This window comes from Juglans regia, chromosome 6 (assembly GCF_001411555.2).
Source record: "Juglans regia cultivar Chandler chromosome 6, Walnut 2.0, whole genome shotgun sequence".
NCBI classification, from domain to species: domain Eukaryota; kingdom Viridiplantae; phylum Streptophyta; class Magnoliopsida; order Fagales; family Juglandaceae; genus Juglans; species Juglans regia.
Genome location: NC_049906.1, coordinates 23830809 through 23898687, shown reverse-complemented (window position 1 = coordinate 23898687; position 67879 = coordinate 23830809). Strand labels below are relative to the sequence as shown.

At 39.0% G+C, this 67879-nt stretch overlaps 2 protein-coding genes and 1 non-coding gene across 3 annotated transcripts; 1 reads left to right on the top strand and 2 right to left on the bottom strand.

Annotated features, from left to right (window-relative positions):
• Positions 1–15828: 15828 nt before the first annotated feature.
• On the top strand, positions 15829–15968 carry LOC118348850. Its single transcript, XR_004801857.1, has one exon. It is a non-coding gene; the product is annotated as a small nucleolar RNA Z247 (small nucleolar RNA).
• Positions 15969–24243: 8275 nt separating this feature from the next.
• Positions 24244–35374, bottom strand: LOC108993896. The gene is made up of 3 exons (XM_035690707.1): positions 34786–35374; positions 34329–34565; positions 24244–24620 (listed from the first exon to the last, which is right to left on the bottom strand). The coding sequence occupies exons 1-3, from the start codon at positions 35372–35374 to the stop codon at positions 24244–24246; spliced, it is 1203 nt and encodes a 400-aa protein (XP_035546600.1).
• Positions 35375–42744: 7370 nt separating this feature from the next.
• LOC108993890 (TMV resistance protein N-like) lies at positions 42745–47443 on the bottom strand. The gene is made up of 6 exons (XM_018968944.2): positions 46939–47443; positions 45542–46646; positions 44937–45218; positions 43843–44844; positions 43164–43755; positions 42745–42991 (listed from the first exon to the last, which is right to left on the bottom strand). The coding sequence occupies exons 1-4, from the start codon at positions 47439–47441 to the stop codon at positions 43963–43965; spliced, it is 2772 nt and encodes a 923-aa protein (XP_018824489.2). The 5' UTR covers positions 47442–47443; the 3' UTR covers positions 42745–42991; positions 43164–43755; positions 43843–43962.
• Positions 47444–67879: the final 20436 nt, after the last annotated feature.

The following is a 67879-nucleotide window of genomic DNA, read 5'->3' as shown; positions in this document are numbered from 1 at the left end:
TTCACACGATCTTTGACAAATGGGACAAAGTGAATTTGCAGTGACCCTCCTCTTGAACAGATTATGTTTTGTAGGTAATGCATCATTACAAGCTCTCCACATAAACACTTTAACAGAATTCTTTGTTTGCAAATTCCATACCAATTTCCACAGTTTGCCTTGATCCTCTATTGATGAGCACTCCCCCATACTACTTCTTTGCTGTTGATTATGCAGATGATATGTACTTCTAACTGAAAATTCTCCATTTTATGTGTCTTTCCACACTATCTTATCCTCAGTAGAACACTGTGAGACAGGTATATTCAAAATTTGTTTAACATCTTCCTGACAAAAGGTATTTCTGAGCAATTGTGTGTTCCACCATCCACTGGACTGATCTATCAGATCTGCCACCTTTGCATTTTCTGTTAAAACTTGTATTGGTGATTGAATATTACTCAGTCCAGATCTTGGGATCCACTTATCTTTCCACGCATTAATATGCTCCTTCAAGCAAAAGAGGGTCTTGAACCTATCTTGGCCTGTAAAATTGAAGAATTGGAGAAATAAATGGTTTTCAAAATCCTAGTTGCCAGAGATGATGGAGACTTAAGAATTCTCCAAACTTGTTTTGCTAGAAGAGCTAAGTTGAAACTAACCAAATTTCTGAACCCCATTCCCCCATCTGTTTTGCTCAGGCTCAAACTACTCCAATTTTTCCAATGAATCTTCGGCTGGTTCTCTTAAGGCTCCCTACCAGAAATTTACCATTAAAGCATTGAGCTTGTTACACAAAGTTTTTGGTAAAGAGAACACACTCATACTATAGGTTGGGATAGATTGAACAACTGTCTTGATCAAAATCTCTTTGCCAGCCTGTGAAAGAAACTTATTTTTCCAGTTTTCTAATCTTCTGCTGACCCTTTCCACTGTACCATGAAATTCCCTTATTTTTTATCTTCCATTTAGGGATAGCAAACCCAAGTATTTTTCCAGACTAGAAGAACCTCTTAAACTTGCTATTGTCATGATATAGTCTCTAGTAATTTGCTTGGTGTTTTTTCTGAAGAACAGTGAGGTTTTCTCTCTATTTAATAGCTGTCCTGATGCCTGCTCATAACCATGGAGAATTTGATTTATTATAGTCCATTCTTGCATAGAAGCCTTGCAAAACAGTAGACTATCATCAGCAAAGAATACATGGTTCATTTTAATTTTTCCTCTAGCTATTGGAACTCTTGAAATAAACCCCATCTGTTCTGCCTGGTATAACCTAGCTGTCAAAGCCTCAGCACAGATAATAAAAAGAAAGGGGGATAAAGGATAGCCTTGTCTCAACCCTCTAGAGGGTTTAAACACTTCTTGAGCCACTCCACTGATTAGAACTGAGAAAGTAGAAGAAGAAATACATCTTTGAATCAAATCAGTTCATTTTGTATTAAACCCCATCTTGAGCATTGCCTCCTTAAGAAAACACCACCCAACTCTATCATAGGCCTTGCTCATATCTAGTTTCAATGCCATATAACCAGTTTGTCCATACAATTTTGTTTTCATTGTGTGAAGAGTCTCATATGCTACCAATATGTTATCTGTAATTAATCTTCTAGGGACAAAAGCACACTGATTTTGAGAAATAATAGCTGGCAAAATATCCTTAATACGATTGGCCAACATCTTTGTAATTATCTTGTAAAGCACATTACAAAGGCTTATGGGTCTGTATTTTGTGATACGTTTTGGACTGTTATGCTTAGGAATAATCACAAAGTAAGTACGGTTTATGCTAGACATAGCTTGCTCAGAATTCAAACAAGCTAAGATTGCCTCACATACCTCATCCCCCAACACTGGCCAAAATCTTTGATAAAAACAAGCACCATAGCCATCTGGACCAAGAGCCTTATAGGGACCTATTTGAAAAACAGCCTTTTGTATTTCCTCTTTGCTGAAAGGTAATAGCAACCTTTCATTCATTTGTTGGGTGACACTATTTTCTGTTGCACTAAGAAAGTTGTCAATGTTGGTAGGCATTGAGGATGAGAACAATTTTTTATAAAACTGAGTAAATGCCTTCCCAATTTGGTCAGATTCTGTTATACAAACACCATTGTCATCCATAACTTGCTCAATTGTATTTCTCTTTTCTTTTGACTTGCACACAGATGGTAATATCTTGTATTTCGATCCCCATGTTGAAGCCATGTCACCTTGGCTCTTTGTTTCCATTTCAGGTGGTCTCTCTTCAGCATCTCATTTCTTTCTTGTTGAAGTTGTTTAGTATGTTGAATTGTATCTGCAGTAATAGATTGTTGCATTTGTTGCAGCCTATGGGTCTTCTGCACTAAACTTTCATTTGCTTCATAGTCTTTTTTACAGCTCCACCACCTTAACTCTCTCATACACGTTTCTAACTTATCTTTTATTTTCTGCAGGTCACAAGAATTGCCTCTTCCATTCTACCATGCCCTTTTAATCACATTTTCACATTCAGGAAACGTGGACCAACTGTCTTCATATCTTCCCACTTGTGAGATTTTGTTGATCTTGTTATTTTTCTAACCAATTGTCATAATGATAGGACTATGGTTTGAGGTGGAATTAGCTAACACTTGCACTTCTCCACCCCCAAATGTTGCACACCATCCAACAGTTGTAGTTGCTCTATCCAGCCTTTCTTTAGTAAAGGTATGATCTGATCTATTATTATTCCATGTATACTTACCTTTTGTTGAGCCTAGATCAGTAAGCATACAATCTTCCAGCATTGTTCAAAAAGCCTCCATCTGTTTTTCATCTCTTCTTGCCCCTCCAAACTTTTCACCTTAGAAGAGGATTTCTTCATTAAAATCTCCTATGCAAAGCCACCTTATGGGATTCTACCTTTTAAGATGTCTCAAAATACTCCATCCCATATGCCTGGTTTCTGTTTTAGGATGGCCATAAAAGCATGTTAGCGTCTAAGAGAATTCATTTTCATCAACCCAGGAATTGATATGTCTTTGGGTGTAATTTTGAATCATGAGTTTTATATCCTCCTCCCAAAACAAAGCCAAACCACCACTTTTGCCTATCCCCTCAACAAAGAAAACATTCTTAAAACCCAACTTGATTCTGATAGCCTCTATCTTATTTTTATGCATCTTAGTTTCCATGAGAAACAAGATGCTAGGCTTATGAGCCTTAACCATAAGGCTAAGGTCCCAAACTGTCTGAGGGTTGCTAAGCCCTCAGCAGTTCCAACTAAGTAGCCTCATTACTCCTGGCGGGGCTGATTAACAGCCTCCGCCAATTCATTAACAACAACTATCAAAGCTGATTTTTTACCCCTAGCCTCTTGATTAGATTCCAATGCAAAAAGAGTGTTCTCACTGTCTATTTTTCTTTTCCTTGTAGCATAATGAGTCATAGTCCCCATTTCACTATTAATCTATCCCCTAGCCCTCCTTTTCCACTTATTTTCAATTACCTCAGCGAACTGACATGAATCACTAGGATTACTAAGAGTCATTTCTAAAGTAGACGTGGTCTCCAACTGGCTAGATGTCAAGTTTGGTGTGAATTCCATAACAGATTTGTTCATCAGATTATTTTCCATCTCCAGAGCCAGCTTAGAAGCATCATATAGTGGTTGAGATTCTGATCTGCTTTCTTGTTTATCTTCATTTGCTGTTATTTGCATCTCAAACTTCTCACCATCCTTATCAATATTGGCCATAGACATAGTCAACGTCTGTTCCCCTTTTATCCCGCTCTTCAGACCTGGATTGATTAACACTGATAAGTTGTTTGCCTGAGCTGCTACCATAACTTGAACTGGTTCCAAAATTAGTTAGGCTTGTTCCAGAATTAGCAGCTCTGAGCCGAACACCATATTGATTAGTACCAAACATCTTGGATGTATCTCTTTGAATATTTTGACATACACAGCCACTCAAGTCATGCTTAATAACACCACAAGTGAAACAGAACTTAGGAAGTTTTTCATATTTAAAATGCACAAAACCCTTATGACCAAGCAAGTACATCAGTTTCCCTCTTGCCAAAGGCCTCATTAGGTCCACTTCAACTAAAACCCTTAACCATCTTCCCTAACAATTCTCATTTAAATCAGAATCCACCTTTAAAACAGTACCAATCGAAGATCCAATTCTGCTTCCAACTTCTTTGTTCATGCATCCCAAAGGTAAATTGTGTAATTGAACCCATAGATTAGTATGAGTGAAGGATAGTTCAGTAGGTGGTGTGTAGCCATCAAATTTTCTCAAACAGAGTAGGTTCATATCAAACATCCATGGCTGACCATCCTATATTCTATTTAAGTCAGTTTCAGATTGGAATTCAAAAATATACAAATTCTCGCCCACTTCTATGATCTTAATATCAGTATAGAATTTCCACATCTTACTCATAGTATTCTTGAAGGCCTCTCGATTAATTTTCTTATCAGCTATGAGTTTCTCCACTAAACACAGCTTACCTTTTTCCATGGTATCCTTGATATCATTTCCAGTTATAACTATATCATTCTTTTCTTCCTTTGTCAATGAAAGTTTATTCCATAACTCAGCTAATTCCTCAGTCATCTTGAAAACTATCTATGTTGGTCAGTTCGAGTATGTAACTTAAGACTCATACACTGCACCTCTGATCTCAAAGCTTGCCCTAGGCAAAAAAAACCTTCCACCAGAGTGACGGATTTTCTTCCTCCTCGCTAGAAAGTACTAGAGTCGAGAGGAAACTTGATCCAGATATAGATACATTTTCCCTATCACCCCTTAGTTAGATTTACTTGCTCAATAAACTATATTTGAGAGACAACCTCTTGGATCGTCCAATCAATATCCAATCGTAGGAAATTAGCCTCTAAGGTTAGATTGCCTAGTGTACATCCATTTGATATGCTATACACACACACACACACACACACACACACACACACACACACACTATTGAATACTTCATGTTATATCTTATTGAACACATTAATAAATTTTGCGTATATGAATATCTATCAAGTAATGTTAGATATAGTTATAGGATGTGCAAACCACATGTACTCCATTTGAAAAAAGGAGAGGTCTACCATAAAACAATGTCGGTTTGTTCTTCATTTAGGTTCCAGATTTGTCAGTTTTTTCCAAATTAAGTGTGCGGAGCTTTTGATTACACCCAAAGAACAAAGTGGTAGTTGTAGCACATCTTTGGGGTGTCAATTCCACAGAGAGACAAATTAAAAGAATAATAAAAGGAACAAAGAAACTAAAAACAAATATTAAATGATTAATGGAGGACAAAGATTAATTTTAAATGCAAATTAAAGTGAAGCAAAGTGGCTAACGGAAAAAGTACTCAAATTTGACAAACAGTAAAGCGTCGGGAATCTCTTGCAAAAATTTGGTATTTTAATTATTTTTAATTCATTGAATAACTCAATTGGAAACTCAATTCTCAAAATTCTTAATCGGAAGGTATAGATTTATAAACCAAAAGTAAACCAAATGTAACCCTTTGAAAATCATTCACCACTTTTAAAATACGTAAATTATTATCACTATTGAGAAAATCCAACAACGACAATATGCTCAGGAAGCAATATTGCAGTAAAAAATTAAATCAATATAGATAAATAATTGATTCAAACATAATCAAAGAGCTAATCCATTCAATAGAAAATGCATGACTGAATCCATAAACAGAATAAATTCTATGATTATTTCGAGAAGAAAATATCAACAATGATTTGAGAATGATAAAACAAAAGAGTTTTAGTAATTGAAAATCAAATACATAAATAAAAAATAAATTAAAAATACCATCTAATGTTCAAGTTTATCCCTAGCCTTACTTGAGAATTTAGTTACCCATAAATGTAGCAGACAACAAAAATCTCCAAAGAAAAATAGAGCAAACGGCGACCATCCAATTTTTTTTCTAGATTTCTCTCTGAGCATCCAAGCCAAGCCAAGCTGAAAAAAAAAAAACCTTTTTCTTACGTCTCCCCCGAAAACAAAACTTACTAATTTTCTGACTAGACACAAGTTCATGTTTCTCTAAAACAGCCTACACTATTTTGTTCTCCTCTACCTCGGCTTTGCAAAAAATTACGATGTCATCTGCAAATAGCAGATGATTTATAATTTGAGCACCCCTAAAAATCTTCAATCCCAAGATCCCCCCTCTCATCCCAGCTTCTTTTAAAAGAGTAGTCAAGCCTCCAGTACAAATAAGAAAGAGATAAGGGGACAAAGGGTCCCCTTGTCTCAATCCTGTACTGGAACAATTGGCCCTTTTGGGTCACCATTTATCAACACAGAGAAAGATACTGAGCTGATGCAGTACATGTTCATATGAATAACATTTTGATTAAACCCCATTACCTCCATGACTGATCTTATAAAAATTCATTCCACTCTATCATATGCCTTGTTCATATCTTTTTTTTTTTATAAAACAATGCATACTATTTTATTCATCAACCAAAAGAGATTACATCAAGGCATCATGCCATATGATTTGTGAGACATCTTCAGGAAAAGAGTCCCACCAAACCACTAGCTCATCAATACACCATGACTGTCTTGCCAAACAATGGGCAACTGCATTGGCCATACGGCCTTTATGTTGAACTATTACTTTAGGAAATCTTTGTAACATCCGCTTGATCTCAGAAACCAAGTTTCCCCAAATAGACATAGACTCTTGTACTTTGTTAAGTTCTTGGACCACCAGCAATGAATCACTCTCCACTTCTAACTCACTGATTCCCAAAGGAAAACAAATTTGGAGGCCTCTCAGAACAGCCAAGAACTCTATCTCGATTGGATCACTTACATCATGTTCTGGTTTGCTTGCTGTTAAGAGCACCTTCCCCCTCTCATCTCGAAGGACCATGCCTACTCCCAATCTGCATTGCTCATGGAATGTAGCACCATCGATGTTAAGCTTCAAAACTCCTGCAGGTGGAGGCTGCCAGCGGCATTGAGGTATCAATCCTCTCTTTTGCTCATTAGTTGCAGATAAGTTCTCTTGGTACAATGAAAGGGCATGGTCTATGGCCTGTTCTGGGGATAATTTCTTATTCTCGAACATGAGTTTATTTCTTCTGTTCCATAAACCCCAAGCACAAAGGACCAAAGACTCCATTTCTCCAGACTTATTTCTTCTTACCAATTCTTCCATAACTTGAACAAAATCTCGTGGAAAGCTACTGCCCTGCAGGAAGTTGAGCTGAAGCTGCAAAGGCTCTTTGAAGCTTGAACAATTGAGAATGGCGTGATTTGTGTCCTCAATCTCCACTTGACACCACTTGCACTTAGCATCTGTCACAACCTTCTTAACTTGGAGATTTTTCAATGATGGTAACCCATTTTTGCACACCCTCCAAACAAAAATTTTTACTCTATTAGGAACCTGCAGCTTCCAAATTCTTTTCCACATTCTGCATTGCCCCACTCTAACTGACCCTTCACCCGATTGCCTCTCCTCATCAAAAGATGCAAACAATCTGTATGCACTCTTGACACTAAACAGTCCATTTTGCTCATGTTCCCAAACAATACAATCGGCTCTTTGATCAAGAGTAAGCATCATATTCAGCACTTCATAGGCTTCCCTTGGTGGTAAGAATCTCCTCACCTTCTCTACATCCCACATGTTGGTATTATCATCTATCAATTCAGACACCTTCCAATTCAGCTGAGTCTGAGTAATTGAGTCAAGTGCAGGTACCAGTTTATGATTAGGCAGCCAATAGTCAGTCCAAATGTTAATAGCCTTCCCATCTCCTACTCTCCATCTGCACCCTTTTAATAAAAAAGACTTTGCTTCCCAAATACCCCTCCACACATAAGAAGGTTCATAACCTAACTCAGCCTCCATGAAGCTAGAAGAAGAAAAATACCTGGCCTTATAGATCTTATGAAGCAGTGAGTCTTCCTCTTTAAGGATTCGCCAACCCTGCTTAGCTAATAGTGCCATATTAAAGCACCTCAAGTCCTTGAACCCCATCCCCCCATGTGCTTTTGATTCACACAACTTTCTCCAACTGATCCACCTTATTCTGTTCTCATCCTTCTTTTGTCCCCACCAAAACTTTGCAATTAGACTCTCCAGCTCAGAGCACAAAGAGGCAGGCAATTTAAAACAACTCACGATATAAGTAGGGATAGAGAGAGCCACGGCTTTGATAAGCACCTCTCTGCCCCCTTGAGATAAAAGCTTCTCCTTCCACCCTTGTAATTTTTGCCACACCTTGCTCTTCAACACTGAAAAAGCTTGATATTTTCCTCTTCCCACCATGGGAGGAAGTCCCAAATATTTATCATAAGATTGGTGCTGCTGAACTCCCCAGAACCTCATGATTTCTTCTTGTTGTCTAGAGGTAACATTTTTGCTAAATAACATTGAAGTCTTTTCTCTATTCACCATTTGGCCCGAGGCTTTTTCATAAACTTCCAGCAGATGAAGTATGTTTCTATTTGTCTGTAGTGTAGCCCTGCAAAATAAAACACTGTCATCTGCAAACATAAGGTGGTTTACTTTTGGTGCACTCTGCACACTCTAATCCCCTCCACTGCATCTTTTCTATCAGCTTCTTTGAGTAGAGAGATGAGCCCCTCTGTACAGAGAAGGAAAAGATAGGGGGAAAGGGGATCCCCTTGTCTTAAACCTCTCGTTGGAAAGATAGGACCCTTTGGCTCACCATTCACCAGAATAGAAAAAGAGACAGATTTCACACATAGCATTAACAACTCAATCCACTTGTTCCCAAACCCCATCTTCCTCATGACAGTTTCAAGATAGTCCCACTCAATGCGATCATAAGCCTTGCTCATGTCGAGCTTAAGGGACATAAATCCCTTCTTTCCTTGCCTCTTCCTTCGAAGGAAATGCACTAATTCATAGGCAATGAGCACATTATCCGTTATTAACCTTCCAGGTACAAAAGCACTTTGAGAAGAGGAAATTAATTCGGGTAACACAACCTTAAGCCTGTTTGCTAGCACCTTTGACACCAATTTATATAAGACATTGCATAGACTGATTGGCCTCAAATCAGACACCACCTCAACCTTTCTCTTCTTAGGAATCAAAGTAACAAAAGTGTGATTTAACTGAGAGGGGAAACTACCCGTATTCAGAGCAGTTAAAACAGCTTGGGTAACATCCCTTCCCACAACAGACCAGTATTTTTGAAAAAACAAAGGAGCCATACCATCTGGTCCAGGGGATTTTGTAGGCTTCATCTCCTTTAAAGGTGCTTCCACTTCTGCTTCCACAAATGCCTCCTCTAGTCTTTGCTTCATCTCATTATTCACCCTACCAGCAAGGTTATCTAAAAACTGCATATTGCCTCTGTCAGCAGAAGCTGTGAAGAGAGTATCAAAATAGTTGAGGATCACCTCATCTCTTGCATCTTCCACTAGCCAATTACCAGTAGCATCCCTAATGCCACTTAACTTATTCTTATTCTTTCTCTGTGTAGCCTTATGATGGAAAAAACTGGTATTTCTATCACCCTCAGCCAACCAAAGAGCTCGTGACCTTTGCCTCCACATAATCTCATTTCTCTCCAGCCATTTATGAACCTCAATTCTAGCTTTTTTTTAGTTCTTCTTGCATAAGGCCCCTGGGATCAGAATCTTCTATCATCTTTAGGTGTAATTTTGCTTTTCTTAGATTTTTTTGAACATGGCCAAAGCTGTTTTTATTCCAGCCTTCTAATTGTTCTCCACACCTTTTTATCTATCTCATCACCCCCTGCATTGATCTTTCCCCAGATCCATCCCCCCAAGCTTTTTCAATAATAGTTTTACAACTCTTATCCTCCACCCACATTGCCTCAAAACGAAAGAGCCTCTTCCCTTTTCTTTGCATTCTGTTTGCCTGTAGCTGCAACTTAATTGGCACATGATCAGAATATGCCACACTACCATGGCTTACACAAGCCATAGTATATAAAGCCTTCCACTTTAGGTTTGCCAAGCATCTATCCAACCTTTCACTAATGCAGTGAGCAGGTTCCCTTTTATTACACCAAGTAAATGGATTGCCCTAAAAACCCAAGTCTAACAGTTCACAGTCATCAATAACTTCACAAAAATCCTGCATCTGTTTATCAGTTCTAAATCTCCCACCACATTTCTCATTAGGACTTAACACCTCATTGAAATCACCCATCAATAACCATCCTTTATCACTTGGTACCTTTAATGATCTTAAAAGGCTCCAAGTTTCATGACGCCTACTAGAGTCAGGTTGACCATACACCCCAGTAAAAAACCAAGAATCATCATCAGTGGTAGAGTCCTGAATAGATGCATGAATATGACTTCGAGAGTAATTCTTAATGACTATATTAACATCATTCTTCCACAGGAGAGCAATCCCTCCACTCCTCCCCTCACTACTTACTGCCAAACAGTTCTCGTACCCCATCCTATACTTGAGATTTTCCATACCCTTCTCACTTAATTTGGTCTCTTGTAGGAACAAGACCTTGGGACCTTCTTCCCTGACTAAATCAGAGAGAGCTCGAACACCCCATGGGTTCCCAAGCCCACGGGTGTTCCAACTAAGAAAAATCATTGGGTTCGGCAGGGCTGTTCAACAGCCTCTGCCGATAACACATTATCTTGATCAATCTCAGTCACCCTTGTCGTCTTAGCTTTCTTACTTCCACCAATTAGTGCATTGTCACAACTACCACCTTCTATGGGACGTTTATTACCTGAACTCTCAGCATAAATGTATGATTTCATACATGGATTACGAGCACATTTTTTCCAAGTATTCCGAGTAGACCTTCTAATTGGTTGCACTAAAAGTTGATGGGCCTCATTTGATCCTTTAGTTGGAGAAAAACTATCATCTACAAGGCCCACCGTGGTATTGTTTGCATGGCCATCTTTTACAATTCCGTGAAATCTGCTTCCCTCCGAATTTTGTGAAACGGATAGATCTTCATCCAATCTTGTCGATGATAACGGAGACTTTTCATGACAACTGTTCTCTTCCATCGTTCCCTCCTTTTCCTTATTTGTATTTTGAGAACAATCCCCATGATCTACTCCTTCAACATTGCCTACAAACCCGCTATCCATAACACCCTGCTCCGAAAAATTAGCACCATTCCAATTTGAATTACAAGCGTCCGTCTTCCCTGTTGGAACTGTACCTCCACCATTTTCGCCACCCTCCCCCTCCGTATGCTTCCCCATCTCCGCTGGCGTGCTCTTTACTGTCGAGTCATACTCCTGCTGAGAATAAAACTGAAGACGACAACCTCCGACGTCTGCTCGAAGCCAGCTACCAAACTGTTTTGGCACTCCCTTGACAGTTTTGACTTGACAGTCGACGCCATCATGTATAATTCTTCCGCACTGCAAACAGAAACACGGCAACTTCTCATATTTGATTGGAACCCAAATTTTTGCCCCTTGCAATGTAATAGTACGTCCCCTGGCTAGAGGCTTCTTCAAATCCATCAGAATTTTTACTCTAAGGAATTTACCCCACCCCACGTTGTCTTCATCCGCCTCCACTTCCTTCACCTCCCTAAAGAATTTCCCAGCTTCATCCCGCACTCCCTGGACATCCCTACCAATGGCAAGTTATGGAACTGGACCCACAAAACTGCTTTATCGAAGGATATCTTATTCAATGGGGTAAACCCATCAAATGCATTCATCACAAACATATTCCCATCAAAATGCCATGGCCTACCACTCTCTACCCGACTCTTATCTGCATGGGTAGCAAACGTGATAATGAAGATATTCCTCCCCATCTCTGTAAACACCGCAGGTTTACTCAATCTCCAAACCTTAGCCATTGTATTTTCTACTATATTCTTCCCGAGCTGTCTCTCGGACCATATTTTGCTAATCAAACTGCGATCACCTTTACGTAGAATCTCTGGTGTCCCCTCCCCCTCAATATCAATTGCCGCACCTTCTTCCTCATTCAACTGAAAATTCTCCAACATCTCCTGGAGATCCTCCATAGCTACACCTCACTCCTTCTCGTTTCCGAACTCACAACACCACCTCTATTTTCCAGAGAGAAAATTAGAGAGGTGACTCATTTTGCTTTATTTTTATCAAATTTATACTTGAGAAAACAAAACCTATACAAATAAAAAGTCAAACACCAAAACCCCAAGACACCAACCTTGCGAGCAGCAACACTAACCGAGAAGGAGTTAGTAACCGAGAAGGAGTTAGTAACCGAGAGGAAATTCTATGATTATTTCGAGAAGAAAACATCAACACTAACCGAAAAATGTTGCTCGCAAGGTTGGTGCCTTGTTCATATCTAGTTTCAAAGACATAATCCATTTTTCCTCCTTTTTTTTTGTTTTTTTTTTGTTTTTTTTTGTTTTGTTTTGTTTTGTTTTGTTTTAGATAATGAACTAACTCATAGGCAATTAGAACATTATTCGTAATTAAAAGGCCAAGCACAAATGCACTTTGACTCTCCCCAATAATACAGGACAAAACAGATTTTAATCTATTGGATATCACCTTTGCAATCAGTTTATTAGTCACATTACAAAGACTAATGGGCCTATAGTCACAAACTTTTAAAGGAGACTTTTTTTTTTGGGACAAGAATAATGTGTGTATGATTTAATGAGGCGGGAAAAGAACCTATATTTAATGCATCCAAGACAATTGAAGTCACTAACCACCCACCACATTCCAGTATTTTTGGAAAAAAACCAGCGACATGCCATCTGGGCCAGGGGCTTTTGTGGGATTCATTTGCCGCAGAGCTGCTTTTACCTCTTCAGCAGAATATTCCTTACATAGCTCCTCATTCATACTGTTGCTCACCCTACCAGCAAGAGGCTCCAAAAAGTTCCATGAACCATTTGGACTAGAAGTTTTGAATAAATTTATGAAATAATCCATGATGAGCCTATTCCTGCCTTCCAGTTCCGACCACACCCCATTAGCATCTTGAAGCTTTTCTATCTTGTTCTTTCTTCTCCTCTGAGAAGCTTTCATGTGAAAATACTTTGAGTTTTGGTCACCTTCTTTGAGCCACAAGGCCTTTGATCTTTGTCTCCACATAACCTCATCCCTTTCAAGCCATTTCTACACCTTGTCCCTTGCCAAATCAACTTCCTCTTTATTAGCCCTCAAATGAACCTTTTCATGAAGCATTGACATGTGCTATTTTGCTTGAAGAAACTTTTTTTGCACATGACCTAAAGAATATCTATTCCATACAACCAGCTGATTACCACAAGATTATATTAGCACCATCACATCAATCATATTCTTCTGAGAATCACATCTACCGCATGTATTTTTTATAATATCCTCACATGCTGGCTCACCCACCCACATAGCTTCAAACTTAAACATTCTCCTTTTTTTCTGAAATCTGCATTACCCCCTCCAAGTCCAACCATATAAGGGCATGATCTGAATGTGCCACCAATCCATGAGTAACACTAGCATTAGGAAACATGTGCCACCATTCAAAGTTGGCCAGACCCCTATCTAGTCTCTCGCTGATACACTGAGCCCCTTCTCTATGGTTACACCATGTAAAAGGTACCCTTTAAAACCCAAATCTCTCAAACCACACTCCTCCACCAACTCCCTAAAAGATGCAATTTGCCACTCAGGTCTTGGCCTCCCACCCTTATTCTCATGATGACATAATATCTCATTAAAATCTCCAAGAATCAGCCAAGGCTCCCCATTGTTTCTGCATAATGACCTAATCAAATCCCACGATCTGTCTAAGGTTTGAGTTTGGATTTCCATATATGCTAGTTAAAAACCAGAACCCATTTCTTACAGTATCACATTTTAGCACATCATCAATATGCGAATTAGAAAACTTAATAATAGATAAATCTATTTCCCTTCCCCATAGCATTGCAAGACCCCCTTTCCTTCCACAAGAGTCAATCGATAAACAATTTAGAAATCCTAATTTGTACTTACAGTTCTCAAACTCATGGACTGTGAGTCTAGTTTCCTGCAAGAACAACTCGTCGAGACCTTCCATTTTGATCAAATCACAGGGGGTCCGAATGCCCCGTGGGTTCCCGAGCCCATGTGCATTCCATCTCATAATCTTCATTACACCCAGCGGTGTTGGACCCCAGCTGCCACCGATCTATCTACTATAGAGACCTCTTCCTTGTCCGCAGCAGACAAGGTGATGATGTGCCGCTTGGCCAAACCGACTTTGAGCTCCTCTGTCTCTTCTTCTTTGCTAGCACCCCCTTTCTTTTTTCTCGAACTAGAAACCAACCTTTTTGACACTTTCCATTGGTCTACCGTTTCATGAAGAAATGACACCCATTTCCACTTCCTACTACTAAGCCCTTCTAGTTTCTCCTTCACACCAAAGCCCTTCATCGTGGGCCTTTGAGCCACCAGGGGCCCATCACTCGATTGCGTAGTCTCAGAAACACCCTTGGAGAGATCCATAATCGTCGGTCCATCTAAGTCTAGCCCACCCTTACTGATTAATTGTTCTTCTCTTCCATTCCCATAACTATTTATCTCATCGTTCAATTCAGAGGACCATTCTTTACTCACATAGTCAATCTACTCAGAGTGCTAAATTCGCCAACTGATTATCTTTTTTCGCGGAGACCATTATCTCATTTTCCCTTGTAGTTTGAAACCCTTCATAATTATCCCTACCGTTATTCATGCCATATTCCCCTCCTGTCATAGCCACTCCATCTGTAACGCCCACACCTTCTCCACTATCCCTTTCCGACATAGAGAACCCCGCTAGAGGAACTTTTGGTTTGTCTTGGGTAGCCTCCCTCTTCTTTAAGCCATTTCTACTATCACCAAATCTTGAAGCTCTTAGCCATGCACCACATGGAAACATTGCACCTTCAGCTTGCATGGATTTTTGTTTCCATTCACTACACTCTTTGTTTGCATAGCCTAGACGACCACACCCATAACAAAAATTAGGAAGTTTTTCATAAGAAAATCTAGCCCAACAAGACTTGCCTACACCAATGGAGATTTCATCTTCGGCAAATGAAAATACTGGAAGTTGCCTACTAGTGTTAATACACCATCTGTCAACACCATAACTCAGACAATATTTCTTTTGCGGAAGATGATGTCACACATGCAAGGCAACAAGCAATTTCCTCAAATTATACATAACAACTAGCTCTCTTTATTGTATTATATGTTAGACATATTTGAGTAATCATGTGACTCATTTATTGTTTTATATTGTATATGTTGTACTTTGAGTAGAGACTTTTGCAGGCATGGGATAATAATATTATTTAAGCCATATTTTGTTTTATGCTATCCAAGTCTCACTGACACACGTCTTTTTTTTCTCTCTGCCATACTTGTTTATGGCTTCTTCTTCTTCCTCTAGCACAAATGTCTATGCTACTCCACTAAACTCCACATCTCCTCTTACCAATATTACCCACCTTATCACCTTAAAACTAACCCTTGAGAATGATCTATTTTGTAGGGCTAAACTCTTTGATCCTTACCTCAAAGGATAGCAACTCTATGGCTTCGTTAATGGAACTCATCCACCTCCATCTCCCACGATCAGCTTATCTCGCCTGGCATCAACAAGACCAACTTCTACTCTCAACTCTCATTTCCTCACTCTTAAGATGTACTCTCTCAAGTTGTAGGACTTCATACTTCACGAGAAGTCTAGAAAAATTTAGAGCAAACATTCTCAATGTGATCCCATGCCAAAGTGATGAATGTTCGGTATAACCTTGCTTCCTTTAACAAAGGCACATTTTCCATTGCAAAATTTTTTTAGAAAATGAAATCCTTTGGAGACACCTTGGCTACATTTGATCAACCGCTCTTTGACTATGAACTAGTACTAGTCGGTTATGTCCTTGCAGAACTTGGATTAGAATATTACCCCTTGATCACTTCCATTATAACATGACTTGATCCAAAGACCATTCAAGAAGTTTATGGTCACCTTCTTAATTGAGTTACAATTGGAATGTTAGCACACCACTCCAGATCTCACCAATGCAATGGCGAAACACTACTTCCAAAGGCTGTTTACCTTAAGGGCTTTCTCGCAACATTGACTATTCTAGTTCTAATACTCAAAATAATTTCCAGCAATCCTCTCAATCACGTGGAAGAAGACATGGTCGTGGCCCAGCACCATCAAATGGGTCTTGACTTATCTGCCAAGCCTACAACAAGCCAGGTCACATAACTCTCAAATGCTGTCACAAGTTTGACCAAGCAAATCAGGCAGAACAACCCAATTAGTACCAGGTATTCATCTCTGCAAATTCCTTTGCCCCTAATCAAAATCGGTACCCTAACACAGCAGCCACTTAGCATCTTACTTTTGATTTTAATAATTTGACCCTTTGTGCATATGAATATGTGGAGTATGTGGGCAATGATCATATCAAACTTGGCAATGGTCCAGGTTTACCCATTTCACACACTAGCATCTCTAGGGTTTCCTCTCCTTCTAAACCGTTATTTTAAAACAACTTCTTCGTGTTCTTTTGATTCAGAAAAACTTATTATCTATCAGTAAGTTTACATGTGATAATAATGTTTTCTTTGAATTTCAACCCAATTTTTTTGTGTCAAGGATCTCACTACGAGGAACCTCCTTCTCCATGGACCAACTAAAGATGGTTTTTATTCTCTCTCTGCACTTTTTGCCATCCAAGACTAATGTTGCTGTCATTGGAGAAAGAGCATCGCTTCAAATCTAGCTCAATCGACTTGGTCATCATTCTCTTCGCTTGGTCAAGAAAATCTTATTTTCAAATAAGCTTCCAATATCCTCGAATAAGGCTCCTTCTATTTGTGACTCTTATCAACAAGCAAAGAGTCAAGTTTCCTTTTTACTTGTCCCCATCTAGATCCACACATATTTTAGAATTAATTTTCTCTTATGTTTGGGGACCTTCCCCCATTCCCTCTCTTGATGATTATCATTACTATATCACTTTTGTTAATGACTTTAGTAAATTCACTTGGTTGTTTCCTCTCACTCGAAAATCTGATATTGCGAAAACTTTCTATCATTTTTAATTATTTGTGGAGCGTTAATTTGGGACTAAAATCAAGGCAATCCAAATAGATTGGTGGGGTGATTATCTTCATTTAAATATCTATTTTCGCTCAATTGGTATTTCTCATTGTCTAATTTGCCCACATACTCATGAACAAAATAAGTCTGTCGAACAAAAACACAGGCATATCGTCAAAACTAGGCTCTCTCTTATGGCTCATACTGGTGTGCCAAAGCATTTTTGGGTTGATGTTTTCAAACTGCATGTTTTCTAATCTATCATCTTTCCTCTTCAATTACATAAAACAAATCACCCACTCAATGTATCTTCAATGCCAAGCCGGACTACAAGTCTTTTAAAGCTCTTGGATTTGTCTAACAGCACAAGTTGTGTCCCTATAATTCTCATAAGATGGACTATTGATCTAAATTGTGTATTTTTATGGACTATAGTCCTTTACATAAAGACTACAAATGTTTTAATCAACCTTTAGGGTGAACTTATATTTTCAAGGATGTCCACTTTGATTAAGCCCGCTTCCCCTTTCTTGAAGCCCACTTGGCCCAGCCTACTACCACATCTATGGTTCAACCCTATGTTGTCTATCTTCCTATTTTGTAGGTACAACCAACACAACCAAGAGTTTTGACAATGGGCCACTTCCATGCATCCTCCTCAGACCCACCAGCCCACCAACATGATGCCACGTATTCAGTGAGTCACCCACCTCTTCAACTGATGCAACATGTTTCTTTCAATCCCCCTACTACTTCAGTTTATGCCTCTATGGACATTCACTTGTCGTTTTCTCTCAACCCACTGACACTCTAACTTTATAACAAGGTTCCACTAAGCACGCCTCGCTTCCTCTGATTGTCGTCTACCCTCTACCAACTTCTTCTGAACTTCCATCTCTACCACTCGCCATTCTATCCATCCATCAAATGGTCACCCTCTCAAGAACAACATTTTTAAGCCACGATGCTATACTGACGACACCATAGCATATTCCTCCCATGCCATGATTGTTGCAATTAAGCCTTGCACATTGAAACCTACCTCATTCACTGCTGCATCTAACAACCTCGCTTGGCGCTAAGGAATGACCACCAAATTTGATGCTTTGTTACAAAATCAAACTTGGTCTCTTGTGCCTTACCATCCTTCCAAGTATTTAGTCGGCTTGAAATGGACTTTTCGATTAAAGCGATGGGCTGATGGCAGTATAGAGCATCAGAAGTCATGTCTTGTGGCCAAGGGATTCACACAGCAACAAACTAACATCAATTGCAATGAAACTTATAGTCCGGTGATCCAACCACAAACCATTTGCATGGTTACTTCAATCTCGGTAACTCGTAGTTGGCCTATTTGCCAACTTGACATGCAAAATGCATTTTTGCGCCATGAAGTTTCTGAAGCTATATAAGTGGCTCAACCACAAGGTTTTCTCCTTTCTCAATTCCCCCATTACGTGTGCAAACTCAAAAATGCCATTTACGGACTTAAGCAAGCACCGCATGCTTAGTACTAAAGGCTCAATCATCATCTTTTAGAACTTGGTTTCACAGCTTCACCTAATACTTCTTTATTTATTTACAGAACTAAGCTAGTGGAAATCTGGACTAGATTCTGGTTACCGACTCCTTTAAGGTTTGCTATTGACAATCCCCTCCATTACCTTCGGGCTGATCTTTAATTGTTGATCTTCTAGTTAAAGATCTTGGCCACCTAAATGTTTTCTTTCGTATTGTGACATCTATGCAACCTGATGGTCTTTTCCTTGCTGAGTTTCAGTACATCTCTAATACTCTTCAAAAGACCAACATGTCTAACGCAAAGCCTATATCCATGTCGATCTCTTCATCTCAATCTCTCTCTCAATTTGACAGTGATTCCCTCTCAAATCTCACTCTATCGAAGTATTGTTGGAGCCTTACAATACATTCTCCTCACTTGACTTGATTTATCTTTTGCAGTCAATTGAGTTTGTTGATATATGCACTATCCTACTGTAAACCATTGGACTGTCGTCAAGTGAATTCTTCGCAATCTCAAATGCATCCACACTCGTGGATTGTTCATCAATTGTAATTCATCATTTCAATCACAAGCCTTCTTCGATGAAGAATGGGCAGGGTGCCTTGATGATCGTCGTTCTACCAGTGGGTATCTCATCTATTTTGGCACCAATCTTATCTCTTGGAGCTTTAGAAAACAACAAATTGTTGCTTCCTTAAGCACTAAAAGTGAATACAAGGCACTAGCCAACTCCACTTTTGAACTAATATGGTTACAAATTCTTCTCAAGGATCTTGGTATTTTCCTTCACCAGCCACCTACCTTGTGGTGTGACAACATTGATGCCACTTATCTTTCCACCAATATAGCTTTTCATGCTCGTACTAATCGTGTGGTTATCAACTTGTAGTTTTTCTGTGAGCTTGTAGCTCTGCGGAAATTGAAGGTTTGTTTTATTTACGAGAAATATCATCCAACATATGTCCTCAACAAACCATTGATCATATCAAAATTTTCTTCTTTATGAGACAATCTCAATGTCCGCTCACTCCCATTGAACTTGTGGGGACATGTTAATACACCATCTGTCAGCACCATAACTCATGGGAAGACTTCCTCTACCAAATATCATGTCACACAAGCAATTTCCTCAAATTGTGCACAACAGCTAGCCCTTCTCGTTCTTGGTGATCGTCCCATTTCCCGAGGACTGATGAGATGAGCAAACTATTCTTCTGGCCATTCTGACATCTTACTGGTGCATGTCGCACACTCCTCTACCTCATCGGCTGCTACCCGTGCCACGTGGCACTTGATGATGTTACTGACCTTGGTGTCTTTTCGCTTCCAGAGCCTCCTCTTGCCACTTTCCTCTCCTATTTAAGCCATTCTCCTACCTCATTTCTTTCCTCTACCTTCATCTTCATGTCTGTTGTTCGCTCTTCTCAGTCCCTGCTTCTTCTTCTTCCTCAGTTTCCCAACTACTCTTCCCTTCCTCTTTCCTTTCGTTCGACAGTTCTTGCCTTGCACTTTCAATGGCTCCCGCCTACATTGCTGCTCCGTTGTTCTGGGGGAAATGTTGGGTTTCCTCTGTTACTGGCGCCGACCTTAGAGTGTTTCACTCTAAGTATGGGATTCCCTCCTCCGTGGTTTTGGAGATGCCAAGGAGTGAACATGAAGTTAGCTCCGACGAAACTGCATCGAGGGTCGCTCTCTTTTAGCTCATGTTCGCCAATGGCCTTCGCCTCCCGTTCTGCCGCCCTGTTCGAGAAGTCTTGAACTTCCTCGGATTGGCCCCGGCGCAGCTCCATACGAACATGTGGCCCTCTTGATTTCCAGTTGCATTATATACACGATGGTTCTAAGCAAGACCCCTGAATAGTATCCCGACCTAACGCCACGGGAATTCTTTTATGCGTATTGGCTCGTCTACTGCCTGGGCAACATTGTTAGTTTGCAAGCCCGATCCTGTGCTCGCAAGATTGCTTCGCTCGAGCAGCGTCACTTGAGCATCAAAGAATGGTCGCACAAGTTCTTCTTCATGTCCGGCCTGGCCTGGAAATACCTTGAAGGGGAGGTCCTTCACAAAGAGTTTCCTGTTTAGGCATGTTGGGGGTATCCTCCATCAACCGAGAGTTTCGAGCTTACCCTCAACCGGAGGGAGGAGGCTCGATATGAGTTGGTTATGGCCTGGGTGAGGGCTGACCCGGGAGAGTCGAATACCGACGTGATACTTTCGGATGAAAACATCCGCGACTACTTGACAACTCTTGACCGCTTGTACGCTGTGGAAAGAAATTTCCTAGGCAATGTCCCCCCTCTCGAGGTTCACCCCCTCATCGAACAAGAGTTGCGCGCCCTTCCAGTGGTCAAGCCAAACGACCAAAGGTGTGCCACGACTCTCCCCGCCGAGCTGTGTCGCCAGGGGTTCTACCCCTTCCAAGGGTCTGGTTGGAGAGTCCGGAGTGCGCTCCCACTCATCTCATGGCCAGGGGTCCATCCGCGCAGATGTTCCAGCACCCTCATCATGGGGGACCACATCCTTTTCGAGGGGTCCCAGTCCTGCTAAAGGCCCCTCCGCTTCAACCAGTTCCCGAGCAGCGGAATCGTCCCAAAGCCTGTTGCCTCGCTTCGAAGAAGACTTGGAGGCTTGTGATCTCCAGGCAGCATTCTTCGCCTCTCTGGCACACCCCTTTCCCCAAGAGCCTAGCTCGTTTACAACCTTCTCCTCCTTTGAGGATACTTTTTAGGAGGAGACTGCCACCGGGTCCCTTATGCCAGATTTGTCAATCGAGCAACAAACTGTAAAGCTGCCTCCCTCTGGAGATCCGCCCTCGAAGAAACTGAAGACTAGGGAGACGAGATGTTCCCGAGGTCCGGGCCTTATGAGGGGTAGCGAAGCTCTTTGCCAGCCTCTGCTTCCGAGGCAGTGAGTCGACCCCTGCGCCAAGGCCCTCCCGAGTCCCTGTCGAGACAAATGTTCCCAAGGGCGAAATGGGCGACGAAGGTGACTTGATTCCAGAACCGGGTAGGTGAGAGACAGAGCCTGGTCCGTCTAGGGCCGAAAGCCCTAAAGGGGGGCCAGGTGGGTTCCCCTTTCAGGATGAAGAAGGATGGAGTGCTGGAAGCGACGATGGTGAGGATTCGAATCTTGATGCCTCTCCAGCTATGGTCCGAAGCATGACGGATGATCCTCCTCAGGTTATCGACCTAAGCGAAGACGACAATTCCTGGGCTTTGACTCCCGTGGTGCCCGGACCGTGTGACCAAACTTGGGAGTCTCTCCCCAATTTTTCTTGGCAGCTGGTGACTACTAGTCCCTCGTCCTCCTCAGGAGCAGAGGGTTCGCTACCTCTGACCTCGGGTCTGGATAAAGCCCAAGCCAATGCTTCCGAGCGCCTAGGCCGCCTGTTGAGGCCCCTATTCGCCCAAGTATGCTTACCTTTTCCACACTTGCTTCTTTCTTGTTTGCGGCTAATATCGTTCCTAACTGAACCCCCCCCCCCCATTTTTTCTTGCTTTCTGACTCTGTAGGCCGCAAACCAACTGGCCGGGACGAAAGGGAACGAGGACGAAGAATGCTTCTCGTAGGTCTGCTAAGTGCTTCTGGGTTTTTTTGCTCTTTACTAACAGGTCATCCACGTACACTTCCATATTGTGGCCAATTTGCTATTTAAACATTCAGTTGACCAACCATTGGTAGGTGGCCACCACATTTTTCAGTCCAAACGACATTGCTCTGTAGCAGTAGAGCTCTCGATCGATAATGAATGTCGTTTTCCCTTCGTCATCCGGATTCATCCTTATCTAGTTGTACCCGAAATAAGCACCCATAAAGCTGAGGAGGGGATGTCCCACTGTTGAATCCACTATCAGGTTGATGCGCAATAGAGGGAACTATTTTTTGGGCAGGCCTTGTTCAGGTCGGTGAAGTCTACACACATTCACCACTTGCCACTAGGCTTCTTCCCCAAAACTACATTTGAGAGCCATTCTGTGTATTGAACTTCTCGGATGAACCCCGCAACAAGGAGTAAAACCACCTCTTCGGCTATCACCCTGTACTTCTCAACGCTGAAGCTGCGTTGTTTCTGCTTGACTTTCTATGCCATCGGGTCGATGCAGAGCCGGTGCTCAATAATGGAGTTTTCAATCTTGGGCATGTCTTCGTGGCTCCAAGCGAACACATCTCGATGATCGATAAGGAGAGATAACAGCGCTACTATCATATCTACACTTGCCTTTTAGGCTCCTACTGGTCTACTATCACGAGCTCTAGGGGTTCGTTGGGCATTGCCTATCAGAGGGCCAGTTCATCACGAGCTTCCCCGTCCCACTCGGTCTTGACTGGGGGTGATCCAGGCTCGAGGGTTTCTTCTGGTACTTCAATGGCCGCCATGACTCTTGCCTCTTGTCTAATTTCCTTGTCATAGCATTCCCGAGCCAAGACCTGTTCACCCCGAATTTTGCCGACTCTCGAGTCGAATGGAAACTTCACCTTAAGGTGAAAGGTAGATGTCACTGTATTCAAGCTGTTCAGGGTTGGGTGTCCTAGTATGGCATTGTATGAGGACGAGGCCTTGACAACCAAGAAATCGGTCATAGTGGTTGCGATTCTGGGTGCACTTATCGCCAAGATTGAGAGAGTAATGACCCCCACTAGATGAATGATATCCCCGTGAGGCCCTTGAGGGGCATTGGGGCAGGGCGTAGATGATCCGGGTTAATGACCATTTTGATAAAAGCATCCCAAAATAGGATATCGGCTGAACTGCCGTTGTCGATCAGGATCCTCCGGGTCCTGAAGTTTCCCACTTGCATCGTTATCACCAATGCATCATCATGCGGGTAGAGGATGCCTTCTTCATCTCTTTCGTCAAAGGTTATTGCAATGCCTCCAACATGTCTTTGCGGTCTGCTTACACCCATTTCTGCACTGAAGACTTCCTTGTAACGTGCCTTCCGGGCGTGTGCCCTCCGGGCCGATGATGTGGCTCCACCTCCTGCATACCCTCCTGTGATAGTGCTGATTTCTTTGAGTGGCCCATCCTCCATGGTGGGGCTTCTTTGCATCCCGTCCTTGACCTCTTGTCTTCTTGGGACTTCTTCCTACTGGAAGTTCGGACGCCTACCACCGAACCGGTTCGTTTCATTCCTCGCCCAACGCGCCTGGTTCTTCTGTTCTTCTTCAGGGTGTTGCAGTCGCGTGTGCTGTGCCGGTTATTCATGTGATGCTCACAAAATTGTTGGCTCTCCACCTCCCGAGGGTGCTCTCCTTTGGGACCCAAGCGATGGTTCCCTTCTACTACCAAGTTGGCGTGGGCACGGCTCGCTCCTTGGGTCCGAGCTAGTGCCTCTCTCTTCCTCTTCACATCTGATGCTCGCCCCCTCTCCCCTCCACAGTTGTCGGGGTTGGGACATTGTCCTAACTCCTTTATGTTGGCCCGCTCTAGCTCAGACCGTCGAGGGCCAGTCAAAGCCTCTAGAGTGTCTTCTACATTAATGAACTCATTTGTCCAGTCCATGAATTCTCTTAGCGTGGTGGGGGTCTTCTGTGCTATTTCGGACATGAACGAGTTCAACAACCAGATACCCCCCAGGAGCGCTGCTAACGTGATCTTCTCATCTTGATCATCCGTGGTCATGCGTTCCTGATTGAACCTCGAGAGGTACGACTTCAGATTTTCGCCATCCCACTACTTGACCGTTTGCAGGTAAGCCGCAGGGAGTCTCCTCTTATAGCTAGCCAGGAATTGCATCATGGAGAGACGAGCTCCACGAAGCTTTCTATCGTTCCTGATGACAAGCCCCCAAACCAGCTTTGGGCTGCTCCTTTCAGAGTTAGCGGGGAAGGCCCGATAGGCGACCTCTCCCAGGAAGCCGTGTAAGGTCTTGTGGGCCTTGAAAGTATCCAGGTGCTCCAGCGGGTCTTTGGACCCATCATATGCTTCCATCTGAGGAACTTTGAACTTGGGAGGAAAGGGCATAGCCAAGATTTCTTCACTGTATGGGAGGTTGGAGCTGACCAGCAGCTGGTCTACAGTTGACGAGGTGTCTGTCTTCTTCTCCATTTCTGCACATTTGTCCCCCAACTCTCAGATTTTAAGGAGCATTTTGCGCCTTTCTTCTTCCGCCATAGTGTCTGTAGGAACCTTTCATGAACCCTCCTGGTCGTTGCCGCTTGGCCTTGCCCTTCCCATCAGCTCCTCATTTGCAAACTTGAGGGCTGCGTTCTCCTAGCAGAGCGTCTCCGCTTCCTCCGTCAGTTTCCTGATGGTCTCTTCCATTCTTGCGAGTCGCGCTTCCATCATTTCTTCCTCACGATCTTCCCTTCTCGTAGCCTAGGATTGCGTCACTGCCAGCATGCGAAGTACACGATTTTATTGAAAAATCTATCCCACAAATGGTGCCACTGTTGATGTCATGTTTCGCAAAGCCCAAGCTCCTTGGTGCCTGCATCTAAGAAGAAAGAAGGCTCCTGTGGCCTTCGAGGTCACTCCGATGCCTAAGTCAGTGGATAGTTCTCTGGTGAAGAAGAAGGAAATATAGAACAAGGTCTAATTGTTTTGCAGATTGAATCGAGAGCCTCCCGTAGGGGAGTTCTCCCTTATTTGTACCTGACTCGGGCTTTTCTGTTGAGGGAGATCATGGCGTGTCAGACGTCAGGCTTGCCACCACTCATTCTCTGTTGCTTTAGTGGTTGTCTGTCCGCGGGCTAGCGGGAGATCATGACGTGCCAGTCGTCCTACGTCTGTCTGGCCACCACTTCCCTGCCATGCCAGTCGGTGTCAAATCGTGAGCGAGCTATCCTTGGCTCGTGGGACGTGTCGTTGCGCTCCAAATTCCCTGACACTGACCCGGGTAGGCTTGTGCCTTGGGTCCTTAACTCTGGGACCAGGTGCATGCCAATGTAGTGCTCGTCCGGCCTGGTGATTCGGCTTGTTAATTCGTCGACCCCCAAAGAGTTCCTCCTGATCCTCCCGAGCCTTGAGTCGACATGCCAATCCTGATTGGGTTTACGCTCACTTCCCGATCCTCTCGCCCTGGGCTCCCAACTTCCTCCCTTGGACGTATAATCTCGTATCTTGGGCCCTTCTACAAGGTGTTGCGCTCTCGGCCTTCGATTCTGTGGCCCAGAGTCTTTGGCTCCCCTCTTCCGGCCCAGGCTTCATGGTTGGGCTTTCCTAGGCTCGGGCCCTTCCGGGATGGGCCTCCCCACACAATTCTAGTGTTCATTTATTTTCTATTGAAAATGATAATGATGTGATTAATCAAGTGGAGTATGCTAGCTTGATTAGAACTTTACGTTATGCGACCGATTGTACAAGACCTGACATTGGTTATGCGGCAGAAGTACTTAGTCAATTTACTACCAAGCCTGGAAGAGACCATTGGTATGCGATATATCAGATATATAAAATATTTAACTGGTACAAAATATTATGGCTTGTTTTATAAAAGGTATCCTGTTGTACTTAAAGGTTTAAGTGATGCTGATTAGAATACCTTGTCAGGTGATTCTCTTTCAACTACTGGCTATATTTTCACTTTGGGTGGCAGTGTTGTATGTTGGAAGTCTAAAAAAAAAACGATTATTGCTAACTCAACCATTGAAGCTGAGTTTATAGCTTTAGCTTCAGCAAGTGAGGAAGCAAACTGGTTAAGAGATTTATTACATGAGATTTCCTTATGGGAAAAACCAGTTCCACCTATTTTAATTCATTGTGATAGTACTACTACTATTGGTTGAGTACAAAACCGTTACTATAACGATAAATCCAGATCCATAAGAAGAAAATATAGTACTGTGAGATCTTATTTGACTGATGGTGTTATTAATGTGGATTATGTTAAATCATGTGATAATCTTGCAAATCTACTCACTAAAGCCTTGACAAGAGAAAGGATTTGGAATACATCGAGGGGAATGGGATTAAAACTCATAAATTCCCGAGCCGTGTATGAGGATACCCAACCTGAGGACTAGAGATCCTGAGAACTAGGTTCAATGGGAAAAACGAATTATATGATGTAAGAATTATAGGAGCGCCCTTGACAATTTCACCTATGTGAGTGTGGGAGTGGGGCCGCTCTCTATGAGAATTGGACTTGTTTTCAAATACACTCATGAAACCGGGAATTGCACAAGGCCGTAATGTGCTGGCTAATAAAACTCATGTCAATGCCTTGACTGTTATGTGTGAGCAATAATTTTTTAATTCCTTTTAGAAGTTATAGTTCAAGTCTGATACTACTACTAACTCTGGAGTAAAAAATTATTATTTCACTAAGTGAGGGTTCAATGCATAGCATACCTTCATGATACATAATAATCTTTCTTTATCTGGAAGTATATCTTTTATATATATATATATATTATTATTATTAAAAACAGTGGGGGAAATGTTAGTATTTTTAATAATATTTTTCTTTACGTTGGTTTTAGTAGCTGTTGGTTCACGGGCTTGTCTTCATTTAACCATTTGTTATGGAATTTTAATTTACTTTATTATTTTTTACCGTTAAGCCCTCATTACATCTTGGACGTTGGCTTTGTCCCTTGACAGACTTAATAAAAAAGATTTACTAAAATTGGTTATGAAGTCGCTGGAAAAAGATAATTCTGAAGAAGAAAATTTAGAAGCATCATCAGAGGCTTCAGTTGCTTACAGTAATATTTTTGGACATGGTTTAGACCAAACCTGCCAAGAGACCCAGAACCTTGAAAGACCCGTTTGCCAAGAGTGCGTGAGGGAAATTAGGTATAGGGGTGAGTTAGAAGTGGTAAGTTTGCAGGACCCTGAGGTGTGAAGGACTGTGTTGATTAGAAACAAAATGAATAGAATTTCTAGATCTAATTCAACCATTAGTTCTAGGTCGACTATACCACCTGACATAGTTAATGAAGAAGATTGCTCTTTCGAAGAGGCAGTTTCTCCTGCTCTGGAATCATGGATGATTCCAAAAATTGATTTCAACTCTATTTACCGAACCTCTTGGGTTCAAACTACTTTTAAAACTGCTTTTAAAGTTAGAACTATTGAACAAACTTATTCTCTTTCAAAATCACAAGAAAAATGTTATCTTTTTAAAAAGGATAATATTGATGATTTTGTAAGAAATGATTACAAATATTTACACATTGGCTCAGTTCTAATTGCTGCCAAACCTTTAACTAGGAAAGACATTAATGCATCTGTTCTATTTTGTTTGCGTGATGCTAGATTCAATCATTTTGAAACTAATATCCTTGGAATGACCCATTCCTCTTTTCCAGATTTAACTTTGCTTTGGATGATAAAAATATTCTTAAAACTCTGACTTTGAATATTTTAACCTCCGGTTATGACACGCTTGAGGGAAGTAAACTTCTTGCTCTTATTTTTCGGGTTTACTATCGTCTTTTAAAAACGAATTTAAATCCAAAAGCCATTCCAAAACCTACTGGTGGAAAAACTCTCTTGATCTAGAGTTCGACCCTAGATGCTAATATACAAGTTCCAAAAATGATTTATTGGAAATATATTTCTCTTCCCAATGAATGGACTTTGGAACAAGAAGTTCCTCTTGTCTGAAATATTCCCGCAGAATGTAATCTTGATTATATTCGGAAATATTTAGATGGGACTATTAAAATTAGTTTTGATCAGACTAGTAATCCTAGCCTAAGAAGAAATTCTTTTGCTAGATCTAGATCCTTTTTTGCTGGTTCTATTTCTGAAAATCCAGTAAGACGAGACCAACATCTCAAATAATTTCTGGAAGATTCAGTCAGGACAGCCTAGCCTGAAAACCCTGTTTTAAAACTGAAAGGATTGTCTACATCCTCCCAAGTTACATCTGCTTTTTATTCTGCCAAGGATGCTGAATCCTTTAAGAATAAATTCATAAATGAAGAAGCTGATAAAGAAGAACATAATTCATCTTTATCACCAACGACTTTGGATATGGTTGCCCATGTTGCTCCTATTCATCATAGTTTGACTATTTTAAACAAACCTTTTGAGTTTGATTTAATCGCTCTTGTGAATGAGTATGCTTCAAACGAAAACCATGATAAGCGTAAAGCCTATCATGCAAAGTTTTCTAATGCTGAACAATTACGTGTTAAGCGAAAATGGAAAGAAAAAATGAATGCCCTACAAAGGCATATACTTTTCTTTGACTTTGTTGAAAATTATTATGTTTCTAAAAATACTTTAAATGCTGTTAATACTAATTTTGTCAAGGAAGAAGGTAGAATGGTAGTTCAATCTAGCCATACGCCTTTAGAGACAGTACTTATTCCTTTTAAAGGATCTGAAGTAGCTGCTTCCCCTTTCAAAATCCCTAAAACTGTTTCCAGAGATCCTTAGAAGGACAAGGTTATAAAAGAAACAAAGAAAATTAAACCTTGTTCTTCATACGATCGGACAACAATTAGATAGGATGAAAGAAAATGTTGAAAAGCCTATTTTTACTTCAAATCCTATTTTCAAAATTGAAAATCCTTTGGTTCCTCCCAAGGATCAGCCAAAGAAAAATTTGAAAATTATTGAAAAACCTTTTTATTATTTTACCAGATAATCGGCCTAAAATTGATTTTAAAGATTCACAGGCCAAGACAATGGATAAAATAGATCAAATGTTATGTTGGCTGACCTAAAAAAAGAACAACCTTCTAATAGTGCTCTAACGAGCAATGAAAAAGAAGAAGTTCTTGTGGAAACCACAGAAGAATCATCTGACAATGATTCATCTGGAGAAAAATGATATAGATTTACTTGAAAACAATTTCCAGGATTTTGATTTAAAACCTGAAATTGCCATATTTTCTTCAAAATGACCCAAACCAATGAGTCTAAAGAAGAACTAGGACCAAAGATAGTGGAAATGAAAGGAGCATTTATTTGTTTTTCTTTGCCGTTTTTGTTGCTCATGGTTGGGTGTTTGCAAGAATTAATGGGTAAAAAAATCAGGAATAGAATTATTAGTGCCTTTGATGAATTCAATATCAAAATAAAAAACACTTAAAATAGATTGCCAACGTGCAAAAAGATGTTTTGATGCAAAAATACTTAGCACTTTTGCAATCAATCCTCAATAGGAATTTCTTATTGAGTAAATCACTTTGGAATTTAGAAATAGAAAGTACTATAGACAAATTTTTTTTAATAGTACTATAGTTTTCTTGTGCATGATTCTAGACTCCAGAATGGAAGCGAACAATTTGTTTGGAAGAGCCTGGTGAAACAGTTTGTTTCAGAATACCACCTTAACCAATGTTGGAGGCATCTGTCTCAACAATTTTAAAAGAATCAGAAGTAGGGATACCAAGGCACGGGAGAGTTTTGACATGTGCTTTCATTTTCCTTACTAGAGTAGTATGAACTTCTGACCAAGGGGGAGGATTTTGTAGAAGTCGTTCGAACAAAGGACAACACTGGTTCCTCATGTTTTGGTAGAAATCAGCAACATAATTGAGAGAGCCTAAGAATCTCTACAATTTTTTTTTTGTTAGTGATGACATCAGGGAATTTGTCAACAAATTCAATAGTCTGTTGAATGGGTCTAATTTTGCCTTCAAAAATATCATAACCAATGAATCTAATATTGGTTTGGAACAATTTGATCTTTTTTGCAAAAACAACAAGACCATTTAATCTAATGATGTCAAGAAACAAATTCAAGAGTTTCCAGTGTTCGTCAATAGATTTGGAGAAAATAAGAACATCATCAATGTAGACGATGGTGAACAGAGTGAACGAATTGAAGATATCGTTCATGATATTTTGGAATTTACTAGGGGCATTTTTTAGGCCAAAAGGCATCACATTCCACTCGTAGTGACCAAAAGAGGTATTAAAGACAGTCTTCTACCTATCTGACTCGGCTATCTGGATTTGTCAAAATCCTGACTTTAGGTCAAATTTGGAGAAGAACACAGCATTACTCAACCTATGAATCAAGTCATTTTTATTGGGAATAGAGTACCTAATCCACTCTAAGACTTTGTTCAAAGGTTTGTAATTGATGTGTGTGTGTGTGTGTGTGTGTGTTTTTGTTTGGCCTCTTGGAGGCATAGAGAGGTAAGAAGGAAAATTCAAGGGAGCTCACCGTATAGAGTATTAAGAGTGCTTTGAGATTTTTTCGAGAATTTTCCAGACAAAAAAGAGGTGTGTTTTTTAGAGGAGCTTTGGGCTCAATAACTTGTGCAAAGTTTATTCCAGTTATATGACGATCAGTTGGGTTGTTGTATCCTGAAGGAGTCAAGTCAATAGGAGTTGTGCTGCACCAGTTAATTTGAGATTTGGTACACCGCAGAAGGTTTGAATCTCCTTAGAGCGATATTTTCGTGCCTCAGTCCATACTGGTTTCGTTTGAATGCTATTTTCATTGTAATTTTTATTATATTATTGTGTATTTCACTAACACTGCCTTTTCATTTGAAATTTGTGAGTCATTCTCTCAACTTAATTTTTATGGTTCCTGCTTGAATTTTTTTTTCTATGTCTGGCAGGATTGAAATTACTTATTTTCATTCTTCTACATACATGCACAAAAGCAAAAATGATGAGATGAAAGCACGCATCATATTTGGATTGGAATGGTTTGAACCCTTAGTTAGATTTGCACTCTCCTATGGAAGTTGTTCCTCTCCTGTTGTAAGATTGTATTCACTCCTAGAGATATTCTTAAGAAAAATGCTACTTGCAAGCGCACGGTGTAAACGGCTTACAATCGGCGTAGCCACGCCAGTGTTTTCATTTTTCCTTCTCTCTTAACTTCAATTACTATTGTTTTTCTTTCTTTCTTTTTCGGTGTTTCTTTGTTTGCATTTGCGCACAGAGTAACTAAAAGACTGGATTAAGGAAACAATCCCTCTCTAGTCTCTCCCCATGGATCCCTACCAGTTAGCAGTGTTTCTCCGATGATCCCATTATAAACATTACATTCGTCTCTATTTCTTCTTCTACATTTCTGAGAAACATTTTTCATTCCTTGTCCCTGGACCAAACCCACAAACCCACAGATCCTCTCTTTGACCCTCGATGAGTAGTGGTCTAGGGAGCACACATGCCGGTCTAGACTATGATCGATGCTCGTGCGACTGGATGGATGGGCCAAGTGGGCCGGTGCTCGTGTGGTGGGTCCGATGCTGGGCGAGAGGGACAGTAAAGCTGATGCTTGTGCCGCTGGAAGGGTGGGCCGCCTGGTGGTGGATAGAGCTTCAGTGTGGTGGGTGAAGCTGGTGCTGGGCAAGAGGGAAACTCGACGGACGCAGAGGTAAAGCTGATGCTGGGCGGCGGACGCAGAAGAGAAAAAATGAAGAAGGGAGGGGTTACGGGCAGAGGAGAAAGAAGCAAGGAGAAAAGAAAGAAAAAGAAAAAAAAAAACAGAGAGAGAAGAAGTGGGGGGCGGAGCTAGACACCGTTCTATATAATATTATTGATTTGTTGTGCATAAAAAAAGTTCTTTTTGACTTTTTATTTTATTTTTTTATTCCACGTAGGATGCCGATTACCTGCCGCTTGCATGCCCCGCAAAACTGTATTCTTAATTTGTGGGGGAAGTCCCAAGTTTTTTTTTTTTTTAATTATTTGGATCATGAGAGTATAATTCATGGGTTCAGACTGTTCATAAGGTTGATTTTCAATTGGAGAAGTACCCTACAAGTTGAGTAATGCTACATATAGTTATAGAATGGGCAAACACCTTGCAGTAGCTTTGAAAAAGAGTGGGGTCCACTCATAAAAAATTAATTTCTTTTCATGTGGGTCCCATATTTATTCACTTTTTTTAAAGTGACTGCACGGCGCTTACATGCTCACGACTGCAAGTATCATTTCTCAAAATATAATTAGTTCATTGCTTGGCATATCTGAACTCAATTATTCTGATAAATTATCATCATGTTTATAGTAACTTCCATAAGGTATTTTGGTAGTGAAAATATGGATGAATTCCTTTTTCATGAGTAAGCTAGTCCCGAAACATACATTTATATAGTTATTTTCCAATGAAGGTGAGGGTGTACACAGCATCTAAAGTGGAAGAAGAGTTGGAAGTTGCACAGAGCGACTACTTGCAGGCAGCAGTCGGCTTTACCAAGACAAATAAATTAAGAGTAATGCTATATACAGTCGTGGAATATGCAAACGTCGTGTAGTCACTTTGAAAAATAGTGAGGTCTACTATTAAAAAATTAATTTCTTTTTATGTGGGTCCTGTATTTATTCACTTTTTTCAAAGCGACTGCACGGTATTTACGCACTCACGACTGCAAGTACCATTTCTCATTTGTTAATGACAGGCGAAATACTGTTATTATTAACAAAATAAATAGGTTGGGGGTGTGGTGTTTGGTTCATTATTTGGGGAAGCGTAAATGAATGTGATCAATTCTTTAATGTTTTTCATTTTCTTTTTCTTTTTCAAGATTTTCTTTTTTATCAACTTCCTCAATTCTTGACATAATTAATGTTGAGCATTTTATGAACATGGGTGGATGAGGCACTTAGATAAAATTTATTTTTATTTTTTATTCTCATTCAACAATATTGGGATAGTAGTGCGCATACTTCCTAAACTTCGAGTGTGAAGGCGTCGTAGCCTCATCTCAGTAATTTTTGTTTTTGATCCTATAGCGGTTAGTGATTTTTTGTTTCTCAGAATGATATTTTTGTTTATCTAGAAATGCATTGGTATTTCCTGTTCTAAGAAACAGCTTGATAGATGTGTCTATTACATTTTCCCATACTCTGCTTGGGTGCCCATAAATGTCAGAAATTTCAATACGTAAATAAACGAAGTGGTGCATGCTTTAAAAAATATATATATAAATAACAATAAAAACAATAAACTTTCCAAAAATAATGCACGTGAAAGCACTTACCAGGAGGATGGCAAAAATTGAAAATAAAATAGTATTGATAGCAGCAAAAAGACACAAGAGAATAAAATAGTATTTTATTCCGAATTTATAAAATCAAAGTCAATTAAAAAGGTAAAACTAAATTACACGATTTGGTATTTAATCATATTTTCTATCATTTTATATTTATAATTATTAAAATGTTTTACATATAGACATTTATTAACTCAGATACAGAGGAAGAGAATCATAAAACTCAAGCTACATCCAAGTGGAGAAAGAAAAGTCTAGAAAAAATAGTAGATTGATATAATATTTTAAAATATAATTTTTATAAATGTAAAATATAAATATAGAATCGTGACTCATACTATTTGTATCTATTTTACATTGTTTTAAATTGAACAATCATATATATATATATACATATATACATATATATATATTACATTTTTAAAATTGTAAATTGACCATGAAATATTTATTGGTAAAGTGAACTCTTTTATATATGCGTACTCCATTTTATAATATATATATATATATATATTTGATATACATTTTTTTTAATAATTGTGATAGTGATTATGTATAATTAACTATTTAGAGTTATAAAATTTAGCATAAATAACGATGTGCGCATTGCGCCCGTTATAGGCTCTTCCTAATAATATTCAACAGCCACTAAGCAAACAGTCTAGCAGTAAAAGCATCGAGCGATTGTGATAAACGAGAATAGAAAACCTTCTCAAAACACCACTTTAAATTTAATATATATTAAATATGTTTTGATTATAATTTTTTTTCTAAAACTGTTAGATATGTTATTTTAAATGAATAATTTGAATTTTTTCACGCATGCATTGTAACGCCCCAAACCCGGGTGGCTTGGAGCCAACCTCACTTTCGACCCTGTGAACCGAAATTCACCTTCATTAGGGGGCCTGAACACCACTTCCTTTTTAGCACAATCAATACTGGCGTGGTAGGAAGCCAGCCAATCCATACCCAAAATCACATCAAACCCAACCATGTGGAAAACTATTAAATCTGCTGGCATCAGTCTTCCCTCTATAGAAAGAGGGCATCCAGGTAACATCTCACTACAGACTACAGAATTCCCTGTTGGGGTCGCAACCACTAACTTGTTCCTCAACCTTTCAGCATCTAAAGTGCAAAATTTAGAGTACACCGTGGAAACAAAAGAATGTGTCGCTCCCGAGTCAAATAACACAATAGCATTATTAGAAAACAAAGAAAGAGTACCTGTGATCACATGCAAACTCATCCATGAACCAAGAATATTCAAAGTCTTAACCAGAACCAATCAAAGAAAAAGAAAATAATAGAAATTATAAATCCTTAAAGCAAAACAAAAGAGTCGTACCAGTGATCACGTCATTCCTACCCTCAACCTCTCCAGGTGTCAGTGCAAAAACTCGAGCAGGCGCAGTAGGACGTTGATTGCTGCCCCGGGCTGATACTTCATTCCTCTGAGGTGGCGGTATGAACGTCTGGTTGCTCCTATTTTGCATTGGGCAATCCCTGATGTAGTGTCCTGATTTGCCACAACGAAAGCACAATCCCGCCCCTTTTCTACACTCTCCGGAGTGCACTTGATTGCATGTCCTACACTGGTAGGGCTGCTGATTACTCGGAACCGGCCTTTTTCCTGAATTACTACCTTCACTCCTCCTTTTCCATGGTCCCTGGTCCATGCCAGACTGGTACCCAGTAGGAGTAGTCCTCTTCCTCTGCTCATGCAACGCAACACTTCTTTGAAGGGTTCTTTCAAAAATTGTTGCTTTATTCACCAACTCAGAGAAGTTCCGAATCTGGAAACCCACCACACGCACATACAGTTTCTCATTCAGTCTTTGCTCAAATTTGTGTGCCTTCTTTTCCTCATCGGGAACCAAATAAGTAGCAAAACGGGATAACTCAGTAAACCTAGCAGCATACTGATGTACCGTCATAGTTCCCTGAACCAAGGTGGCAAATTCCATAGCCTTGTCCTCACGGAAAGAGCTAGGGAAGAAGCGCTCCAGAAAGATCTGCTTGAAGTGCAGCCAACTGATTATCTCTGTCCCCTCTGCTTCTCTGATGGTCCTTTCAGAGATCCACCACCTCTTCGCTTCCCCAGTAAGCTTGAATGTGGCGTATGCCACCTTTTGCTCCTCAGTACAGGTTAGGACTCGCAAAATCTCCTCAATGTCCTGAATCCAATCCTCCGCCAAAGTTGGATCGCCTCTCCCATCAAATAAAGGAGGGTGCATTCGATTGAATTGCTCAACAGTACAACCCCCTTCATTGAAATTACGCTGGCGACCCGTGGGATTCTGCACAAGGTCATCAATTAATTGATGTGCAGCTGCTCGTAATACGTCGGAAGCACTCGGGTTTGCTTCCCTTTCGTTCTCGTTCGCATTCAGATCCGACATGCTTCGTTCTCTACGACGAGATGGCATCCTGACAAAATAACTTGAATTTTTAATCAACGCTTCAAAAAAAAATATACTTTATAAGAACATAGAATATTTAGTGGTATTTGTAAAAACAAGACGTATATATTATAATTCAAAACTATAAGAATACTCATAAAGGAGAATAGAAAAGTACATATAACCGTAGTAATAGTCAATTTCCAAAAACTAATACTTAAACCTATTTAACTACTTAAGAAGGCTCCGTTATTAAACTAAACCTTAATCAACATGAACTTAGTTCATAGACCTCTAAAATACCACACCTCATGGCTATTCCTAAAGCCTGCGAATTCTAATATTTACTAAAACACCCTCCAAAGCCAACGTCCAACACCAATAATCAAAAATTCTAAGACCATTCCAATAAAAAGTGTTGGCTTACTCACTTAAAATTACCAGGAACTAGGAATCACAAGCCACGGAAGTCCAGGAACTGACGAAAAGCAAACTCAACTCACGGCAACAACAAACTGCAGAATGAGGATAGAATCAAAATAAATTCTAAGAGGAAAACTGCATGAGTACGTTACGGCAATGAGAAAAACCAGCAATGGTTTCAATGCTTACCCGAAACTCACCAACCCGAAATACTCCCACGCACAGCAACCAGAAAACTCACAAAATGCTACCCAAAACCCACGGCAACAATAATTTCCAGCAAGGCTTCAATGCCGACGAAATGCACCAACCCAAAGACTCACCACACACAATAATCAGACACACAAACGCAACCCAAATCTCACGGCCAAAACAGAAACTGCAGAAACAGAGGATAAAACAAACCAAATACTAAGGATCAGAATCTGCACAATTTCAGTATATGAAACCGAAACCTAAAGGGATGAGAAGGAAACACTTACCAGTCGAAAAATGGAGGAAAGAGAGGTACTGCTCGCTGACTTGCAGAGGAAGAACATAAACGTGAAAATGGAGAGAAAACAGAGTGTAGCAGACGGCAACTCACTGGAATAATAAGCAGTGCAAGAGAGAAACCGCAACAATGAGGAAACTTGGGCAGAGAATCGGAACCCATAGACTAACGTAGCAACAAGAAATAAGAAGAAACCGAAAGAAAAGAAGGAGACGTGCGCGAGAGACGTGCGGGAGAAACCGAAACTGCGGAAGAGAAGGGAGAAAGAAACGGAAAACAGAGGAGATAAACATACCTCCCAAAACGACGCCGCTCGGTGGTCTCACTAGACATTAAAATGGCTGGGCCATTTACACGCACTGATCCGGGCCACTGATGAAGAAACTGGGCCTTACATCCTCTTCCCCTTACAAGAATTCCGTCCTCGGAATTCGCTACAAGCTATAAGAATTCTCTTCGAACAAGTGAGGATACTTGACTCGCATCTCTTCCTCGAATTCCCATGATGCTTCATTGGTAGCATGATTGTTCCACAATACTTTAACCAAGGAAATAGTTCGATTCCGCAACACTTGCTCTTTCCTGTCCATAATCCGTAATGGTTCCTCGGAGTAGGTCATGTCTTCTTGAATCTGCAAGGGTTCATGATCTATGATGTGAGTGGGGTCATGGATATACTTCCTCAACATGGACACATGAAACACATTATGCACTCCCGAGAATGCCGGTGGTAGAGCCACCCTGTATGCCACTGGTCCAATCCGATCAAGAATCTCAAACGGTCCAATGTATCTAGGGCTCAACTTACCCTTCTTTCCGAATCTCATAACTCCTTTCGTTGGTGAAATTCTCAAGAATACCTTATCTCCAATCTCAAACTCTAACTGACGGCGGCGTTTATCTGCATAACTCTTCTGTCGGCTTTGAGCTGCTTTCATTCTAGCCCGAATAGTATCTATCTTTTCTGTGGTCTGCTGAATAATCTCTGGCCCTAGAAGTTTTCTTTCACCTACTTCATCCCAATACAATGGAGACCTACATCTCCTGCCCTACAAAACCTCGTAAGGTGCCATCCCAATGCTAGCCTGGAAACTATTATTATAAGCAAACTCGACCAATGGTAAATGTTGCATCCAAGATCCCTTGAAATCCATCAAGCATGCCCTCAACATATCTTCTAAAATCTGAATAGTTCTTTCTGATTGTCCATCTGTCTGAGGGTGAAAAGCAGTACTGAAACTTAACTGAGTACCCATTGCCTCTTGTAAGCTTCGCCAGAACTTAGAGGTAAAACGAGGATCTCTATCTGACACAATGGATACCGGTACTCCATGCAACCTCACTATCTCCCGTACATACAATTCCACTAGTTTCTCTAGTTTATAAGAAACTTTAATGGGCACAAAACGGGCGGTCTTCGTCAAGCGATCCACGATCACCCATATAGCATCTTGCCCGCTTACGGTCCTTGGTAGACCTGTCACGAAAGCCATGGAGATATGTTCCCATTTCCACTCTGGAATCTGAAGTGGCTGTAATAATCCTGCAGGTCTCTGATGTTCCGCCTTCATTTGTTGGCAAGTCAGGCATTGTTCTACAAATTTAGCAATTTCTCTTTTCATGCCATTCCACCAAAAGGACTCTCTCAAATCCCGATACATCTTGGTACTCCCTGGGTGAACAGTGTACAAAGAACGGTGTGCCTCTTCAAGAATTAACCTTTTTAGTTCATCATCAGCAGGTATGCATACTCTACCCCTAAACCTCAAAATTCCATCCTTGGAAACACAAAAATCAGGTTTGTCCCCGTTTCCAATCCCTTCCATTAATTATCACCCAGGCAAAGCTAATGTTGTAGCCGGCGCTCTAAGTAGGAAGTCAGTGGGATCGACAGTTGCAGCTATTACCACTCAGCATAGGTTGCTAATGGATTTAGAAAGAGCCGGTATCGAAGTCATTGCTAACAGACTGAAACTGATTGCCTCTTCACCACCTCTCTTCCATGGTCTACTTTTCTTATCCATTAGCTCTAAAGCCTGCACCGAAAAACCTCAATTCAGCCATCTCCATCTCAATTTGTTACAAATTCTCACAATTTCCTCACCTGTAAACACCTGCACTTAGAGTTATAACCATCATACACCAAGAATTTAGTACCCACAAGGAAATTATTTGGTCTTAAAGAGAATAATAAAGTAAGTGTTCGATACTCATATGTTTATGAAACCCTTAAGGCCACTCACAAATTAAACACTATGAAGGGTAGGCAGTCCAGCTACTTCAATATTCTCATTTCCTTCAACTATGGCCTTGCTCCCATCTATAAAGGTCACGGTTCGTCCATTTGTGGACTCAATCTCCCGACATATCTCTTGAGCAAGATCTGTCCAAGTACCACAAGCAATTGTCCATTGCCTTGAGTGTTGTGTGAGCAACTAAAAACACGACATTCTCTTTAATCACCCATTTTGCTCTGAGTTTGGTTTTGTCCATATCACTTTGCACAATTTTTTCTTTGTTGAGAAGACAAAAATATGCTACTTTACCAAGTGTATGACTGATGGCAATTATTTGAAGACTCAAGTCATCAACCTTATTTTCTAAATTCTTTTCCTTTCTTGTAATTTTCTTTTTCCTGCATTTTTCTCAAGTTAAAGCAATGTAGTCTTATATGGCCAAGAATATCACAATGATGACAAGTAAGAATAAATTTACCTTCGAACTTACCTCTATTAAGCTTCCTTGACGTTGATCTTTCATGAAAGGCTCTCGGAATGTTAGATTTTGACATGGCTTTCTTTGAAGCATCCTCACATTGGCTTCACTTAACAAAGATAATACATTTTGATGAAGTGGCAGAGGATGATGAGGTTTGAAGTTCTTTGCTTTGGAAAATCATGTACCCGAACCTGTGCAATGACAACTGAATTTTTGAAGGCTCCACATCTTATCTAACTTTTGAGTTGTATTTTTTTTCTTGTATTCTTGAAAATTTTCCAATTCCTTCTCAAGTACTCTTCTTTGAGTGTTCAATCTTGATACATCAACTTCAGAAATTTTTAATGCCTCTAACAGATTATTCTTTTCATTCTCCACGACTGTGAGTTTGTTGTACAACTTCTTATTTCGTTTTTCTAACTTGACCACATCTTCACATAAATCATTATAGGCTTCCTGTAAACTCAGCTCATGATTAGTCTCAACTAGAGCTCATCATCACTTTCAGGTTTTGTTAGCATAATAATAGTAGAGAAGGCCATAAATGAGCTTTCATCCTCAAATGTTGAACTGGAATTTTCAAAATCTGAGCTGTCACTTAATGTGGTATTAAGTGCTTTTCCTTTGTTCTTTAAAAATTTGGACATTTAATTCTCTGTGACCATAACCTGAGCATTCATGACACTTAACTTTATTTTTTTTTTCTCAGATTTCTCTTTATCCCATTTTTCAGAATCATTTTTCTTAGCAAAGAATTCCTTACCTCTATTTAGCTTTCCATTTGCCCTTTTGTTAAACATGAGTTTTCTTGCAATAAGTGTTGTATCCTCATCGTTTAGATTCTCCTCGTCAGAAAAATCTTCACGGTCTTCTCTCACAGTTTTTAAAGCAATGGACTTACTTTTTCTTGTTTGAGGAAGTGAAGACTCATAGGTTTGTAAGGAACCTACTAGTTGTTCAACCTTAATTGCATCCAAGTCCTTGATTTCCTCTATGGCATTCACTTTTGGGTGAAATCTTTCAAACAAAGATCTTAGGATCTTCCTCACTACTCTTGAGTCCTCTACCTTCTCACTGAGATTAAACCTAAAATTTACAATATCATTAAGTTTAACATAAAAATCATTAAAGTTGTTGTCTTCCAGCATTTTAATCTCCTTAAACTTTGAGGTTAGTACTTGTAATTTAGAATTTTTTACAATTCTTGGTCCCTCACACGTAACTTCCAAGATATCTTAAGCTTCTTTAGCTACCCACACGTAGAAATTCTTTTATACTGCCATAAAAATAGCATTAAGTCCCTTGCTATTCTAATTGCAGTTGTTAATCTCATCTCTTGTCCATGCATCAATGGTTGTCTCGGGTTTTGTCTATCATCACCCAACTGCATACCACACACGTTCATCCAACAATTTAAAGAAAGCTCCCATACGAACTTTTCAATATGCATAATTTTTTCCATCAAAGTGTGGCGGGGCTGTCAATGACAACATGGTCAACAGGGACACGGATCACACTCAAATGAGTAAACCATGCTCTAATGCTAATTAAAATTACCCAAGTACCCCCTGTATTATATTACCGCGTTTTATCAATTCAACTAACAAATTAATTAGCGATCAATAATGAAATAATTTGATAATCAATCAAATACATAAAGTAAATAAAGTGCATTACACTAAATTTGGTTACGAAATGAAACCCTTTGAAGAACTCCTCAAAGGTAAAACCCTATAGGGCAGCCAAACTCAAAAAAATTAATTTTATTATTTAAAGATTAGTTAAAAGTAATTCTCAATTACAAAACCTTTACTAATTGACTCTCTTACGTGACCCGACAAACAACTTGTTTGCTCTACCACAGTAGCAGTCAGAACCTCTGACGATATTCAAATATTGACTTCTCTACTGGAACTCTAGCAGCTGAACTTGATCAGTCAATCTTCAACATGGAGTAAGCACACACTCGATGAAAAAATGAGGAATAAGGAACTAGAAAATTGTCAAGCACGTGAATCACTCTTCAATCTCTCCAAGTTCTAAGAACAATCATCAAAAGGTGATCTTCCAGTCGCAGTCCCAATCATAAATATTTAGAACAACATTTGATCTGCTGTGGAACTCTATTGACGGAATGAGTCTGGTTGAAATTTGATCTGTAGTAGGACTCTGTTGATGGAAGGACTTTGCTGACTCGAATGTCCACACATAATGCTAAGTATTCTCAGCAGATATAGTTTTCATTCAAATTCTTCACAAGATAATTTCCTTAGAATTCGGATGCCTATACTCTTGACTTATCTAAAACATTATCTAATAACTTCTAGATACACTTCAAATGTTTATAGATAAAATTAAAGTGTTTTACATTCATCCAACTTACAAAAATATCAAATAATCTTTATCCATCTAGTCACCTAGTCCTAGCCAAAATCTTGAATTTACAATTCCTATCTAGTTGGAAACTTGGACAAAAGGAATGGACAAGAAAGTGACTTTTTTTTTGTCAAAAAATTATGTATAATGACGACCATGAGTCTGCCCTTGGCATTCACTGTGGATCACGAAAGCAATGCAAATAATCATCCTAGAAAGGCAGATTATTAAAATCAATGAAAGAAGTACTCCGTCTAAGGAAATAATGAAGTATTACTCTACAGGAAAAACCCAGATAGTAACGAAATGACATCCTTACTCGTAAGTAAACCTCCATTTGAGCAATAGTCTTCACAATCAGATTTCATTGCAAGAGATGCAAAGTATAAATTGGTATAAATATGTATGGTCCATCATACACAAAGTTTATGGGGGCTAAAACAGGGTAATATTTAAAAAATAAAAAAAAAATGAAAAAGAAAAAGCAAAGAATAGAGATGCAAGCTAATTTTGGAAGATGGATACAAAAATTTAAGAGTGGAAAAAAAAACATAAGAGTAGGGATACAAGCTATTTTTGGCTGGAATACAATATGAAGCATTGAAGAAACACCATGACATCACTATTAAATGGCTATAAGTAAATCATCATCCAAGAAAAAAAATTAATGGCTATAAGTAGATGAACAAATTGGAAAGCTTGCAGGCTATTAAGGCATCTGCCTCTTCTCGCTCCTGCTGCAGCACTAAGCACTGCTGCTCCCTCATTCCATACCATTTCAGAACAACACAGCAGCACTACATGTGCACAGCAGACCTACGATGGCAGAGGAATAATGTGTAACAAACCGCACCTTCCATAGGACAGCGGTCATATTGTAAATGGGAAAGGAATCAAAGTTGTTACTTGTAGTCTGCTATAAATACTCTACTGTAATTGAAGAAGAAATATACAATGAAAGCAATACCAGACTCTGTCCTGAGCATATTCTCAAACACTTCTTCATTCTTACATATTCTTCTGCTTAACACAAGCTAATTAATGCTCGAAATCCATGCTTGATACCAAGTTGAAGCCCGAACTCCAAATCTACCTTTGAATCATCATCGTCCTTCTCCACCTGATCTGGAAGTTCGATGCCCCTAGTTGAAGAATACCAAGTGGTTTTTTCATATACTTGAGTAAAAATGACATTATTGAGTCTCATCTTGCAAATTTTTCTTGACCAACAAAGCAATCCAAATAATCATCCTAGAAAAGAGCAGACAAATTATTAAAATCTACGAAACAAGTTAAAGGAGCGAAAAATCTCACCTGAAAATTCAAGGTAACTGAAGGACGTTGGCAAGAGATTCGTAAAAGATACACAAAAGGATCATCAATTCAATCCATTTTTTCTTTTTTTGTGTGCTCTGCTTTCATGCTTGTATACAACATTGGCTCCGCAAGCTCTGTAAATTGGTGCCGGAAAATAATCCCGATAAGTGGAAAGAATTTGAACTCTCAAATTGTCCAAAACATTTACCCCAAATGATTCTAAATCGGAGTACCCAACCCTTACTATATATCCGCCTCCAACTTTATTCAGATCACAATTAAATAATGATACGGCTTTATTAAGATTGGTATTGCATACATGATCTGAACTGTTACTGGTTATCTTAGCATCATCAAACAAATCCATGATACCACGACCTTTTTTATAAAACATAAGGGCATAGACTACAATTCCACTTATATCCTCCAAATAGTGTGGCCCCTCAATATTCATTACCAATTCTTCATTTCCTCTTAGTTGGGCAACACCATCCCCCCTCTTAACAATTTCATTTTCTAGAAATCCTTTCTGATATCGAAACCACTCTGGAATCTGATTTTCCGGTAACACATTGGCATCATAATGTCCCTGTTAAACCAATATCAACATCATCATCATTGTCAATTTTAAAGAAATGAGAGAGAGAATGAGACACATACATACATACATACATACCTTCCATAGTAAGGGATTTGGCACTTTATAATTCCAAATCTTCTCGTGCATTTTGTCACAGCCCTCCAAGAGAATTATTTCTAGCGATCTGATGTGACTTCCATTGAATTGCAATATTTTTTATACTTCTCCAAATCTTTCTAACGACTTGCATCCCGTAGCATATACAGATGTTATATTTGGTGGAAGTTCTAAGATTTCTTCAAGTTTCTCACAATCCCGCAAGTCTAGGTGACTGAGTGCGACAAATCCTTTGATGCTGGTGGGAAGGCTAACAATTTCACTTTCGGATAGAAATAACGAATTCAAAGTGGCCGAGGAATTAAACATGGTAAAGAGACTTGATATTGGAAAGAAATTTGATTCTAATTGGAAACAATTATTATGATCCAGCATTTGTAATGCACTATTCCCATTGCTTGAATTCGTTGGAGGTGCCAATTCCTGGAGTTGTTCTTCACTTGATAAAATCTCGTCTTCCATTATTGGAGACTCAATAGCCAGAATCGATTGTCCATCATCCCCCATCTTCTTTACCAGATTTGTACAACCACCAATCCCAAGCTCGCTTAAATGTTGCAACTGAAGAATGCTGTTAATTGGAAGACGCGCAAGGTTTTTGCAGCAGTGCAGATACAAAACTTCAAGTCCAGTGAGGTTCCGAATGGATAAAGGAAGTTCTTCAACTGCGGTGTGGACTAGATATAATCTACTTAAAGATTTCATTTCACACCCAATTTCAGAAAAGTCACGAAGGCTTGAGCAACAACTAAGATCAAGCTGGCATAAAGATCTCAACTTGAGGACTCTTGGAAAAATTCTGAGGCTAGAGCAACCGAAAAAGCTCAAATGAGAGAGATTATCCAGGGATCCGACGGAATCATGCACCTCAACTAAACTTGTACACCTTCTGGTAATCATATCCTTCAAATTTAGGATGCTTGAAAGATCAGGAACTTTTGTTAAAAAATTACAATCATCGAAAGCCATAGTTGTCAAATTCTGTTAAAAAGGAAAAAAAAAATAACAAATTGAAAAGAGTTTGCCATAAAGATTAAAGAAACAAAATTATTAAAGATTATAATTGCACGTACCTTAAACTTGATGAAGTTTAACTCCCTGATGAAGCTACCACGCATTCTAAAGATAATGAGTTTATTTCCATAAAAATTGGATGGTAAAGATTGTAGCGGATATTCAAACCAATCAAACATTCTTAACTCGTTGGAGAGATAATTAGGTCCACTCGAAAAACTTGCATTACGATTGATAAATACTCTAAGTCTTTTCATCCGTACAAATGCTTCGGGACTCAACCTTATCACATCCTCGCCTTTGGGCATTTCTATTATCATGCCTGCAACTTTATTTGTGCCCTGGTACGTAAACGAATGCACAAAAGTGTTAGCAAAATTATTGCATAAAGTTAAGTATCAATTTTTCTTGCAGATATTCTAAAATTAACTAGTATTTTCTCATTACTGAGATGTTAGGATATTAGAAACGAAAAAGGACATTTAGATATGATACTTTTATTGAATCATCTTAATTAAGCAGAATCTATTATATTTAATTAAAAACTCATTTTGATTTACATATAAATTTATATAATAATTCATAAGGCCAATATTTTTCACTAAATTTCACTTTTAAAAATGGAAATAAATGTGAAACTAAATCTTTTTACTCTTATTCTTACCGTGCTTTCTTCCAACACATGACGAACATCTTCGTGAAAAAACAATCTACTGCCTTCACCAGGTTCTCTGGGTGATTCTAGACGAACAATTTCTCGACCCATATCTTGTAGCAAGTCATGCATTGAAAAATATTTATTCTGCTCATCAATAGCAATAAGACACTTGTCTATAAGCCTCTTGATACCATGAACCGGAGAAAAACCACAACTATCAAATATTTTCATGACATTAGCCAAAGGTTCTTCTTTGAAGAAAAATGCCATATCAAGGAACATGTCTTTCTCACTATCTTCCAAACCATCATAACTTATTTGAAGAACTCTCTGAATATTTTTGTTGGGAATGTTTTTATACTTATCCAATGCACTTTTCCATTGATGTATACTTTGGCCTTTTAGATCCGATCCTAGCACTGTTAAAGCTAGTGGAAGACCCTGGGCATATTTTATTACTTGTTTAGAGAGTTCCCCGTAATCATCAAGTGGTTCGTCTGTCTTGAAAGCATGCAAGCTAAAGAGCCGAAGAGCTTCATTGTCATCCAAAATCTTCAGCTTGTATTTTGAATCAACTTCAAAGATTTTTAATAATTGCTGATCTCTTGTTGTTATGATGATTCTACTTCCTGAACCAAACCAAGCACGATCTCCAGCTAATTTTTCTAGTTGGACCAACTCATCCACATCATCAAGAATTAGTAGAATCCTTTTGGTGCGAAGTCTATCCCAAATCACATTGACTCCTTTATCAACATCATTAATATCGAATTTTTTTCCTAAGATCTCGGAAAGAAGTGTATTTTGCAGCTGAATTACACCCCCTGCTTGTTTTGAAGTTTCTCTAACATTTTTCAAAAAACAACTTCCTTGAAATTGGGAAGAAATCCTATTATAGATATCTTTTGAAATAGTTGTCTTACCAATTCCACCGGCTCCGAATATCCCCACCACACGTATAATATCATTCCTTCCGATATTTAAATGCTGATAAATGTCTCGTATACGAGATTCTATTCCAATTGGATACTTGACAACACTTAAAGGTGTTTGGTTTACTATTTTTGAGTCCACCCACCGAATAATTTTTTGGATAAATTCTGATTCATCCCTATCAATAAAAAAGAGAAGAAAAAATTTAAAGAGTCAGACATTTCACAAGTAAATAACATATAAATATGATTGAGTTAAAGTATATATTGAATTCGATTATGTTTTGCATAAAATTCAATTCCAAAATAATCATAAAGATCAAATATTTTTCCTTTTGTATTGTATTTTATCTTCACCAACTTTCCCTAGATCCTGAATTTGTCTCAATTTAATTTTCCCATAATATCTCAATAGCATGATATATATGTTCACCCCACACACATGCAGAACATGATATAGGCAAAGCTTACCTGATCGCTAAATATTCCAACCCAGACAATTTGGCTACTTCTTCTAAAGCTTCATTCCAGTACTGCAGCAGCTTTATGTCATCCTTGATTTTCTTTCCAAGTTTAGTGAATGCTTCTCCAAAGATTCCTTTTTTATCTCGAACTTCCGCTGGTTTTACCTCATAAAATATCGGTAAAACAATTTGTTTGATTATTTTCTTGCACTCGAGAATTTTCAGTAGCTCATTTAAACACCATTTGGATTCTGCAAAGTTTTTAGAGAGTATAATGATTGAAATCCTTGACTTTTCAATAGCTTTGAAAAGTTCCGATGAAATTTGCTCTCCTCTTTCAAGGTCGAAGTAATCCATGTAAGTCTTGATTCCACTTTGATCTAAAGCATGGTATAGATGAGAAATAAATTTGCGACGAACATCTTTACCTCTAAAACTCAAAAATATATCATGAGTCCATGTATCGATAGAAGAATAAGAGGAAGAAGCTGCTTCTGATTGAAAGGCCATGGAAGAAGTGATCATCCTCTCTGTATGCGCGATTACTATTCACCAAGAGGTCCAATTATAGAGTGCTTCTCGCAACGAAACAAGTGGGTAGAAACTTCTCAGCAACTTTGTGGCAACAAACACCAGCCGTGCTAATTGACCAGCAGGTCAACCGTCAATCATCCCACATTATGGCGATTAATTGAAACAGATGGAGTTTTTCTTTTAAATTTTCTAAAGATTAATGATAGGTACAAGCCCCACATAGACAACTTTGATACTAACTAGCTAGGAAGTCAACTTTGATGGGTTGGGGGGCAAGAGTAAGTTTATACAAAATTTTCTTTCTAGAAATACGTACCTCAAAATTTATTTTTCAAAAGTTTTCGAAGTTGAGCCGGCCATTTTTGGTTAACAAAAGTGTTTAGTAATATTTGAGAATTTTGGAAATATGTTTGAGATTAGGTTTTGAAAACTGAGACAAAAAACTTTAAATAAAAATCACTTTTAAAATAAGTATTATATTGAAGTTTGTTAAAGTGAATAAATAAAGTTGACAAGTTGTTTGAGTTTTTATTTTGGAATTTGTAAAAATTGACTGTTATATTGATTTTTATGTTTAAGTAATGATTAGATAACAAGTTGAAATCGATTTTTTTTTTATTTTTGTATTTATTTAATGTTTGAGAATGAAGTTATGAGAAAAGTTAAGAAATGTTAAAAAATTTTGAAAAATACTTGATTGCAAAACATGGCTTAATTAACGTAGTTCCGCCCATGATAAGAAGTGTACGTGCTGTTTAGGATAAGTTTTGTATCCAGCGTCCAATATTAGATATATAAAAAATAATATAAAGACAAAATACACATAAAGGTTACTTATTATATATACTAGGGAGGTTGACGTTGGATGTTGAATTTATATAAAAAAGAGCATGAAATGTAGAGAAATTATGATTAATATGTATTAACATCGTGTTTTGTACGCCTTTAAGTCAGGTTCCAACAACTCAGATCTTTCAAATTGGACCTGTGAAAATGAAGGAGGAAATGGCTAGGAGAGGGTGGTCTTGGGGTTACGAAGGCTTCAATACCAAAATTAGTAAAGTATCTTGGAAGTTTATAAATAAGTGAGAGAGTTTAGAGATCAGAAAGTTTTCTCATACCTAGAAACTACTATTTATACCAGGAGTCTAGAAGATAGATCGTGCATGTCTACCCCTATGGAGTCCGTATTCTTTCACTGTTCTTTTTGTCAGAGTCATTTAATACTGCGTGTCTCTGCAACGGCTTCATTGATATGGCATGTAGCTCAAGTAGTGGTGTCATTAATGCGGCATAGTTTTTCGATTTGCCTTACTTTATTGGCATCCTTAGTGGTCCGTCAATACTTTCTTGTTAGAGGATCGAGGGTCCTCCTTGCTTTCTATCTGTCTATGTAGACAGACACTCAAGGGCTAAGCGTTATTCGAGATTTCAGGTCAACGACTCACATCTCCTACGGTACATTTCCTCATGATGGTTATATCGAGGGGGGCCTACCTATAGATCGAGTCAAAGAGTCTACTAATTCAAAACTAACTTTCGCTTCTTATTTTTTCAATTGTCCTTCTCAAACCCACTAAGAGCACTCTCATTGGAATGGCTAAATTAAAATACATTTTTTATGAATGTAAGATGAATTTAACTTTTAGCTATTCCATTTTTATAAATCTCCACATTGGAATAGCCATTTTTTTATTATATGACAATAAAATAATCTAAGATGAATTTAATTTTGACTATTCACATCAAATTTTCAAATTGAATTATCCATTTATTCATTATATAGTAATGAGTAATTAATAATTTTGAAAATTTTTTAATTTTTTTAATTATAAATTTATTTTATTTTATCATATTTTACTATTTATAATATTATATATTAATTTGTAATTGTATTCTAATTATATTTTTTCAATTGTCATTTAAAATAGAGAGATAAATAATTAATATTAAAAGGAGAGAGAAATAAATAATATAAAAAGGATTTGATGAATGAATAGTGTGTTCCAAATTTAGAAATTAGTTTGGATATTACTGTAGCTATATTCCAATTCAATGTGAGTAATTTATTGACCTAATAGCTAAATTCTCATTGAATTTAATTTTTAACTAATCCAATGAGAATGCTCTAAGATGGAGGCAGAAAAACACTTACTATATGCATTATTCATATCAATCCAAGTTCACAAGTACGTATCTCTATATCTAACAAGAGAATTACACGTAGCATTACATTTGCGCGAAAGGACGCAGAGCATTAATTTAGGAGGAGAAAATGGTGGGTGGGAATTAAAGTCATTGATGGGATGGACTTCAAACAAAAGAGGTAGAAATTATGTGTTGTAATGGGTATTAACTGCCCCAGATAATGATATTATATATTTTTTTTTTATTAAATTATTTTTTTCTGTTTTTCTATTTAAAATTTAATTAAAAATTCTAAAACTTGATTTTTTTTATATAATTTTTTTGAAAAAAAATTAAGTAATCAATATAATCATATAATTTAATTAAAAATAAATTTAATTTTATAAAAATTGATTTAAATTTAAATTATATGATTATGTTGAATGATTGAAGTTATTTTTTAAATTATGTAAGAAGATAATTTTCTCATATTTTCAACCTAAATTTAAAGAAAAAAATAATTAAATAGTAAAATAATAATAAAGAAAATTTAGGTACCGTTATCAAATGAAAAATACGAGGAAATCAATATAGAAAGAGTCAAAAAGCACCGATCTATCCAAAGTCCACGTGGAAAATATAAATGCGCATGGATGATCTCATCTGGACGTATGTTTTACGTATGAATTTTTCTATGTACAAATAAGTTTACATATTAATCTGTATATTAATATTATTATTTTCATATTTTAAATTTAAATTAGTAATATTTTTAATAAAATTTAATTTCTGACTAATCATATTGAATGAATACGCATATTAGTATGCAGAATCGTTTACAGTTAAATTTTTTCTTTACGCATGCAGGTTCTGGGAAGGCTCAAAACCGTGTATATGGGTGCTTAGTTAACTTACCAATAAAAATTAAATTAAATTAAAGTTAAATTATTTATAATAATATATTGTCACATAAAATTGAATTTAATCTTTAACTCTATACTCTACTTACTTAATTAAATAATTAAATTTACATATTTTTATTAATTTAGGGATGAGCGATAATTTCGCAATCCTAACTAAAAATACAAATTATGCTTTCGTTTGTGCTCCATAATTTTGATAATCCTATTATTCATTATGGCTATTTATATTTAAAAGAAGTTAGACTCGTATGTTGCCCTTATCTTTAGATCATAGAACTTCGAGTTGAAGGATTCAACCCTACCAAGAAGTTCTTTAGGGCCAAAACCAATGGCCAAAGCAATCTATCCCTAACTGATTATATAGAGATGAAACGAACCCAAGAATTGCATGTCATAGCATGGATCCCAATCATAATTCTCGAAAGCTGAAGTATTCTCTCTATGTTTCTTTCTGTTGAGGAAAATATCAACCATGCATTATGTGTGGTGTTTCTCTTATTAATAGGTAAAGTTGTTGAGTACAGATCTAATAGTTGTAGGATTCGTAATAAATATTTAAAATGAAATAACAAAATATTCTTATCAAGATAACTACGGTTACTGAGATTGAGTTTCTGATTTTCTACTGATGTTAATCTTCGAATCTTCTATGGCTTCTATAGCAGCTTTATCCTTATCCTTAACATGCCCCCTCAAGTTCAATGAAGATGAAACTACATTGAGCTTGGAACGAAGTGTTGCAAAACTGAATGAAGATAGAGGCTTTGTAAAAATATCTGCTAGTTGATCTTTGGAGGATAAAAACTTGACTTCAATAAGTTTCTTGGCTACCATATCACATACAAGTGAAAATCAATCTCTACATTCTTTGTTCGAGCATGAAAAACTGGATTGGCTTATAGATATGTAGCTCCTATGTTGTCACACCATAAAGTAGGGAGAGCTGAGGCTTTGATGCCAAGTTCTTGTAGTAGGGACTGAAGCCATTGGAGTTCAGCAGCTGTATTGGCTAATGCTTTGTATTCCGCTTCAGTACTTGAACGAGCAACTGTGGCTTGCTTTTTGCAACTCCAAGAGATAAGATTTGGCCCAAGAAATACACAAAAACCTCCTGTTGAGCATCGATCATCATGAGAACCTACCCAATCAGCATCTGAAAAGGCTTGTAGAGTGATGCTAGCTGACTTGCTAAAAGAAAGACCATAGCTGATGGTTTGTTTTAGATACCAAAGTAGACGCTTTGCTGCTTACCAGTGATCTAATTTGGGTGAGTGCATGAACTGAGATAACTTATTAACTGTGAAGGCTATGTCTGGCTGAGTAACTGACAAGTATTGTAGGGCTCCAACCATGCTGCGAAATAATGTGGGGTCACTGAAATCTTCACTATCAAAGGCATTGAGACTAGCGGAGGTGGCCATAGGAGTACTAATGGGTTTGGCTTCATGCATTTTTGTCTTGAGAAGTAAATCCATATTGTATCTACATTGAGATAATATAATCTGTCCTTTTGAATGAAGAGCCTCAATACCCAAGAAAAAATTCAAGCTGCCCATATCTTTAATTGCAAAGTCACAATGTAGAGTATTTAATAGTTCATCAATGGCATGCTTGTCAGAACAAGTGATCAGAATGTCATCAACGTAAATAAGAATATACATTGTGAACTTAGATGAAGTGTGAATAAACAAGGACGTATCCGATCATGACCCATGGAAGCCTATGTCCAGAAGGCGAGTATTGAGACGTGAAAACCAGGCCCTTGGGGCTTGCTTCAGGCCGTATAGTGCCTTTTTCAGTTTACATACATGGTTTGGAAATTGTGGGTGAACATACCCTTGAGGTTGGGACATGAAGACCTCCTCCGATAGAGTGCCGTGTAAAAAAGCATTGTGTACATCAATTTGTCTAGTCTCCCAACCTGAAGAAATAGCAATTGATAAAACTGTCCTTACCGTTGTGGGCTTTATCACCGGACTATAGGTATCAGAAAAATCTACTCCAGCTTGTTGAAGGTAGCCCTTGGCTACTAATTGTGCCTTGTAGCGTTCCACATCACCATTAGCTTTTCGTTTGATTCGATAGACCCATTTTGAACCAATAATATTTCGGGCATCCGTATGGGGTACAAGAATCCAGGTACCATTTTTAAGTAACACATCGAACTCTTGGTTCATTGCATTTCTCCATTGAGGATGCTTGACCGCAGTTGTATAACAGGATGGTTCAACCATCATAGACTCTATTTCGGCAATGAGAGCTTTGGGTATGGGATATCTGACGGTGCCATCGGTGTGGGTTTTTGGCTTGGTAATGTTATTCTTCAATTGGGTGAGCATGGGATGTTGAGATGGTTGGGTATTTGAGGTTGGCTGAGAGGGAATTTCTGGTGAGTTCGAGATTGGGGAATTTTGGTCTAACGGGTTTGAGATTGAGGAAATTTGTTATGGGGGATTGGAGATTGGGGGAATCGGGTCTGGTATTGAGGGAGATGGTTCAGGGGCGAGGGAAGAGGAAGATGGATGTGTATGGGCTGGATGGGCTTGGGTATGTGGATGCCGTGAATGTGATGGACTGAATGCACGCATGGGTTGTTCTGCTGCACGATAAGAGTAAGTATTGGGCCTCGTAATGGGTATCACAAAGGGTACTACGGGAGACACTTGTGGAATAGGAGAGGATGAAACCGAATGTGATTGGAATGGAAATACCGATTCTTCAAAAATGACATCGCGAGAGATAATGATCTTGCCTGTAAGAAGATTGAGACATTTATAACCTTTGTGATTATGGCTATACCCAAGGAAGACACACTGAATAGATCGAGGTTGTAACTTGTGACGATTATATGGTCGTAGATTGGGCCAACAGACACAACCAAAAATACAAAAAAATGAATAATCGGGATCAATTAGAAATAAACGATGGAAATGTGATGTGTTGTGAGAGACTGGTGATGGCATCCGATTAATCAAATAACAAGCAGTATCAAATGCATCATCCCAATATTTAAGAGGAACATGACTATGATTTAGGAGAGCTAAACCAGTTTCAACAATGTAAGGGTGTTTACGTTCAATAGTACCGTTTTGCTGATGAGTGTGAGGGCAAGACCGTCAATGAGAGATGCCGAGAGAGACTAATAATGAAGATAGTGATCGAAATTCACCACCCCAGTTAGATTGAACAGCTTTAATTTTACAATTAAATTGTCGTTCTGCATGGGGATAGAATTTATGAAAGATGGTTATAACATCACTTTTGCAGGTTATGGGATAAAACCATATGTATCGACTGTATGAGTTTAGAAAAGTAGCATAATATCTGAAACCATTATGAGAAATAAAAGGAGACGGGCCCCAAACATCACTATAAATTAATTCAAGTGGTGCTGATGCACGTTTACATGACTCAAAAAATGGTAATTGATGACTTTCAGAACTTAGACAAGCAGGACATGATAGTCTAGATGTATTCAAAACAACTGGAAGAGAAAATTGCGATAAGACTCAATGGACTATTTTGAAAGCTGGACGGCCCATTCGAGAGTGCCATTGAGAAAGCGATGCTCGTTCACTAATGAGTGCAAACGAAGAAGAAGATTTATTGGAAGCTGAAAGAGGATAAAGCCCATTCTTACTCGGCTCGTGCAGTAGAATTTTCCCTGTTGCTCGATCCTTCACAAAAAAACAAGAGGGATGAAATTCAAAGAAAGTGTTAGTGGCGGCCGTAAATTTTTGAAGAGATAGTAAATTTTTGGTAATTTTTGGCACATGAAGAACATTATGAAGAAGAAAAGAAATTGTAGGAGTGGAGAGTTTAGAGGTGCCAAAGTGTGTGATGGTTAAACCAGTGCCGTAACCAACTCGGATTTTATCGGGTCTAGTGTATTCCTCAGCAGTAATATTGAGATTGGAGAGATCTGAAGTCAAGTGATGCATAGCACCGATGTCTGGGTACCAATTGAGATTGTTGGACTGAGAAGAACCTGTAAAATAAGCTTGCACAGAAGCGGTATTATGATCATATGATTCATCATACCGATGGTAACATCGTAAAGCAATGTGACCTGCTTTATTGCACACTTGACAAACAGGTCGAGAGTCTGAGGAGTTAAAACTGCGACCACGACCTCTGCCATGACTGGTGCGGCCATATCCATGCCCATAATTGTACCCAGATGCACTGCCAAAACTTCGACCACCTCGAGAGCCACGAGAACCATGTGAGGCATAATTAGCACCGGCCAGATGAAGTCCGTTTGGTGTTGTTCCAGGCGTATTTCATGTTCAATTAAATGGCCATAAAGATCGTCTATGGAGAGTGGGTCAACTCGGGTTGTCACAAAGGTGACAAACGAATCATATTCCGGTCCAAGGCCAGCAAGTAAAAAGGAGACCAACTCAAAATCATTTAGAGGTTGATCAACCGCAGCCAACGTATCGGCTAGAGTAGTAAACTTGTGAAAATAATCTGAGATCGAGGAGCTACCTTTCTTGAGTGTAGCTAATTGATAATGAAAATTCATTGAACGAGTACGAGATGTGGAAGTGAACATTCGTTCCAGTGTTGACCATACTTGACGAGAGGTTTGACATTTCGTAACATAAGCAAGCACTGTTTCGGAAAGGGAGGAGTTTAACGCAGAAAGGATCAGCTGGTCTTGCAAGATCCACTGCATAAAAGCCGAATTAGCCACTGTTTGGTTGGTGGCGGTAGTAATCATGGGTGAAGGGCAGATAGATGACCAATCAACGAAAGAAAAAAGATGTTGACCTTTGAGGTAGGGGACAACCTGTGCTTTCCATAACAGGTAATTGTCTCTCGTAAGTTTAATAGGTGTGAAGTTAGGAAGAGAGGTAATAGGTGCAGGAAAGGGATTTGATGTAAATATGGGTGGGAAGGGAGAGGAGAGATTAGTCTCTGATATAGGAGTATTAGAATCTGCCATAGTCGACGTTAGTCTTAGGCTCTTGATACCATGTTGAGGAAAATATCAACCTTGCATTCTGTGTGTTGTTTCTCTTATTAATAGGTAAAGTTGTTGAGTACAGATCTAATAGTTGTCGGACTCGTAACAAATATTTAAAATGAAATAACAGAATATTCTTATCAAGATAACTACGGCTAATGAGACTGAGTTTCTGATCTTCTACAGATGTTAATCTTCTAGTCTTCTACGGCTTCTATAGCAGCTTTATCCTTATCCTTAACACTTTCCATCTAGACTGATAATGAGATATTTATAAATAAGTTTTACTATGTACAAGCAAGTTTAAGTACCAATCTGCGTACTAATGTTGTTGCCTTCATATTCTAAATTCAAATTAACATTGTTTTTAATAAAATCTACTTTCTGTCCAATCATATTAAATGTGTGCGCATATTAGTGCGCAAAATCGCTTACAATTAGATTTTTCCTTTATTAAATAGGTGCCGATGACCCCATCTCAACCAACTCCCAAAACTGAGGTGTGGTTTGGATAATGAATTAAAATGAGATGAGTTGAGATAAAAGTTAAAAATTGAACAAAATATTATTAGAATATTATTTTTTAATATTATCATTGTTCTGAGAGTTGAAAAAATTGAATTGTTTATTATATTTTATGTGAGAATTTAAAAAAATTATAATGATGAGATGAGATGATATATTTTCACCATCCAAATGGGGCCTGAATATTTTATGGACAAAAAGGGGCCAAATCTTCATTGCCACACTACTATAAACCCTGATCCAATACCAAAATATTATTAGTAATAAATATATAATATATAATTATTTTGAAAATATTTTCAACAAGTGGATTTATAGTAGTTTCTAAAAATTATTTGGGAGACTAATTAGAACAAAAAGAAGAAAAAGTATACTGAACAATTTAAATTGGAAGGGAATTACAACCCAAATGAAAGATCAGGAATATGGATACATATTGTTGAGGCGCCACTGTTGATGAGGTAAAAATCGCTCAACAAGTCGGAAGGGGAGAAAGATCATTCCCGGCCCATTGGGGTGACTTGGGCCTCGTTTGATGTTGTTTAGAGCTCCCGGCAGTGTTCCGATGTAGCTGTACGGTGAGAATACGTACGTCCATAAAAGTGAATGGAAAACATAAGTGCAAAGAAATAAAAGAGATGAACACATGGATTTATGTGGTTCGGCATAATGCCTACATCCACGAGCATTTGAGGAGGAGAAATTCACTATAATATTCATGTTTATAGTCTTTCATGATCTCCCATATCTCACTGTATAATGGTAATGCTAAATATAAATTTACTGGAGAAGAAACCTTTGTTGGAGCTCCCCTGTTTTAAGGAGCTATCTGTTTGAAGGAGCTGTTGAAGAGGAAGAAGAAGCATTGAAGACGAAGATGATGAAGCCCCCGAAGAAGAAGAACCTCCTCCTCTATTTATCTGAATCCATTTTCTCGTGTGCGCCTGCCAAGCCTATTTTGTAGGTCCGACTGCGCCCCCTCTGCTAGCCCCTGTACCCACGTTACCTCTTGGCCCCCTGGCACCCACGTTACCTCCTGATAGCCCCACACTCCCATTACCTCCTGACCCCCTCTTGTCCCCTAGTTTCTATCCAGGTGGGCCAGGCTTGGTGGCTGGGCCCATATGGGCTTCTTTATTTTTCCCCTTCATAGTACCCCACGATTCTTAAGGGCAAGTAAGGACCTTGAGAATCTTTAGAGGTAAAAATATTGTAGACTTGATCTGCCCGGATGCACAGGGAAGTAAATTCTGGAGGTTGGTCCCCATTCATTTGTTCCCCTGGTGCAAACAGTAAATATTTTCGAATTCAGGTTTCAGATATGAGCTTGATTACGTAGAGTACGGGTAGGTAGCCTGTGCGGGTCTAGGGCGAGAGATCGGCTCGACCGTGTAGAGGGCAGGCATGGAGCTCGACTAAGGAGGGCAATGGGCTTGACCTTGGAGGTCGACTAAGGCAGGAGATGGGCTCGACCGTGTATGGTGCGAGCGCAAAGCTCGACTAATGCGAGATATGGGCTCGATGGCGGAGTTCGGCTAAGGCAGGAGATGGGCTCGACCTTGTATGGTGTGAGCGCAGAGCTCAGCTAATGCGGGAGATGGGCTCAACCGCGTATGGGGCGAGCACGAAGCTCGGATTTTTGTCATTTATTCGAATAGTGTATGCTCATTTGAGGCCTTTATCTTGTTGTTATTGTTGGAGTTTGTGTGAGTTAACCCACGCAAAGTGGTTTGAGGTCCCGTCAAGCCCCTGGGTCCACCTTAGGTGGTTGTTGAGCCCATCGGCTCGTTCCCGAAGGCTACCCACACAAGGCGGTTATGGCTTGAGTCAAGGGACCCGTCCTCTTGCGAGTGTACTTGACTTTTATCGAGTCAAGGGACCAATCTTCTTGTGAGTGTAAGGACTCGGCTTTGTTGGACAGAGGGTCGGTGCCAAGTCCGGGGAGTTGGGACCTTACCCCACAGCAAGTCAAGGGACTCGTCCTCTTGCAAGTGTACTTGACTTTTATTGAGTCAAGGGACTCGTCTTCTTGCGAGTATAAGGACTCGGCTTAGTTGAACGGGGGGTCGGCAGCAAGTCATGGGACTTGGCCTTATCCCATAGTGAGTCAAGGGACCCGTCTTCTTGCGTGTGTAAGGACTCGGCTTTTCTAGTCAAGGGACCTGTCTTCTTTCAAGTGTAAGGACTCAGCTTAGTTAGGGGGTTGGCGGCAAGTCTTGGGACTTGGCCTTACCCCACAGCTAGTCAAGGGACCCGTCTTCTTGCGAGTGTAGGGACTCAGCTTTGTTGGATAGGGGTGCTCGTCCGTGCCAAATTGCTTCACCAGAGCGCGGGGTCACATGATCGGTGTTTCCGCACTATAATAAATAATTTCGTTAATAGATATAAATTCACGTAAATTTTGTGAGATAATATCGGTTAATTTCTAGTTGCTGTAGTCATCCTTGCTTGGCCAAAAATTGTCCTCAGCTGTCTGTCCCTTTTCTCTTTCTCTTTATTTTTTTTTTATTTTTTGGAAGCATGCCAAGTCTTCACGTTGGTCTGAACTAAATTGTGCCGATCCCTGTGTAGGTGGGGCGTTGTCCAAGCTATGCAAGTGACGAATTGTCGAGTCCCACATAACCGAGCAGTGCATGGCAACTGGAAGAGGTGCTGAGTCCAGTACACACAGGAATGTTGAGCTGGTTCGACCTCTACGCATGCCTAGTCTGAGTTGGTGGTCCTGGGCTAAGCATGTTGGCTTCCGTACGGCGAGTGGTCTGGTCCGGACTAGGTGGCCGAGGAGCTGGGCAAGTTTGGGGTATGACTCTCGAGCTACGTGACTTGCAGTTTGCGGTGGGACTCCCGAACAGGTGTGTTGCCGAGCTAAGGGGTTGGGTCCAGGCTGAGGAGATGTCGTGTGGTGCTCCCAAACCCCAAGTCATGTTCCTGATCATATTTTTGAGTGGAACAAACCACGTGCAGTGTGTTGCCTGAGCCAAGGGACTACAGTGGACCGTGAGCAAGCGAAGGGCACGTGCTGGATGGCTGCTGAGCCAAGGTGGAGAATCGTGAGGAGGAGGACCTCGTGGGGGTGTCTGCCTAGCTGAGAAGGAGGAGGATGTGTGCTCGAGTCGAGGTGCATCTGCCGGTGGCTCTGCAAGGCCTCCGCCATGGACAGGCAGCCATGGGTATCTCCAAGGGGACTGACGACGCCAGCGATTGGCATGGACACTACCAGCACAGCCCCTGGTCCGGCCACAGCGAGGCCGTGACCTCTCTATGCATACATGCGACATGGTGAGGAGACGAACCACTGAGTGTGGCCCCGTGGGAGGGGGGATCACGTCATTACGGATAGAAACTCCCGGTGACCCAAGTGGTGGCTGCCAGAAAGTCAGACGGGCTCACTGTGGCCAGCCTTAAGCTTTTTTGAGGGCGTTGGGCAACATTTACATGTTGCCCCGTTGTGCATGGCCAGTAGCTACGGTGACCCCCAGGGCTGCGACAGAGAATGTCTGTGGCCCTCACGACAGCCCGGAGTGCCGGCTGGTGGAGCCACGGAGTGGGCATGGCGCTACCCACGGGTGCACAGGACGTGCACCCATCTGGTTGCCATGCATGGCACTGTTCATAGTGCCATGCATGACCTCTATGAGGGCAGCACTGTGCACTTAAGTGTACAATGCCCACCCGAGTACTGTGCCTCACCTCGTGGCTACTGAGTACTTTTAGAAGCACATTATTTGCCCACTAATGAATCGGAAGTGCAAGTGTCTGAACAGTGTATATATTTTTTTGTTTGTGGTAGAGCGATTCGAGTGCAGGTTGACTGAGTCCCTCGCCTGGGCAAGAAAGATTTAATCCTTTCTCGCCCACGATCCACCAATTTTTCATAAATATAAGCGTTAAAGAAATTGGGCATACTCATTTAGGAGGGTGTTATCTGTCCGTCCGGTAATTTATTCAGTGTGCTGAAAAATCCTCATTCTCCCACCTCCGGCTGAGAGAGAAAATCAGATCCCACAGATGGCGCCCTTGTTGATGCGGTAAAAATCGCTCAATAGGCCGAAAGGGGAGAAAGAGTCATTCCCGGCCCACTAGGGCGACTTAGGCCTCGTTCGGTGTTGTTTGGAGCTTCCGAATGTGTTCCAGTGCAGTTGTACGGGGGGGATGCGTACATCCATGGCGGTGAATGGAAAACATAAGTGCAGAGAAATAAAAGAGATGAACATATGGATTTATGTGGTTCAGCATAATGCCTACGTTCACGAGCATTTGGGAGGAGAAATCCACTATAATATTCTTGTTTATAGTCTCTCATGGTCTCTCATATCTCACTATACAATGGTAATGATGAAAAGAAATTTACTAGAGAAAAAGCCTTTGTTGGAACTCCCATATTTGAAGGAGCCATCGAAGAGGTAGAAGAAGCAGTGAAGAAGAAGATGATGAAGCCTCCGAAAAAGAAGAACTTCCTCCTCTGTTTATCATAATCCATTTTCTCGTGTGCGCCTGCCAAGTTTGTTTTGCAGGTCTGACTGCGCCCCCTCTGCTAGTCCCTGCACCCATGTTACCTCCCCACAACACCCGTGTTACCTCCTAACAGCCCCACACCCCATTAGCTCCTGACTCTCTTGTCCCCTAGTTTCTATCCAGGTGGACTAGGCATGTGGCTGGCCCGTAAATTATTCCACCCAACACCCCCCCCCCCAAAAAAAAAAAAATATATTGGCCGTTTCCTCGCTCTAACGACTCCACGACTCCATGCAGTAACTAACATACAATCCATGATTCAATAAGTTTATTATGTTTTAAAATTTGATATAAGAAGCTGTTTTAGTACTTCTCAAGGTTGTGGGAAGTTTTTATTATTTATCCTTTTTGGAGCAGAGATGGTATGTAGTTCGTGATGAATTTATGTCAGTTAATAACTCCTTGTCCTGTCGATTGCATGTTCTTGAACCGGGAAGCTTTTATTATGCAAGTTTGCTCCAAAGAATGTATTGCTATAAAGCTAAAGTCTAGGGATAATGTAAAGCATCTTTTGCTGATTAATTATATATCTAGGGAATTTGTCAGTACAACCCTACCTACTTTTATTCTATTCTATCTTTTTTTTTAAAAAAAATCCACTAATTGCCATTGTGGGAGTATCCTCACGATCCCAAGTCGAGATAGAGTATTATTTTGACAAAGTTCCTTTAATTATTTAGGAGTGCATAATATTGATTGATGTCCTCTGTGTTATCGCTGAGCGACAATAGGCTCAAATAAGACGGTAACGCTCTCGATTGGAAGCCTTGGCTTCTCTAATGACGGAGGTTAGAGGACATCATGGTCAAGGATGGAGTGTGAAGCAAGATGTAGCTCGGAATGAAGAAAAACGCACGATTATTATCCGTAATGTGATGAAGAGAGCCAGAATATGTGGATGATCCATTTAAGGGAGATCGAGGTATACACATTAATAAACTTGATATTTAAAACTGGAATTTTTAGTCTGTTTGGTGGACATCGTGGTCAAGAAGGCCTGAGGCCCCACATGAGTGGTTGGTGTTTTGTTCATTGTTCTTTGCATCTATAAATTACATATATTCATTTTCAGTGGACTTGCATATTTGAGAGTACCTAGTCTTAATTTCACTTGCAGAATTTTCGAAATCTCACCCTAGTAACTTTGGTTTCGCTCTTTAGAATTGTAGACTTTGGTGGAAGTTTTAGGTTCAATTTAGATTGAGAAACACTATCAACCTATCTCATCTCATCATTATAACTTTTATAAATTTTCATTTAAAATAAATAAATAATTGAACTTTTTCAAATCCCAAAACAAAAATAATATTCTAATAATATTTTTTTTAACTTTTATTTCAACTCATTATTCAAACCTAACCTTAGACACGGAGATCTAGGATTCAGGAGATTGAGGATCGAGGCTTCCCCGCTTTGTTATGTTGCTATATTTAAATTTTCTTGAACAACCGGATGACTGTAAAAATTTATTTAGGTTATAATTCTGAGACATGTGGTTTATGAATATTAATGTAGTTGTGATAGTATTTAATTTTCTCTATTACTGCTACGGAATCAGTAAAGAATCATCCAAAAGGTCTAAAGTTCACATTGGAAATTGATAATAAACCTAATAGTTTTTCTGTGCATGTGTTTGCAACCATGCTCTATAAGTACGTACGTGAGTATTTTTATAAAATAATGATATTTTTATAATTTTGTTTTATAATAATTTCTCAAATTTAAAACAAATGCAAAACATATTTGATTTTTATAATTTTGTTATTTTCGTTAATGTGGGGTGGGCTTGCTTCAAGTTGATTTTAGACGTGGATAAAACCGTTTTGATTGTGCTTTCAAAAGGAGTAGGTGTTGACATGCACTTTCAATGGTCAACACACCACCAATAAAGATATTGGAGTATGCGCTTAATGTGATAAAATCTTCAATGCTCCCCACGTTTAGAAATTTCAAAAGTTGAAAGTTCATAGGAGAAATTAGTGAGTAATATTAGGTCTAGATGTTTGTTTTATGCAGAAGGACTTTAGTTTGAATCCGTATAAATGGGTGCAAATTGGCTTATCAAACATACTTGTTATGCACGTTTGTGCTTGAAGAAGATAAAAACAAGTTTAGGTATTGAAAAAGAGCTTTCTCCAAAAGACATAAGAAACCCTTGTCCTGACTGTCTATACAGGGTCTTACAAAACTGAGAAGTCTAGATGCATTTTTGTAGAAAACAGCACAAAATACACAGGCATTACGAGAAATATTCATTATACATATCAATCGATGGGAACAGTGCTGCGAGTAATAATGTTGATGTCAAATGAGATGAACCCAAGAAAAATACATCCATGTTCACAAACTGCCTCTAATACATTGGATCCCACTCAAAATTCTAAAATGCTCAAGTATTCCCTCCGTGTTTCGATCTATCTAGACTGAAAATAAGATATTAAAAAATTAAAATCTTTTTTACAGAAAAAGTGCCAATTCTAGATTGTCACACTACTATTAACCCTGTTCCAAAGAAAGAAGGTATACAATATCAAATATACACGACTGTCCACTTAAGAACTATGTCAAAAGTGGAGCCAAAAAAACTAACAAAAAAGCTGTAATAATAATCCAAAAGAAATTCAATGTATAAATTCCTTTAGAGCTTAGAAAGAGTCATGAAATTCCGAAACAATTTCACGAATTGAGAGATCGATTAGGTTTTAGTCTGTTAATATAGTCGGATCCTGACCTACTATGGTTACAGACTTACCTTTCTAATTATTCGAGCCACTTAAGAGTATAAGTTGGTAAAACGAATAGTACCATTACTTCGGATGAATATTTAGGATTTTAGGGTACAATAACATGTTTCCCGTTTTTCGAATAAATAGTAGCCAAGAGTTCCTTTTTATTTAATTAAGGTACCTAGAAGTTGAATTTCATGAAACGAATTGCACCACTAGGCTCGTATGATTATTTCAGATTTTATGGTACAATTAAAATTTTGTAATTTTTTGGATAAATAGTAACACCCGGGATAGCGCTACTTGGCAACCAGTTCAAACGATTGTCAAATCCTCATGTACATTGTCCAAATTCACTTAGAATTACTAAGCTTACTTTTTGATTGGACACATGGCATAATCATAGCCATTCATTAGAATAGTAATAGGACACTTAGCATATGGAGAATGAAGTGTGATGAAATGGAAGATAAATCAAGTCATGTGATCTTGCCACCTAAGCCAAATGCTATTCCTTTCAACCGAAAATTGTTTGGTCAACCAAAAGAGGAGTTCAACTCTAGTGAAATCCTAAACCCTTGAAATCCAACCAAAATCTTAAATTCCAAGTGATGGCTGAAAGTTTCTCATGCAGTTTTGATTGGTGAAAGTTTGGTTGGATAATGCAAAGGTCACAATGGTGACAGTTTTGATGTTCGTGTAAAATCTTGAAAGTTTTGCGAAGTTTTGGGAGAAATCTTGGATAGCTCTTGCTATGTTGAAGTGTTAACATGTTAATATGAAAGTTAGGTTTGGATTCATAGCATATTTGTATTTTTATAAAAGGGTTTTCCATGATTTTGAACTGTTAGTGTGACGCCCCCAGATTCCGCTTGGGATCGGACGGACATTTGAAGCGTCGAGACATGCAACACAAGGTTACCTGCCTCCGTTCATGACATATAAGATGCAATATTTCTAACATGCATCTAGCATTATGCAATATTCACAGCGGATAATTTTTTTCTTTAGCAATACAATGCACCAAACTAAAATATTCCAAATACTTAAAACATACTCCATACTTAACGACATACTAAACAACTAAGATCACAATAATAGTCCATAAGGTTGTGATCAAAAGAGTGCTGGAGATTGAACTCCACAAATACAAGTAGTAATCTGAGGTAACTATTGTAATACCATCTACGTCGCACCGTCGCTTAGTCGGCCGTTTCCAGTTGGTCGATTCCCGGTTCTCCTTCAGATCCTATAACAAAATCTACCATTCGGGGGGAATGGTAGTTGGGACTACCATAGTGAGATTTGATTACAAATCTCAGCAAGTTAACGGAAAACTTCCACACAGGTTAATGATGCATGCATGGCAGTAAAAGCATGAATGCATAATCAAATCATAAGTAATCATAGCATAACTTGACATACAACATAACATAACTGGCATAACTTAAACTGAAACTGAAGTTTAGCATGAACGTGACTTGAAACATAACATGGACTTGAAACATAACATGAACGTCAACTTGAAATATAACATGGACTTGAAACATAACATGAACGTGAACATGCATAATTTGAACATGAACTTGAGCATGACATAACATAAATGTGAACTTGGAACATAACGTGAACGTGAACATAACATAACATGAACTTGAAACATATCCTTGTCTCATGGGATTACCATGATTGCGTGAACGTAAACTTGAACATAACATAACGTGAACTTGAAACTTGACTTGAACGTGAAATACATGAAATTGAAATCTTATTCAATAGATTTAATCATTAAAGTGACCATATGGGTGCTACACAGGTCCTCTTGAGCCGTGTGTCCCTGCCGATTATCGCATCACATCACGGGTGTCTATACCAGCTGTGAGTGCGTTAATATGTACTCCACAGTTGTTGTGGCCCCACGTATTCTACGTGTCACAATTGCTGTATCTCACGTAGTGTATGCTCCACAGTTGTTGTGGCCCCATGACTTATTTGTTTGTGCCACACTTACTGTGGACACACGTAACATAATGTGTGGCACCATTGGCGTTAGTGCCTGGCGCGCTCCGGTGACCAGCTAATTAGGCCCCATTTCGCAACCTGTTGACTGTACTTCGTCAACCCAGGAAATTTCACACCTATTTAGACACTCCAGCGTGAACAAAGGAGTTCCACTAGGATATTATCACATCCTAGCGCTTAGGGTCGTGATTGACATGAATAACTTAACTGGCATACATGACATTTCGTAACGTAACGTAACATGAACGTGACATAAAAGACAAAAATCCTGACGTAGCATAACGTGACATGAATGTAAGATGACAGACATGACATACTTCATGACATAAATGTAATAGAGAACATTTCATAACATGACATACATGTAACATGCAACATTTCGTAACATGTCATACCATATAACATACAACATTTCTTAACATGGCGTAACATGTGACAGTGAATATTATGTAAAATGAAATACATGTAACTGATGTCATACTTAACTTAACATGACATACTTGCAATGTATAGCAATACGTGACAGAATATCTTGTGTAACAGATGAATAATTCATGACAAAGTAAAATATGTGTAACAGATAAATATGTAATGACTTGGCATGGCACATATGATAACATACATACATACAATTTAGTTCTCTTACTTGTCACTCATACACATTAAACTGATAGTAAGTTAAAAGTTAACTTATCTCGATCGTCGCATTCTACTAGAATAAAGCGCGAAACACGAGCAGCTGTAAAAGGGTCTTCTGAAAGTTAGAAATTAATTACTAACAATTAGAAATGTGAAAAGAGACAACTTAGAGTAAAATTACCATTTTACCCTCTACATGTGGGCAAATGACCATTTTACCCCTAACTTAAAGATTTGATATCCTAATTTCAAAAATTACCAAAATTTACATTCCTCATGTTAATTTTGTCCCAAACTCAAATATCAACTCAGAAAAATTTAAGACCAATCACAACTATGAAAAACTCACTATGGCTGAAACCTACATAGGCCATTTGTCTTGATTTTGGTTGCAATTCTTTCAAGTTCCAAAACTCATGATTAAACCAAAATCTTGTAACAAAGATCTTCCTATCCTAAGTTTAAAAACACCCTTAAAAATATCCATTAAGAAAAAGCTAATTATCAACACCAAACTTTTTGTTAAAAGACCCAAACTTTTTAACAAAAAGTAAACCTTAAATCACAAGTTTTGACCTTAATAAAAACATCTCCAAAAATTCCAAAAAAATCAAATATTACTTCTAACATATTCATAACATCATCCTAAGATCAAACATGCTTTAAATCATCAAACCAAACTCACCAAAAATCACAAAACCACACTTGGAGTTTTTGGTTTTAAACTTAGTCCAAAACAGAAACTGTTTTTCCCAACTAACTTTGATCCATCTCTTGATTCATGGCTTAAAGACATGTGATCTTCAAACTAACACATCACATGGTTTAAAAATGTGTCCTAAAGAAGATCCAACCATCAAACTTAAAATCACATGGCTAAAATTTAATAAAACATGGATCTAACTCAAAAACATCAAAGTTTAGGCCTAACCGAAATCCTCTTGCATAAAAAATCATATCTTTAAAACTAATACTAAATATCTTCGAAATAACATCCTAACATGTATATAAAAGGCTTAGGATCATCATATAAAAATATCAAAGCCTTTGGAATAAGATTAAACCACGAAATATTCAAACTTTCACAAAACAGAAACTGTTTTTCCACTTCCAGTTTTCAAGTTTCTAACTCTAAGAAAATATATCATCAAAAGCTTTATTCAAGCAACAAAACCTCAATGAACATTCATAAACACATGTTAACAACACTCCATAAAATTTTCGGACCAAGATATGTCCATTAGCTTGGTCAAAACTTCCAAAACATGACATACTCTCTAGTTTCACGCCCAGAATTTTCCATGGTTAAAAATACTTTTGACCGATCAAATGAGCATGGAAGGAGTAATCATGAGATAATACTTACAAGGGATCAAAAATAGCCACGCAAAAAGACCCAGAAATCTGCCCGAGAGAGCTCTTTTGGGTTTTCTCTCTAAGAACGGGGGAAAGAAGTGATAAAATGGAGAGAAGTGTGTCTTGTACGACTTTAGACTTCTGGAGGGGGAAGTTTTGGGCTTGAAAGACCCTTGATTGGAGGTGGCTATGTGACATAAAGTGGAGAATAGAGAGGGGCAGAGACTGCCTGCAGCAGCTGTGAAAGATGGAGGTTGATGGAGTGGATTTCTCCTTCACATCAAGGCACTATTGGGTGCAGCCAATGGCAGTGGATGGTCTGCCATGTGGGGGAGGAAACTTCTCCAAGAAGCTTTGCCAAGGTGGCCAATTTCGTGGGCCTTGGTGGGCCCCACCAAGTGGGCTTCAATTTGGGGTTTAAAGGGGGTTTGGTTAGGGTTTGAGATGCTATCAAGCCCAAAATCAATTTTTCTTGGCCCAATCAAATTCCCAAGGTTTAAAAGGTTGAATAATGATGTCATAACAAGGATTTGATTAATTAATAGCATGTGGAAGTGATTTAATCAAGTGATTAAACACAATGCTAGAAATCGGATTAAAAAGGGTTTG

Excerpts from the sequence above, each read along its gene's own strand:
- LOC108993896 (XM_035690707.1), bottom strand. The coding sequence starts at position 35,374 with ATGACGGTACATCAGTATGCTGCTAGGTTTACTGAGTTATCCCGTTTT. Across the intron at positions 34,566-34,785 it reads TAGGAATGACGTGATCACTG|ATGCTGAAAGGTTGAGGAAC; the intron begins GTACGACTCTTT and ends TTTGCACTTTAG. Across the intron at positions 24,621-34,328 it reads GTTCAGGCCCCCTAATGAAG|AAATGGAGAAGAAGACAGAC; the intron begins GTGAATTTCGGT and ends ACAAATGTGCAG.
- LOC108993890 (XM_018968944.2), bottom strand. The coding sequence starts at position 47,441 with ATGGCCTTTCAATCAGAAGCAGCTTCTTCCTCTTATTCTTCTATCGAT. Across the intron at positions 46,647-46,938 it reads TTGGAATATTTAGCGATCAG|GGATGAATCAGAATTTATCC; the intron begins GTAAGCTTTGCC and ends TTTTATTGATAG. Across the intron at positions 44,845-44,936 it reads TAAACTTCATCAAGTTTAAG|AATTTGACAACTATGGCTTT; the intron begins GTACGTGCAATT and ends CCTTTTTAACAG.